Source organism: Salmo salar, chromosome 20 (genome assembly GCF_965601325.2).
Source record: "Salmo salar chromosome 20, fSalSal1, whole genome shotgun sequence".
NCBI classification, from domain to species: Eukaryota; Metazoa; Chordata; class Actinopteri; order Salmoniformes; family Salmonidae; genus Salmo; species Salmo salar.
Genome location: NC_138310.1, coordinates 29061048 through 29127500, shown reverse-complemented (window position 1 = coordinate 29127500; position 66453 = coordinate 29061048). Strand labels below are relative to the sequence as shown.

The following is a 66453-nucleotide window of genomic DNA, read 5'->3' as shown; positions in this document are numbered from 1 at the left end:
TTTAAACATGACGAGAGAGAGAAGAGGATAAAGGCTCTTTTAAACATGACGAGAGAGAGAAGAGGATAAAGGCTCTTTTAAACATGACGAGAGAGAGAAGAGGATAAAGGCTCTTTTAAACATGACGAGAGAGAGAAGAGGATAAAGGCTCTTTTAAACATGACGAGAGAGAGAAGAGGATAAAGGCTCTTTAAACATGACGAGAGAGAGAAGAGGATAAAGGCTCTTTTAAACATGACGAGAGAGAGAAGAGGATAAAGGCTCTTTTAAACATGACGAGAGAGAGAAGAGGATAAAGGCTCTTTTAAACGTGACGAGAGAGAGAAGAGGATAAAGGCTCTTTTAAACGTGACGAGAGAGAGAAGAGGATAAAGGCTCTTTTAAACATGACGAGAGAGAGAAGAGGATAAAGGCTCTTTTAAACGTGACGAGAGAGAGAAGAGGATAAAGGCTCTTTTAAACATGACGAGAGAGAGAAGAGGATAAAGGCTCTTTTAAACATGACGAGAGAGAGAAGAGGATAAAGGCTCTTTTAAACATGGCGAGAGAGAAGAGGATAAAGGCGCTTGTCAGGCGGCTCAAGGAAGCAGGAGGGCTGAAGTCAGGCGCAGGAGACACAAGTCCGTGAACACACGTTTAATAAGTATCCACACTTGTCCAAAACAGGTAGGGCAGGGCGACAACACAAAATGCCCCAATAAACAGCCCGAACCCAGTGTAGGGACGCAGCCCAAAACACTCTGCATAAAACACACAGGCAGAAGAAAACACTTGTTCCCCAGACTAACGTCCTGACGCAAAATAATCACACACAAAAAACAAACCTACACAGAAAGACTAAATAACCCCCCACTAATGAACTAATACAAAACAGGTGTGTACCTAACCTAGACCTAACCAACAGAAAATGAAACAGAGGATCGGTGGCAGCTAGTAGGCCAGCGACGACGACCACCGAGCACCGCCCGGGCGAGGAGGGGCGCCACTGTCCGTCGATGTCGTGACAGCTCTTTTAAACGTGACGAGAGAGAAGAGGATAAAGGCTCTTTTAAACATGACGAGAGAGAAGAGGATAAAGGCTCTTTTAAACATGACGAGAGAGAGAAGAGGATAAAGGCTCTTTTAAACGTGACGAGAGAGAGAAGAGGATAAAGGCTCTTTTAAACATGACGAGAGAGAAGAGGATAAAGGCTCTTTTAAACGTGACGAGAGAGAGAAGAGGATAAAGGCTCTTTTAAACATGACGAGAGAGAGAAGAGGATAAAGGCTCTTTTAAACGTGACGAGAGAGAGAAGAGGATAAAGGCTCTTTAAACGTGACGAGAGAGAAGAGGATAAAGGCTCTTTAAACATGACGAGAGAGAGAAGAGGATAAAGGCTCTAAACGTGACGAGAGAGAGAAGAGGATAAAGGCTCTTTAAACATGACGAGAGAGAGAAGTGGATAAAGGCTCTTTAAACGTGACGAGAGAGAGAAGAGGATAAAGGCTCTTTAAACGTGACGAGAGAGAAGAGGATAAAGGCTCTTTTAAACGTGACGAGAGAGAGAAGAGGATAAAGGCTCTTTTAAACGTGACGAGAGAGAGAAGAGGATAAAGGCTCTTTTAAACGTGACGAGAGAGAGAAGAGGATAAAGGCTCTTTTAAACGTGACGAGAGAGAGAAGAGGATAAAGGCTCTTTTAAACATGACGAGAGAGAAGAGGATAAAGGCTCTTTTAAACATGACGAGAGAGAGAAGAGGATAAAGGCTCTTTTAAACGTGACGAGAGAGAGAAGAGGATAAAGGCTCTTTTAAACGTGACGAGAGAGAGAAGAGGATAAAGGCTCTTTAAACGTGACGAGAGAGAAGAGGATAAAGGCTCTTTTAAACGTGACGAGAGAGAGAAGAGGATAAAGGCTCTTTTAAACATGACGAGAGAGAGAAGAGGATAAAGGCTCTTTTAAACGTGACGAGAGAGAGAAGAGGATAAAGGCTCTTTTAAACATGACGAGAGAGAAGAGGATAAAGGCTCTTTAAACATGACGAGAGAGAGAAGAGGATAAAGGCTCTTTAAACATGACGAGAGAGAGAAGAGGATAAAGGCTCTTTTAAACATGACGAGAGAGAAGAGGATAAAGGCTCTTTTAAACGTGATGAGAGAGAGAAGAGGATAAAGGCTCTTTTAAACATGACGAGAGAGAGAAGAGGATAAAGGCTCTTTTAAACATGACGAGAGAGAGAAGAGGATAAAGGCTCTTTAAACGTGACGAGAGAGAAGAGGATAAAGGCTCTTTAAACATGACGAGAGAGAGAAGAGGATAAAGGCTCTTTAAACGTGACGAGAGAGAGAAGAGGATAAAGGCTCTTTTAAACGTGACGAGAGAGAGAAGAGGATAAAGGCTCTTTTAAACGTGACGAGAGAGAGAAGAGGATAAAGGCTCTTTTAAACATGACGAGAGAGAAGAGGATAAAGGCTCTTTTAAACATGACGAGAGAGAGAAGAGGATAAAGGCTCTTTTAAACGTGACGAGAGAAGAGCAAGAGAGAAAGAATGAGGTGCATTCCGAGAGCAACTTCACTTGTTTTATCTCTCTCTATCTCTCACGCCATCTTGGTTTCTTTCTTTTGTTTTCATTCACTTTCAGGAGGAAGACAGGAGCTGCACCAGAAAGCCGGAGAGCGGGATGTAGAGTGAGAGATAGACGGAGGAGAGGGGGGGACAGAGGAGAAGAGGACAGGATGTGGGGAGAGGAAGATAGGAGTAGAGATGAAAGGGAGAGGTGTGATAGAGGAGGGGAGGAGAGGGGAGCGGGGAGGCAGACTTGGAAAATGAAATGAAAATGTCAGGGTCGCAGGTACTACACCTCACAATGGAAAGAACAGCAGAAAACATATGGGCAGAAAGAAAGCAAGATGCTTCTTCTATGTTCCTGTTCCTATATTCTGTCATTTACCTAACCGTGTGACAAAGCCAGCTACGTTATTAACACTACACTCATAGTCTACACCCACACACACACTCCACACTTCATACACAAACACTATTTTATTTGATTCATTTATAACAACATCAAAGCCAACGCCTACAGTTCATTTCTATTGAGAGCGACAGTACAGGACCACTTCACCACTACAGCATGTTAACACACAGGCACTGAGACACTGGCAGCTGGAGCTCAGAGAGAGTGTGTGTCAGGTTAACCCCATGAAACCCACAGACAGGTGCCGGTTACTTCAGACACACATATACACACATACTTTATCACACGTGTCTGGAGCAGTGTGAGGTGACGCATCTACACATGGACTCTCTTCTCTACGTACCTCTCCTTACAACACCTCTCTCTCTTCTCTAAGTACCTCTCCTTACACCTCTCTCTCTTCTCTAAGTACCTCTCCTTACAACACCTCTCTCTTCTCTAAGTACCTCTCCTTACACCTCTCTCTCTTCTCTAAGTACCTCTCCTTACAACACCTCTCTCTTCTCTAAGTACCTCTCCTTACAACACCTCTCTCTTCTCTAAGTACCTCTCCTTACAACACCTCTCTCTTCTCTAAGTACGTCTCCTTACAACATCTCTCTCTTCTCTAAGTACCTCTCCTTACAACACCTCTCTCTTCTCTAAGTACGTCTCCTTACAACACCTCTCTCTCTTCTCTAAAGTATTCAATGTTTTACCTCTATAAGGGGTAGTGAACGAGTACACACTTCAGGAAGAAGAGAATTGGAAAATTGGAATCCAGCCAGCCAGTGATGATGCATTAGTCAGCTCTGCCAGGGAGGTCTGGACAGGCCCTTACTGCTCCTCTCTGCCCTCTGATTGGCTTGCCTCTGGGTGACAGAGCTCAGAGATGCTGGATGTCACATCAGAAAGACCTGCGCTCTCATTGGACAGAGCCCTGTGAGGAGTGTTCTGATTGAACAGGGCTCTATGAGGAAGGCTGTGATTGGATAGGGTTGACAGAGGGGATTTTGAGACTGCATCACTTCTTACATACTGGGCAAGGGCTAGTATGTGTGTGTCAGGTGTGTGTGTGACGTCTCTCCCTCCTGAGTGTATCCAGGCTGGTCTGATGCTAACACAGCTCCGCTGCAGCTCTGTCCCTCTGATCTTCCCACTCCTTCCTTAGCATATCAGCAGCAAGCAGGAAGTTCCTCCCACACTGAGCCAACGCCTCCTCACCTACACACAAACACCGAAACAAACACACACACAAAAGGTTTGTACTATGGTTGGCAGTAAAGTGTGAGAGCTGCCAAGGATTTATAGTGAAGCAACAGATGAGCCTAACTAAACACAACACACACACACACACACACACACACACACACACACACACACACACACACACACACACACACACACACACACACACACACACACAAGGCCTCAGAACAGATAACTCACAGATCTTAGCCGAGGCCTCAGAACAGATAACTCACAGATCTTAGCCGAGGCCTCAGAACAGATAACTCACAGACCTTAGCCGAGGCCTCAGAACAGATAACTCACAGACCTTAGCCGAGGCCTCAGAACAGATAACTCACAGACCTTAGCCGAGGCCTCAGAACAGATAACTCACAGACCTTAGCCGAGGCCTCAGAACAGATAACTCACAGACCTTAGCCGAGGCCTCAGAACAGATAACTCACAGACCTTAGCCGAGGCCTCAGAACACAGGGCTGGAATGGAACACAGATAAATCAGAAACATTTCTGGGATTTAGTGGAGGAGGAGGAGGGGAAAGGGAATGTGTTAGTGTGTGTGTGTGTGTGTGTGTGTGTGTGTGTGTGTGTGTGTGTGTGTGTGTGTGTGTGTGTGTGTGTGTGTCTGGATGGGACCCACCAGACCTTCCCTCTGTGTCAGGAGAGTTTGTTGTGTGAGAGGGGTTCTATGTATGCATAAAGACTGTAGCATGGGACTAGAAGAGGGTTAGAGAGATACAGAATCACATAATGGGGTGTTACCTATACAAATATGATGAATAGAACGGGTTTGGAAACTATAACCCTAGCAATTGACTGGTAAACTCATGGGTACACTCGCAGTGGCTGCCGGGTAATGTGATGCAATAACTTCCCAGGTTAACCTGATGCTGGATTGCCATGGTAATGTAGAATGTTCATTCAAATGATGCTAACTGATGAGGCTCATGCAATGGAATGTATTTTTTGTAAATTAGAGCACAGATTGAAGGGGACACTTCCTGCTTTTACTTCCTGGCATGGGTCCACCTATTATGCCAGCATTGACTTTACTGGATACACCCTTTCTATTCAAATCAAATCAAATGTTATTGGTCACATACACATATTTAGCAGATGTTATTGGTCACATACACGTGTTTAGCAGATGTTATTGGTCACATACACATGGTTAGCAGATGTTATTGGTCACATACACATGGTTAGCAGATGTTATTGGTCACATACACGTGGTTAGCAGATGTTATTGGTCACATACACGTGGTTAGCAGATGTTATTGGTCACATACACGCGGTTAGCAGATGTTATTGGTCACATACACGCGGTTAGCAGATGTTATTGGTCACATACACGTGTTTAGCAGATGTTATTGGTCACATACACGTGTTTAGCAGATGTTATTGGTCACATACACCGTGTTTAGCAGATGTTATTGGTCACATACACGCGGTTAGCAGATGTTATTGGTCACATACACGCGGTTAGCAGATGTTATTGGTCACATACACACGTGTTTAGCAGATGTTATTGGTCACATACACGCGGTTAGCAGATGTTATTGGTCACATACACACGTGTTTAGCAGATGTTATTGGTCACATACACACGTGTTTAGCAGATGTTATTGGTCACATACACACGTGTTTAGCAGATGTTATTGGTCACATACACACGTGTTTAGCAGATGTTATTGGTCACATACACGTGTTTAGCAGATGTTATTGGTCACATACACGTGTTTAGCAGATGTTATTGGTCACATACACGTGGTTAGCAGATGTTATTGGTCACATACACGTGGTTAGCAGATGTTATTGGTCACATACACGTGGTTAGCAGATGTTATTGGTCACATACACGTGGTTAGCAGATGTTATTGGTCACATACACGTGTTTAGCAGATGTTATTGGTCACATACACGTGTTTAGCAGATGTTATTGGTCACATACACGTGTTTAGCAGATGTTATTGGTCACATACACGTGTTTAGCAGATGTTATTGGTCACATACACGTGGTTAGCAGATGTTATTGGTCACATACACGTGGTTAGCAGATGTTATTGGTCACATACACGTGGTTAGCAGATGTTATTGGTCACATACACGTGGTTAGCAGATGTTATTGGTCACATACACGTGTTTAGCAGATGTTATTGGTCACATACACGTGTTTAGCAGATGTTATTGGTCACATACACGTGTTTAGCAGATGTTATTGGTCACATACACGTGGTTAGCAGATGTTATTGGTCACATACACGTGTTTAGCAGATGTTATTGGTCACATACACGTGTTTAGCAGATGTTATTGGTCACATACACGTGTTTAGCAGATGTTATTGGTCACATACACATGGTTAGCAGATGTTATTGGTCACATACACATGGTTAGCAGATGTTATTGGTCACATACACATGGTTAGCAGATGTTATTGGTCACATACACATGGTTAGCAGATGTTATTGGTCACATACACACGGTTAGCAGATGTTATTGGTCACATACACACGTGTTTAGCAGATGTTATTGGTCACATACACACGTGTTTAGCAGATGTTATTGGTCACATACACACGTGTTTAGCAGATGTTATTGGTCACATACACGTGTTTAGCAGATGTTATTGGTCACATACACGTGTTTAGCAGATGTTATTGGTCACATACACGTGTTTAGCAGATGTTATTGGTCACATACACGTGTTTAGCAGATGTTATTGGTCACATACACACGGTTAGCAGATGTTATTGGTCACATACACATGGTTAGCAGATGTTATTGGTCACATACACACGTGGTTAGCAGATGTTATTGGTCACATACACACGTGTTTAGCAGATGTTATTGGTCACATACACGTGTTTAGCAGATGTTATTGGTCACATACACGTGTTTAGCAGATGTTATTGGTCACATACACGTGTTTAGCAGATGTTATTGGTCACATACACGTGTTTAGCAGATGTTATTGCGGGTGTAGCGAAATGCTTGTTCCTAGCTCCGACTGTACAGTCATATTAAATTCAATTCAAGGGGCTTTATTGGCATGGGAAACATATGTTAACATTGCCAAAGCAAGTGAGGTAGATAATATACAAAAGTGAAATAAACAATAAAAATGAACAGTAAACATTAAACTCAACTCACAGAAATTCCAAAAAAGTAAAGACATTACAAATGTCATATTATGTATATATACAGTGTTGTAACGATGTGCAAATGGTTAAAGTACAAAAGGGAAAATAAATAAACATAAATATGGGTTGTATTTACAATGGTGTTTGTTCTTCAGTGGTTGCCATTTTCTTGTGGCAACAGGTCACAAATCTTGCTGCTATGACGGCACACTGTGCTATTTCACCCAGTAGATATGGGAGTTGATCAATATCGGGTTTACTTTCGAATTCTTTGTAGGTCTGTGTAATCTGAGGGAAATATGTGTCTCTAATATGGTCATACATTTGGCAGGAGGTTAGGAAGTGCAACTAGTTTCCACCTCATTTTGTGGGCAGTGTGCACATAGCCTGTCTTCTCTCGAGAGCCAGGTCTGCCTACAGCGGCCTTTATCAATAGCAAGGCTATGCTCACTGAGTCTGTACATAGTCAAAGCTTTTCTTAATTTTTGGTCAGACCCGGTGGTCAGGTATTCTGCCACTGTGTGCTCTCTGTTTAGGGCCAAATAGCATTCTAGTTTGCTCTGTTTATTTGTTAATTCTTTCCAATGTGTCAAGTAATTATCTTTTTGTTTTCTCATGATTTGGTTGGGTCTAATTGTGTTGCTGTCCTGGGGCTATGTGGGGTCTGTTTGTGAACAGTCCTAGGACCAGCTTTCTTAGGGGACTCTTCTCCAGGTTAATCTCTCTGTAGGTGATGGCTTTGTTATGGAAGGTTTGTGAATCGCTACCTTACAGGTGGTTGTAGAATTTAACGGCTCTTTTCTGGATTTTGATAATTAGCGGGTATCAGCCTAATTCTGCTCTGCACACATTATTTGGTGTTTTACGTTGTACACAGAGGATATTTTTTAAATATCTAACAAGTAATATCTAACAATTTCACAAGATATGCCCAATACACACAAATCTAAGTAAAGATATGGAATTAAGAATATATAAATATATGGACTAGCAATGTCAAAGCAGCATAGACTAAGATACAGTAGAATACAATACAGTATATACATATGAGATGAGTAATGCAACATATGTAAACATTATTAAAGTGACTAGAGTTCCATTTATTAAAGTGGCCATTCTAATTTCTCATTTCTATGGTGTTACCTTCTTCCTGTGACGGTGTGAGAGCCTGCAGAGCCTCTCTCAGTGATTGGTTCCTCTCAAACGCAGAGATAACCAGAGAAGATATCTGAACACACACACACACAAACTCAGCAACACATCATATCAGGAGAGTAGCTCTGAGAGAATACACAACACACACACACTCTGATGTTACCTTGAAGTGGATCCCACACTCTGTTGGATCTCGTTCCGGAACAGGCTATAGGTGTGTCTTAGACCCTGAAGGAGCTGCTGTGATTGGTTCGCCTGCAGGGAGGACAGCCCCCTTTGGAACTGAAGCTCTGCCTCCACAGCCTTTAACTGACACACACAGAGACAAAAGTGTACCTCAGTCTGTGTGTGTGTTAGCCTACCTGGAGCCGTGCCATACACAACGCATGGTTGTGTGTGTGTGTGTGTGTGTGTGTGTGTGTATGTATGTATGTATGTATGTGTGTGTGTGTGTGTGGGAGGGCTTGTGCAGCCCGTGTAGCTCTCTGTTGGGCTCCGCGGGACATAAACGGGAGCAGGGGCAGAATATCCTTCACCTCAAACTCACGCTGCACCTGAAACACAGATATACACAAACGTGTGTGTTTGTTTGACAGTGTGTAGTAACAGAGTAAAAAGGCCTACTCGAAGAGACACCAGGTCATTAAGCAGCAGAGAGAGGATTAGACATATTTATTCTACAGAAACTAGATTCATAATGATCTCTTCATCTGGGCTTCAGTTTCACACCCTGAGAGAGTTGCAGAGGAAGGGGATCAGAGAGAGAGAGAAGGTGGGCCCAGTTGCTGTTGAGAGAGGAGAGGTTATCTGCCTATCGCTAAGCCTTCCTGTCTGTAATCCCTGGCCCATGGCTATGGACGGACAGAGGGAACAGACACACAGACACACTGCACTGGGTGGAATAGTTACAGCATTCCCTTCATAGATGTTCATCTCACAGTCACACAGTCCCGTGTGTTTCTCAGTGTTCATCATCAACAGCAAATGTCTAATGTGTGAGTCAGTGTGACTGTGAAACCGTGGCTCAGCTCATAAGCAGCAGTCTCTATGGTTCGGGCACAGATGGGTGGACACCTGCTCCACATGGCACAACATCACTCACAACATAGTAAAGCATGACAAGAACACACACACACCCAAACACACACGCACGCACACAGCCAGTGACAGATCTGGGTACAACACGAAGGACATCCTCCTACTTCCTTGGGAGAAAGGAAAGAGTGGAGGAAGAAGAGATGGGAAAACTGAGAGTCAGACCAGAGAGAGAGACCAGTGTGTGTGTGTGTGTGTGTGTGTGTGTGTGTGGGGGGGGGGGGGGGGGGACCTGGGGTGTGTATGGTCCTATAAGGCTGAGTGGCAGTAGGTCTGTGCAGCAGGACACCGAAGACACTCGTATCTATCATGTGATAGTGAGGAATCAAACACTGGTAACTAGAATGAACTAAACACTCACTGCACAGGGTTGTTGTAAAACCAGGGATGTATTCATTAGTCGCACACCGTAGCAAAACGCTTTACTCCATAGCACAATGTTTTGCAACGGATCAACAAATGGCAACATATTCAATAGACTCTGAAACTCTTCCAACTGCCACCAGTTTGACACCAAAACATTGACAACAAATACATACCGACATAGTAAAATAAATAAGTGTGTAAAAATATATATAAAGGATATTTCATGCTGAAACCCTCATATTAAACACCAATGGTATTCACTAAGTTGATGGTTTATACACTGAAAAAATATATAAACGCAAACAGTTTCTAAGATTTTGCTAAGTTACAGTTCCTATAAGGAAATCAGTGAACATAAATGAATGAATTAGGCCCTAATCTATGGATTTCACATGACTGGGAATACAGATGTGAATCTGTTGGTCACAGATACATTTCAAAAAAGTTAGGAGCGTGGTGTGACCACCATTTGCCTCATGCAGCGCGACACGTCTCCTTCACATAGTTGATCAGGCTGTTGATTGTGGCCTGTGGAATGTTGTCCCACTCCTCTTCAATGACTGTGTGAAGATGCTGGATATTGGCGGGAACTGGAACACGCTGTTGCACACGTCGATACAGAGCATCCAAAACATGCTCCATGGATGACATGTCTGGTGAGTATGCAGGCCATGGACGAACTGGGACATTTTCAGCTTCCAGGAATTGTGAACAGATTCTTGAGACATGGAGCAGTGCATTACCATGCTGAAACATGAGGTGATGGTAGTGGATGAATGGCACAACAATGGGCCTCAGGATCTTGTCACAGTATCTCTTTGTATTCAAATTGCGATTGATAAAATGTGATCGTGTTTGTTGTCTGTAGCTTATGCCTGCCCATACCATAACCTCACCGCCACCATGGGGCACTCTGTTCATCACAACGTTGACATCAGCAAACCACTCGCCCACATGACGCCACACACGCTTGTCTGCCATCTTGAAACCGGTATTCCTCCGTGAAGTGCCCACTTCTCCAGCGTGCCAGTGGGCATCGAAGGTGAGCATTTGCCCACTGAAGTCGGTGACGATGCCGAACTGCAGTCAGGTCAAGACCCTGGTGAGGACAACGAGCACGCAGATGAGCTTCCCTGAGATGGTTTCTGACAGTTTGTGGAGAAATTCTTTGATTGTGCAAACCCACAGTTTCATCAGCTGTCCGGGTGGCTGATCTCAGATGATCCCGCAGGTGAAGAAGCCAGATGTGGAGGTCCTGGGCTGGCATGACTACACGTGGTCTGCAGGTGTTAGGCCAGTTGGACGTACTGAAAAATTCTCTAAAACGACGTTGGAGGCGGCTTACGGTAGAGAAATGTAATTAAATTATCTCGCAACAGCTCTGGTGAAGATTCCTGCAGTCAGCATTCCTGCAGATTCCTGCGCGCTCCCTCAAAACTGTAGACATCTGTGTTGTATGACAAAACTGCACATTTTAGTGGCCTTTTATTGTCCCCAGCACAAGGTGCACCTATATAATGATCATGCTGTTTAATCAGCTTCTTGATATGCCACACCTGTCAGGTAGATGGATTATCTTGGCAAAGGAGAAATGATCACTAACAGAGATGTAAACAAATGTGTGCCAGAAATTGGAGAGCAATATGCTTTTTGTGCATATAGAACATTTCTGGGATCTTTTATTTCAGCACATGAAACATGGGACCAACACTTTACGTTTATGTTGCGCTTATATTTTTGTTCAGTGTATTTAGGATAATGTTTTACAGCTTTGTCATAAATGTTTTTGTTGTTGAAAATCATCTTTAATTGTTTCATATATTTTACATGTGATAAGGCCAAACAGGGGGGCAGAGATAATTACAGACACCTGTAAAAATCTGAAGTACCCAAAAGAGCCACTAGATGTCTTGTGATAGATTACATAAAATCCTTGAAAGATACCAAAATTCTGGTAGTTTACTAGTAAACTTTGAAAGTTTCCAGTAATATACCCTCCTTTTGATCCCTAGTAGTAGCAGGGGGAAGAGGTCTACTTGGAGAGAAGACAGGTCATTAAAGCAGATGAAAGAGGATCAGGGATATTCATTCAACAGAAACTAAACTCATGGGCTTAGTCCAAAGGAAAACATTAAGAAACAAAAACGAGAGTTTCTATTGAAGAAATGTAGGTAGGTCCCTCCCCCTTTCGCTCCCTTTGTTTCCATTTGTTCCTAATGAATACACCCTGCGAAGTACGTATAGAGGACAGAGACAGGAGGCGCTCGCACATCACACGGGGTGCAGTGTCAGGGCAGGGGATGTTGCTGGGGTGGTATCCAGGGTGGTTGCTAGGGCCTAGGATGTGTGTGAGTGTGTGTTTGTGTCCCGGCAGGTGTCTAAACAGCTGGCTGAGACCACACTCCTCTGCTGGACACGCAGACAAATAGAAATAAAGATAACAGGTTTTAATGAACATGTTCAAGTTAACAGGACTAACAGTTAAGTTAGCTGGACTCACAACATACTGCAGGTTGATGCTGTCAATTCGGCTGTAGACCGGGTGGGGCCAGCACCCAGAGAGACCTTCCACTATATTCACCTACACACAGACAGCGTGACATTTCAGAGAGCGAGAGCGAGCGAGAGCGAGAGCGAGAGAGAGCGAGAGCGAGAGATTAATGTTTTGAGACAGACATCAGGACAGTTGAGGCCAACAGGCATACAGAGAGAAAAGCTTATTAACAGGGTTTGAGATGAGGCTACTAACAAATACTGCATGTCAGTGAGTCTCAGCAATAGCCCCAACACACACACACACACACTAAAACATAGCCTGTAGCTGTCATTAATATTTAAAACATGGAGAATAGAGGATTACATTATGAGCTTGTTCCTCTATGTATCGCTCTCTCACTCAACACCGTTTAATAATCACTCCACAGGACCTGCTCTCTCATGTTCTACAAGTACCCAATCCTCCTGAAAAACACACACGTACAGACACACCGATACACACACACACACACACACACACACACACACACACCACACATGATAATAGTATTTGTGTGGAACACAGGCTCTCAGGGTGTAATATGTGACCTTGGTTCCTTCTGCAATGACCTCTAATCATGTTAGCTTCATGACACACATATCCACCTGTTTGTTTTACTATCCTTGTGGGGACCAAACTATTGATTTCCATTCAAAATCCTATTTTCCCTAACCCCCAACCCTAACCTTAACACCAAACCTAATTCCTAAAACCCTAACACTAACCATAAACCTAACCCATACGCCTAAAATATCCTTTTCCTAATTTCCCTTGTTTTACTATCCTTGTGAGGACATCTGCTCCCCACAAAAGATAGTAAAACCAAAACCACACACGCACACACAACCAGAAAACAGGACCTGATATGGTTCAGTGTTCAATAACAGCAAAACCAATTAGCTCTTTCATTTCAGTGTGTGTGTTTGAGTGTATTTGCATGTGTGTGTGTGCATGCTTGCGTGTACTGAGCATAGCTAACACACTAGTAACACGGTAGATGCTGCTCTCTCTGAGTCGTCTCTGGGAATATGAAGTAATCAATCAAATGATAAGTAATCAATCACATCATATAGACTTTAGATTAGAGTGTCATCGATCTACAAACAGCCTGAGCTAAAAACCTATCATGTGGACATCTCCAGGCAACACACACACACACACACACACACCCTTCCTTCCTCTCTCATTTCCCATCACAAACTCTCTCTCCTGGTACCCCTCCCCTAGCCTGGTTGCCAGTCTGTTCAGCGAACATTCCACTCCATGTCATGTGCCTTTGGCATATGACACAGAGTACAAGGAGTCGAATCTGTCAACCAGGCTACCCCTTCCCCCTCCCTGTGTACACTACACAGCACATACACTGTGTACACTACACACCACATACACACTATAGTACACATAGACACTCAATCTCAAAACCAAATTAACTTCCAAATGAATTCAAAAACATAACTCATTTATTCATTCTGTGACTGTGTATTACCCAAATCTCTCTCTGACAGACTACATACTGTGTAGAACCCAATCAATGCTCTCTCGTATGATGAAGGCCCTGCCCTGAGGCTAGAGAGGGCAGGCGTAATGTGAGGTGATATGGGGTGTGTGTGTGTGTCACACCCATCCCTATCTATTGTCATCTACACACTATAGAGAGATGAAAGACAGAGCCACACAAAGGAAGATAAACAGTCATATCTGCACTAGTAGGGTTACAATTACTAGAGGTCCACCGATTAATTGGAATGGCCGATTAATTAGGGACGATTTCAAGTTTTCATAACAATCGGTAATGGGTATTTTTGGATTTGCCGATTTTTTTATTTTACTAGGCAAGTCAGTTAAGAACACATTCTTATTTTCAATGACGGCCTAGGAACGGTGGGTTAACTGCCTTGTTCAGGGGCAGAATGACAGATTTTTACCTTGTTAACTCAGGGATTCGTTTTTGCAACCTTCCGGTTACTAGTCCAACGCTCTAACCACCTGCCTTACATTGCACTCCACGAGGAGCCTGCGTGGCAGGCTGACTACCTGTTACGCAAGGGCAGCAAGAAGCCAAGGTAAGTTGCTAGCTAGCATTAAACTTATCTTATAAAAAACAATCAATCTTAACATAATCACTAGCTAACTACACATGGTTGATGATATTACTAGTTTATCTAGCGTGTCCTGCGTTGCATATAATCGATACAGTGCCTGTTAATATCTCATTGAATCACAGCCTACTTCGACAAACGGGTGATGATTTAACAAGCGCATTTGCGAAGAAAGCACTGTCGCTGCACCAATGTACCTAACCATAAACAATGCCTTTCTTTAAAATCAATGCACAAGTATATATTTTTAAACCTGCATATTTAGTTAATATTGCCTGCTAACATGAATTTCTTATAACTAGGGAAGTTGTGTCACTTCTCTTGCGTTCCGTGCAAGCAGTCAGGGTATATGCAGCAGTTTGGGCCACCTGGCTCGTTGCGAACTGTGTGAAGTTCATTTATTCCTAACAAAGACCGTAATTAATTTGCCAGAATTGTACATAATTATGACATAACACTGAAGGTTGTACAATGTAACAGCAATATTTAGACTTATGGATGCCACCTGTTTGATAAAATACGGAACTGTTCCGTATTTCACTGAAAGAATAAACGTTTTGTTTTCGAAATGATAGTTTCCGGATTCTACCATTTTAATGACCAAAGGCTCGTGTTTCTGTGTGTTATTATGTTATAATTAAGTCTATGATTTGATAGAGCAGTCTGACTGAGCGATGGTAGGCACCAGCAGGCTTGTAAGCATTCATTCAAACAGCACTTTCGTGCGTTTTGCCAGAAGCCCTTTGCTGTGCTTCAAGCATTGTGCTGTTTATGATTTCAAGCATATCAACGCCCGAGATTAGGCTGGTGTAACCGATGTGAAATGGCTAGCTAGTTAGCGGGGTGCGCGCTAATAGCGTTTCAAACATCACTCGCTCTGAGACTTGGAGTAGTTGTTCCCCTTGCTCTGCATGGGTAACGCTGCTTCGAGGGTGGCTGTTGTCGATGTGTTCCTGGTTCGAGCCCAGGTAGGAGCGAGGAGAGGGACGGAAGCTATACTGTTACACTGGCAATACTAAAGTGCCTATAAGAACATCCAATAGTCAAAGGTATATGAAATACAAATCGTATAGAGAGAAATAGTCCTATAATTGCTATAACCTAAAACTTCTTACCTGGGAATATTGAAGACTCATGTTAAAAAGAACCACCAGCTTTCATATGTTCTCATGTTCTGAGCAAGGAACTTAAACGTTAGCTACTTTCTTCTCCAACACTTTGTTTTTGCATTATTTAAACCAAATTGAACATGTTTCATTATTTATTTGAGGCTAAATTGATTTTATTGATGTATTATATTAAGTTAAAATAAGTGTTCATTCAGTATTGTTGTAATTGTCATTATTACAAATAAATAAAATAAAATAAAAATCGGCCGATTAATCGGTATCGGCTTTTTTTTTTGTCCGCCAATAATCAGTATCGGGGTTGAAAAATCATAATCGGTCGACCTCTAACAATTACACATGCTATTGAAGGCACCCTCTTATATCACAAGCATCATATTATCTACGATGTAATCAAATGTACAATTCAAGTCAATATAAGATTGACCAGAGCCAGCCTCAGTTAAACAGACCCCCAGGCTTCCAGTCGAAAACACCATTGTTCCTCTACATCAGAGAGATGTACAGTTTATTTTCTATCTGTCTGTCTGAGCATGAAGCCTTTTATTGCTGACTTCTCCTGGAAAACCTGGATCCAGGGTTTGATTGAATCAGGTGATAGATATGTTATTGGAACATAAAGACATCTGTGAAAGCAGCAGTCATCACACCTTATTGACAGTAAATCATGACAAGGTCTTATTGTGAATAGAATCTTTACCTACCACAACCTCACCCTTCAATTACATCTGAATCTATGGTCTGTCTGGTAGTTTCTAAGGTAATGCAATGTCTGTCTGGTAGTTTCTAAGGTAATGCAATGTCTGTCTGGTAGTTTGTAAGGTAATGCAATGTCTGTCTTGTAGTTTCTAAGGTAATGCAATGCAGAGAAAGGTAATGTATGGAGCTGAAACACTACAGAGTGCCTCTTAACATTCTGTAACATCATACCCTCCTGAATAAGCCCCATATTTGTTGTTTTCTGCTGTTCTGAGAGACGGGGGGGGGGTCAGAATGTGCTGTTGTAGCTGACATGGAGCGAACAAGGGTCAGTGACCAATCACATCACAGTTTAGGGAGGGTGAGTGACCAATGGGAGAGCAGGGATGATTGGAGTTGATTTACGTTCTTGACATAACTAACCCGATTACCCAGCATCCCTAGCGTTACCATTACTGTGATGCATGGGCCTGGCTGGTTGTGTGTGTGTGTGTGTGTTCTGATCATTCAGACCAAACGGTTACATACATTTTACATCATGGCACACACATCACTTAGACAAAGTGTGACCTTTTACACTAGTACAACACTTCCATGCTACAAGATAAAAACCGTTGGCCTCATTCAGACTAACTGATTACCTCCATGTCCTTCTGACTTCACCCAATCAGTTGTTAAGTTCCGTCTTCAACGACAAATGGAGGTCAGGCATTTAATTTCACGCTCATGCCATTACTGACGTCACTCCCTGTATGTGTGTGTGTCATCGCTCAGAAACCGCTCTCCTCGCCTGTCACACTCAGTAATGGAATCACTGGGAATTATGTCCTGTCTGCCACCGCTTGGTAGATACTTAGAAATTACACACACACACACACACGAGACACACACACATGCACGCACACACACCAGAGCGTGTGAGCGGAAATCCTGCTCATCGCTCATGGCACTACGCTTGAGTACCGCTCCGGCACTCCATGTCCTTTCCAACCTCTCTGCTAAAAACCGCTCCGCTAAAAACCGCTCTGCTAAAAACCGCTCCGCTAAAACCCCTCCGCTAAAAACCGCTCCGCTAAAAACCCCTACGCTAAAAACCCCTACGCTAAAAACCCCTACGCTAAAAACCGCTCCGCTAAAAACCGCTCCGCTAAAAACCGCTCCGCTAAAAACCGCTCCGCTAAAAACCGCTCCGCTAAAAACCGCTCCGCTAAAAACCGCTCTGCTAAAAACCGCTCTGCTAAAAACCGCTCTGCTCACACAGGGAAAAAAACTGCTGCTCCAAATTCGCTCCATTCATTAAAATCACAGTTGAACCAACACCCATCTTATTTTTGTGACTACCTGGAACTACCATTTGGTTTGAAGTATTGAAACCAAACCATATGCATTTGAAGGAAATGTATTTGAATAAACATGAAAAACTGAACGTAAGAAGCAAACATAATTTCAAATAGGCTACATGTCATATTAAACAGCATATAAACACTCTAAATAGGCTACATGTCATATTAAACTGCATGTAAACACTCTAAATAGGCTACATGTCATATTAAACAGCATATAAACACTCTAAATAGGCTACATGTCATATTAAACAGCATATAAACACTCTAAATAGGCTACATGTCATATTAAACAGCATATAAACACTCTAAATAGGCTACATGTCATATTAAACAGCATATAAACACTCTAAATAGGCTACATGTCATATTAAACAGCATGTAAACACTCTAAATAGGCTACATGTCATATTAAACAGCATATAAACACTCTAAATAGGCTACATGTCATATTAAACAGCATATAAACACTCTAAATAGGCTACATGTCATATTAAACAGCATATAAACACTCTAAATAGGCTACATGTCATATTAAACAGCATATAAACACTCTAATTAGGCTACATGTCATATTAAACAGCATGTAAACACTCTAAATAGGTTACATGTCATATTAAACATCATGTAAACACTCTAAATAGGCTACATGTCATATTAAACAGCATATAAACACTCTAAATAGGTCAAGAGCCAGACAGGGAGCCTAAGATGGAACAATTCATTATTTAGGCGATATCATTTCAATTATTTCAAGGCTCTAGCCTACAAAGAAATACATTGTGAAGCATTTGCGAGTGCGACACAATAGGCTGGTAGAGATATAAAGTATTCAGCATTTAAACAACATTTTGTTGTATTAAATCATTATAGTCTATACATTGTGCATACAGGCTGTGACTTACTTAGAATGAAATACAAATGAAATGAAAAAATTACTTAATAGTGCCTTTGAATTCATTTTTATAATTCATCTTTAAAACAGGAGTTTAGCCAATCTGTGGCTTGAGGCTCATGTGATGGAGTCTGGAGAGCCGGCAAGCAGCAGAGAACATCCTCTCTACACCTGCAGAGCCACTGGGGATGAGAAACACCCTTTTGGACACTCTAACCAGGCTGGGCAGAGATACAGAGTTGTGTTTTATTTTTCTGTAGGTCGGCCTAAAGGTTTTTAGGCAAAATAACCCAATCAAAACGGAAAGCTCCTTGAACGTGGGAATATGCCAGGCCTATTGTGCCAAAATCAATTATGGCCTATTGTATAGATAATAGAACAAAAATGAACAAAACGTTTTAAGAGATCAGATTTTTTTATTTGCTACTATGACACACTTAGTTATCTACCCACCTCATTCCTTTCTTTTAGCATGTGCTCGTAGTAAGTACACCATCATGATTTCGAGATATGTGTTTTTTCAGATTCCACAATGATTATTTAGTTGTGGACACTACATCACCACACTCCCTCTCTTGCTCTTGGTCCTCATATTTGTAAGTCACCTTGATTTAGCACCTTGTGTGTTTTATCAGTTTCTTTATGTAAATATTTAGTGAATTCCATGACAGTAGCTACAGTAAGGGGCTAGAGCAGAACACAAGTATCCCTGAGCTCGTGAGGTGAGCGCTACTGGAGAGAAATTGGAGCGTGCGAGAAGGCCGACGCTCCAGCCATTGGGAATCTTGCGCTGCGCTCCAGTCAAATTGGGCCCGCTCTGCTCCAGCTCCACTCATACTCTGACACAAACACAACAATATAACAGAGAGGGTCATCTCAGCAGGCCTATTCATTAAAAAAAACATCACCGTGACATGTTATTATCTAGCCAGGGCCACGTTACATCACTCACCCCCTCTCTCTCTGTTGTTCTCATACAAATGGAAACAAGATTTATTTAACAGAGAGGCAGTAACATATTCTACCAGAGAGAGAGAGAGAGAGAGAGAGAGTAACATATTCTACCAGAGAGAGAGAGAGAGTAGACAGGCAGTCTACCAGAGTCGAGCAGAGAGAGACAGGCAGTAACATATTCTACCAGAGAGAGAGAGACAGTTACCTATTCTACCAAGAGAGAGAGAGAGACAGGCAGTAACCTATTCTACCAGAGAGAGAGAGAGAGAGACAGGCAGTAACCTATTCTACGAGAGAGAGAGAGAGAGACAGGCAGTAACCTATTCTACGAGAGAGAGAGAGAGAGAGACAGGCAGTAACCTATTCTACCAGAGAGAGAGAGAGAGAGAGAGGCAGTAACCTATTCTACCAGAGAGAGAGAGAGAGAGAGGCAGTAACCTATTCTACCAGAGAGAGAGAGAGAGAGAGGCAGTAACCTATTCTACCAGAGAGAGAGAGAGAGGCAGTAACCTATTCTACCAGAGAGAGAGAGAGAGAGCAGTAACCTATTCTACCAGAGAGAGAGAGAGAGAGCAGTAACCTATTCTACCAGAGAGAGAGAGAGAGGCAGTAACCTATTCTACCAGAGAGAGAGAGAGAGAGAGAGAGAGAGGCAGTAACCTATTCTACCAGAGAGAGAGAGGCAGTAACCTATTCTACCAGAGAGAGAGAGAGAGAGAGGCAGTAACCTATTCTACCAGAGAGAGAGAGAGAGGCAGTAACCTATTCTACCAGAGAGAGAGAGAGAGGCAGTAACCTATTCTACCAGAGAGAGAGAGAGAGGCAGTAACCTATTCTACCAGAGAGAGAGAGAGAGACAGTAACCTATTCTACCAGAGAGAGAGAGAGAGAGAGAGAGAGAGGCAGTAACCTATTCTACCAGAGAGAGAGAGAGACAGTAACCTATTCTACCAGAGAGAGAGAGAGAGAGAGAGAGAGAGAGGCAGTAACCTATTCTACCAGAGAGAGAGAGAGAGAGAGCAGTAACCTATTCTACCAGAGAGAGAGAGAGAGAGAGAGAGAGAGAGAGACAGTAACCTATTCTACCAGAGAGAGAGAGAGAGAGAGAGAGACAGTAACCTATTCTACCAGAGAGAGAAAGAGAGAGAGAGAGAGAGTAACCTATTCTACCAGAGAGAGAGAGAGAGACAGTAACCTATTCTACCAGAGAGAGAGAGAGAGAGACGAGTAACCTATTCTACCAGAGAGAGAGAGAGAGAGAGACAGTAACCTATTCTACCAGAGAGAGAGAGAGAGAGAGCAGTAACCTATTCTACCAGAGAGAGAGAGAGAGAGAGAGAGACAGTAACCTATTCTACCAGAGAGAGAGAGAGAGAGAGAGACAGTAACCTATTCTACCAGAGAGAGAGAGAGAGAGAGAGAGAGAGGCAGTAACCTATTCTACCAGAGAGAGAGAGAGAGAGAGACAGTAACCTATTCTACCAGAGAGAGAGAGAGAGAGAGAGAGAGAGACACAGTAACCTATTCTACCAGAGAGAGAGAGAGCAGTAACCTATTCTACCAGAGAGAGAGAGAGAGAGACAGTAACCTATTCTACCAGAGAGAGAGAGAGAGAGACAGTAACCTATTCTACCAGAGAGAGAGAGAGAGACAGTAACCTATTCTACCAGAGAGAGAGAGAGAGACAGTAACCTATTCTACCAGAGAGAGAGAGAGAGACAGTAACCTATTCTACCAGAGAGAGAGAGAGAGAGACAGTAACCTATTCTACCAGAGAGAGAGAGAGAGACAGTAACCTATTCTACCAGAGAGAGAGAGAGAGAGACAGTAACCTATTCTACCAGAGAGAGAGAGAGAGAGACAGTAACCTATTCTACCAGAGAGAGAGAGAGAGACAGTAACCTATTCTACCAGAGAGAGAGAGAGAGACAGTAACCTATTCTACCAGAGAGAGAGAGAGAGACAGTAACCTATTCTACCAGAGAGAGAGAGAGAGACAGTAACCTATTCTACCAGAGAGAGAGAGAGAGACAGTAACCTATTCTACCAGAGAGAGAGAGAGAGCAGTAACCTATTCTACCAGAGAGAGAGAGAGACAGTAACCTATTCTACCAGAGAGAGAGAGAGAGCAGTAACCTATTCTACCAGAGAGAGAGAGAGAGACAGTAACCTATTCTACCAGAGAGAGAGAGAGAGAGAGAGAGAGAGAGACAGTAACCTATTCTACCAGAGAGAGAGAGAGAGAGAGACAGTAACCTATTCTACCAGAGAGAGAGAGAGAGAAGACAGTAACCTATTCTACCAGAGAGAGAGAGAGCAGTAACCTATTCTACCAGAGAGAGAGAGAGAGAGAGAGTAACCTATTCTACCGAGAGAGAGAGAGAGAGAGAGAGGCAGTAACCTATTCTACCAGAGAGAGAGAGAGAGAGCAGTAACCTATTCTACCAGAGAGAGAGAGAGAGAGAGAGACAGTAACCTATTCTACCAGAGAGAGAGAGAGACAGTAACCTATTCTACCAGAGAGAGAGAGAGAGAGCAGTAACCTATTCTACCAGAGAGAGAGAGAGAGACAGTAACCTATTCTACCAGAGAGAGAGAGAGAGAGACAGTAACCTATTCTACCAGAGAGAGAGAGAGAGACAGTAACCTATTCTACCAGAGAGAGAGAGAGAGAGAGACAGTAACCTATTCTACCAGAGAGAGAGAGAGAGAGCAGTAACCTATTCTACCAGAGAGAGAGAGAGAGAGACAGTAACCTATTCTACCAGAGAGAGAGAGAGAGAGACAGTAACCTATTCTACCAGAGAGAGAGAGAGAGAGAGAGAGAGAGAGAGAGAGGCAGTAACCTATTCTACCAGAGAGAGAGAGAGAGACAGTAACCTATTCTACCAGAGAGAGAGAGAGAGAGAGAGAGAGCAGTAACCTATTCTACCAGAGAGAGAGAGAGAGACAGTAACCTATTCTACCAGAGAGAGAGAGAGAGAGAGAGAGAGAGACAGTAACCTATTCTACCAGAGAGAGAGAGAGAGAGACAGTAACCTATTCTACCAGAGAGAGAGAGAGAGAGAGACAGTAACCTATTCTACCAGAGAGAGAGAGAGAGAGAGACAGTAACCTATTCTACCAGAGAGAGAGAGAGGAGAGAGAGAGCAGTAACCTATTCTACCAGAGAGAGAGAGAGAGAGAGACAGTAACCTATTCTACCAGAGAGAGAGAGAGAGAGACAGTAACCTATTCTACCAGAGAGAGAGAGAGAGAGAGAGAGAGCAGTAACCTATTCTACCAGAGAGAGAGAGAGAGAGAGAGAGAGAGAGAGAGAGAGTAACCTATTCTACCAGAGAGAGAGAGAGGCAGTAACCTATTCTACCAGAGAGAGAGAGAGGCAGTAACCTATTCTACCAGAGAGAGAGAGAGAGAGAGCAGTAACCTATTCTACCAGAGAGAGAGAGAGAGACAGTAACCTATTCTACCAGAGAGAGAGAGAGAGACAGTAACCTATTCTACCAGAGAGAGAGAGAGAGAGAGAGAGAGAGAGAGACAGTAACCTATTCTACCAGAGAGAGAGAGAGAGAGAGAGAGAGAGAGACAGTAACCTATTCTACCAGAGAGAGAGAGAGAGACAGTAACCTATTCTACCAGAGAGAGAGAGAGAGAGAGGCAGTAACCTATTCTACCAGAGAGAGAGAGAGAGAGAGAGAGAGACAGTAACCTATTCTACCAGAGAGAGAGAGAGAGAGAGAGAGAGAGACAGTAACCTATTCTACCAGAGAGAGAGAGAGAGAGAGAGGACAGTAACCTATTCTACCAGAGAGAGAGAGAGAGAGAGAGAGACAGTAACCTATTCTACCAGAGAGAGAGAGAGAGACAGTAACCTATTCTACCAGAGAGAGAGAGAGACAGTAACCTATTCTACCAGAGAGAGAGAGAGAGACAGTAACCTATTCTACCAGAGAGAGAGAGAGAGACAGTAACCTATTCTACCAGAGAGAGAGAGAGAGACAGTAACCTATTCTACCAGAGAGAGAGAGAGAGAGACAGTAACCTATTCTACCAGAGAGAGAGAGAGAGAGAGACAGTAACCTATTCTACCAGAGAGAGAGAGAGAGAGAGAGACAGTAACCTATTCTACCAGAGAGAGAGAGAGAGACAGTAACCTATTCTACCAGAGAGAGAGAGAGAGAGAGAGAGAGAGAGAGAGAGAGACAGTAACCTATTCTACCAGAGAGAGAGAGAGACAGTAACCTATTCTACCAGAGAGAGAGAGAGACAGTAACCTATTCTACCAGAGAGAGAGAGAGAGAGAGAGAGACAGTAACCTATTCTACCAGAGAGAGAGAGAGAGACAGTAACCTATTCTACCAGAGAGAGAGAGAGAGAGAGAGAGAGAGACAGTAACCTATTCTACCAGAGAGAGAGAGAGAGAGACAGTAACCTATTCTACCAGAGAGAGAGAGAGAGAGAGACAGTAACCTATTCTACCAGAGAGAGAGAGAGAGAGAGACAGTAACCTATTCTACCAGAGAGAGAGAGAGAGAGAGAGAGAGAGACAGTAACCTATTCTACCAGAGAGAGAGAGAGAGAGAGACAGTAACCTATTCTACCAGAGAGAGAGAGAGAGAGACAGTAACCTATTCTACCAGAGAGAGAGAGAGAGAGAGAGAGAGACAGTAACCTATTCTACCAGAGAGAGAGAGAGAGAGAGAGAGAGAGAGAGAGAGAGAGAGAGAGAGAGTAACCTATTCTACCAGAGAGAGAGAGAGGCAGTAACCTATTCTACCAGAGAGAGAGAGAGGCAGTAACCTATTCTACCAGAGAGAGAGAGAGAGAGAGAGAGAGACAGTAACCTATTCTACCAGAGAGAGAGAGAGAGAGAGAGAGAGACAGTAACCTATTCTACCAGAGAGAGAGAGAGAGAGAGAGAGAGAGGCAGTAACCTATTCTACCAGAGAGAGAGAGAGAGAGAGAGAGAGAGACAGTAACCTATTCTACCAGAGAGAGAGAGAGAGACAGTAACCTATTCTACCAGAGAGAGAGAGAGAGAGAGAGAGAGACAGTAACCTATTCTACCAGAGAGAGAGAGAGAGAGAGAGAGACAGTAACCTATTCTACCAGAGAGAGAGAGAGAGAGAGAGAGAGAGACAGTAACCTATTCTACCAGAGAGAGAGAGAGAGAGAGAGAGACAGTAACCTATTCTACCAGAGAGAGAGAGAGAGAGAGAGAGAGACAGTAACCTATTCTACCAGAGAGAGAGAGAGAGACAGTAACCTATTCTACCAGAGAGAGAGAGAGACAGTAACCTATTCTACCAGAGAGAGAGAGAGACAGTAACCTATTCTACCAGAGAGAGAGAGAGAGACAGTAACCTATTCTACCAGAGAGAGAGAGAGAGAGAGAGACAGTAACCTATTCTACCAGAGAGAGAGAGAGAGAGAGAGACAGTAACCTATTCTACCAGAGAGAGAGAGAGAGAGACAGTAACCTATTCTACCAGAGAGAGAGAGAGAGAGAGACAGTAACCTATTCTACCAGAGAGAGAGAGAGAGAGAGACAGTAACCTATTCTACCAGAGAGAGAGAGAGAGAGACAGTAACCTATTCTACCAGAGAGAGAGACAGTAACCTATTCTACCAGAGAGAGAGAGAGAGAGAGGCAGTAACCTGTTCTACCAGAGAGAGAGAGAGAGACAGTAACCTATTCTACCAGAGAGAGAGAGAGAGAGACAGTAACCTATTCTACCAGAGAGAGAGAGAGAGAGAGACAGTAACCTATTCTACCAGAGAGAGAGAGAGAGACAGTAACCTATTCTACCAGAGAGAGAGAGAGAGAGAGACAGTAACCTATTCTACCAGAGAGAGAGAGAGAGAGACAGTAACCTATTCTACCAGAGAGAGAGAGAGAGAGAGGCAGTAACCTGTTCTACCAGAGAGAGAGAGAGAGGTAGTAACATACATGCCACGAGATTGGGGCAAATAGTGAAGAACAAACACAATGGTAAATACAACCTAGATTTACGTTTATTTATGTTCCCTTTTGTACTTTAGTTATTTGCACATCATTGCAACACTGTATATATACATAATATGTCTTTATTCTTTTGGAACTTTTGTAAGTGTAATGTTTATTGTTATTTATTATATTGTTTATTTCACTTTTGTTTATTATCTATTTCACTTGCTTTGGCAATGTTAACATACGTTTCCCATGCCAATAAAGCTCTTAGGGATGGTGCCAGGAAAGCAGAAGGAAACCTGGCACCAACCCTACGGTGAAGCATGGTGGTGGCAGCATCATGCTGTGGAGATGTTTTTCAGCGTCAGGGACTGTGAGACTAGTCAGCAGAGGGAAAGATGAATAGAGCAAAGTACAGAGAGATCCTTGATGAAAACCTGCTCCAGAGCGCTCAGGACCTTAGACCGGGATGAAGGTTCACCTTCCAACAGGACAACAACCCTAAGCACACAGCCAAGACAACGCAGGAGTGGCTTCGGGACAAGTCTCTGAATGTCCTTGAGTGGCCCAGCCAGAGCCTGGACATCAACCCGATCTAACATCTCTGGAGAGACCTGAAAAAGCTGTGCAGCGACGCTCCCCAGCCAACCTGACAGAGCTTGAGAGGATCTGCAGAGAAGAATGGGAGAAACTCCCCAAATACAGGTGCGCCAACCTTGTAACGTCATACCCAAGAAGACTCGAGGCTGTAATCGCTGCCAAAAGGTGCTTCAACAAAGTACTGAGTAAAGGGTGTGAATACTTATGTAAATGTGATATTTCCGTGGTTTTCTGCAAACATTTCTAAAAACCAGTTTTTGCTTCGTCATTATGTTTTAATGTGGGTAGACTGATTAGGATTTTTTTTATCCATTTTTGAATGAGGCTGTAACATAACAAAATGTGGAAAAAGTCAAGGGGTCTGAATACTTTCTGAATGCACTGTACAATACAGAAAGGCAGAATTTATAGTCCAATATATACACGTGTTTTGGGGAAGGGGTGATGGGGGGGGCAAGTGTTTAAAGTGTGCAGTACTTAGCAAACATAATGAGAGGGAGAGACGGAGGAGAGAGATTGGGGAGAAGTGAGAGCGAGAAAGAGAGCAAGAGAGAGAGGAAAAGACGGGGGAGCGAGCTGTTCAGAGCGTGGCGAATTCCCTCTCACACATCTGGCCTGGAGAAACAGTGCTTGCTATGTGTGTGTGTGTGTGTGTGTGTGTGTGTGTGTGTGTGTGTGTGTGTGTGGAGTGACTGACTGTGGGAAAGAACGTTCCACAGCGTTCTGGATAATTCAACACACAGGCGGACTCTCTCTGTCCGCTCCCAGCTCTGCCTGTCTGTGACTGGATAGATTCAGGGCCGCTCTGGGCTTTATCCCTGTCTGTCATTGGGTGTTTAACATCAAACTCCTCACTTCCTGCTGTTGGCTTCACAGTAGACTCACAGACTTCCAAGTGGTCAATACGTGTGCAGTAGACTGGACAGACCAGATAGGGGTTTGGGAAGTCAATGGGAGAGGTGAAAAATGATTCCTTAGTTGTTCATTTTCTCAAAATCGAAAAAAGCACAACCCAGATGAGTCAATGTATTAAGTTGCTGAACATGTCATAACTACAACCTTGTGAAAGTGACAAACTGACACCTTTAATATTTTTGTCCAAAACAACTTAATATCGGGTCAGTTCAGCATGACACGACCATTAGGCCAATGACGTGTTGCTGAGCATAAGCTTAGCTAGACAACGTCGACATGACATCACCTACAAGCGTGATTGTATATTAGTATCGGAGAAGCGGTTTCTGGACTTTTCGTATACTCTCTTTGGTTGACTCGCCTGAGAGACAGAACAGAAACTTAGGCAACCCTAGGCAACCTGACTGTACATTTTAGTCATTTAGCAGAAACTCTTATCCAGAGCGACATACAATTAGTCCCTTCATCTTAAGATAGATCACAGTCATTGTAAGTACACTTTTTCCCCAATAATGTAGCTACCAGCAAAGTTTAGTAAAGGGGGGTGTTATTTAAGATCGTCTTTGAAGAGGTAGGGTTTCAGATGTTTTCAGGAAGATGGGCCGGGACTCTGTTGTCCTAGATTCAGAGGGAAGCTGGTTCCACCATTGGGGTGCCAGGACAGAGAATAGCAGCAGCTGGCACAGCACAGAGCAGCACGTCTTGCTTTTCATTGTAATCAGAGGGCTAATATTAATACTATGCGTGCCAGTCTCTCTTGGCTAAGAGTTGAGGAAAGACTGACTGCATCACTTCTTGTTTTTATAAGAAACAATGTGTTGGAAATTCCAAATTGTTTGCATAGTCAACTTACACACAGCACTGACACACACACTTACCCCACCAGACATGCCACCAGGGGTCTTTTAACAGTCCCCAGGTCCAGAACTAACTCAAGGAAACATACAGTGTTATACAGAGTCATGAGTGTATGGAACTCCCTTCCATCTTATATAGCACAAGTGAACAGCAAACCTGCTTTCAAAAAACTATTAAAGCAACACCTCATGGCACAACGCCTCTCCCCATGTGACCTACTTGCTGTGTGTATGTACTGACATGTGACCTACTTGCTGTGTGTATTTACTGACATGTGACCTACTTGCTGTGTGTATTTACTGACATGTCTGTGGAACTGATGCACACACACTACATGTTCATGTTTTTGAATGTATGTCAATTGTAAAGTATTTTGTCTGTAATGTATTTTTCGTTATATGTCAGACCCCAGTAAGACTAGCTGTCGTCATTGGCATCGACTAATGGGGATGCTAATAAATCAAATCAAAAAAGCTTGGACTGGGATGCGTGGGAGCTGCCCTCCTGTAGGGGTGGGAGGGCCAAAAGACCAGAGGTGACAGGACGGAGTGCTCGCGTTGGGGTGCAGGGTTTGAGCATAGCTTGAAGGTATTTTGTTATTTTATTAGGATCCCCTTTAGCTGTTGCAAAAGCAGCAGCTACTCTTCCTTGGGTCCACACAAAACATGACATCATACAGCACTTTAACAGACAATAACAGCTCAAAGACAGAACTAAATGGGGGGGGGGTTCTTCTTGCTGCTCCATAGGCAAGTACCTTGGTCTTGTAGAGGATGTGAGCTTGTGGCAGGTGTGGAGGAGTGGGGTGACATGGGAGAATGTGGGACAGTTGAAAACCAGGCGGGCTGCAGCCAGCGTTCTGCATAAGTTGCAGGGGTTTGATGGCACACGTGGGGAGTCCAGCCAACAGCGAGTTGCAGGAGTCCAGACAGGAGAGGACAAGTTCCTGGATCAGGACCTGTGCAGCTTCCTGTGTGAGGTAGGGTCGTACTCTACGGATGTTGTAGAGCATGAACCTGCAGAAGCAAGTCACTGCTTTGATGTTGGCAGAGAACGATAAGGTGTTGTCCAGGGTCACGCGGCTCACACCAAGGTTCTTTACACTTTGGGATGGGGACTCTGTGGAGTTGTCAGCCGTGATGGTGAGGTCTTTGAGCGGGCAGGCCCTCCCCAGGAGGAAGAACAGCGCCGTCTTGTCGAGGTTGAGGTGGTGGGCCGACATCCAAGCTGAGATATGACAGGCACGCAGAGATGTGTGTCGCCACCTGGGTGTCAGAAGGGAAGAAGGAGGAAAGTAGTTGAGTTTCATCCACATAGCAATGATAGGAGACCCCATGTGAGGATATGACAAAGCCGAGTGACTTGGTGTATAGAGAGAAGAGGAGAGGGCCTAGAACCGAGCCCTGGGGAACACCAGTAGTGAGAGTACGTGGTGCAGACACAGATCCTCTCCACGTCACCTGGTAGGAGTGGCCTGCCAGGTAGGATGCAATTCAAGTGCAGAGCCTGAGACGCCCAGCCCTGAGAGGGTGGAGAGGAGGATCTGATGGTTCATAGTGTCGAAGGCAGCGGATAGAGCTAGGAGGATGAGAACAGAGGAGAGAGAGTCAGCTTTGGCAGTACGATGAGCCTTCGTGACACAAAGAAGAGTAGTCTCAGTTGAGTGACCCATCTGGAAGCTTGACTGGTTAGGGTCAAGAAGATTGTTCTGAGAGAGATAGCGAGAGAGTTGGTCAGACACAGCACATCAGACTCTGAACTAGTAGGCCTTCATAATACACAGTGTACAAAACACTAAGTACACCTGCTCTTTCCATAACATACACTGACCAGGTGAATCCAGGTGAAAGCTATGATCCCTTATTGATGTCACTTGTTAAATCCACCTCAATCAGTGTAGATGAAGGAGAGGAGACGGGTTAAATAAGGATTAACACAAGTTACCTGCCCCCCAACACACAAACAAGCACACACACACACACACGACTGCATTCCACAGCCAGAGAGAACTGCTAGAAGACAACCATTGACACACACCATTCTGAAGACTTCTGCAGTGAATGACACAAGTACTCTCTTCACAAGGTAAAGCACCTCGAGCACTTGGAAAAGTACTCTCTAGGCAATCCATGACTTTTACCAGCCATTTCTGTCTACAAATCAATATTTGTTTGGAGGATAGAAGCAATATGGCCACTGATTCAATATTAGGAAAGTGTTCCTAATGTTTGTTATAGTCAGTATATAGGCTAATACTAATAACAGGACCAGCGATCTGTCATTCAGTCAGCTTTATCAGACCACAAGAGCCTGAGGAACAAAACACACACAAACCTGATTATCTACTCACACCACACCAACCAACCACACACGCATAATCAACCACATAAAATATAGATTTGGGGAGATTTGTAGTGAACATCAAGATGGTGGAGATTCCTCCTGAACATGTTGAATTAAATTACAGTATGACAGGATTATCCAATCAAAATATTAGATCTAGAAGTTCAACTCTCAGAGTGCTGTCATGTGCCTGCCTTGGCCCGGGTCCAGAGGGAGGGAAGGAGGGAGGGACTTCCTAATAATTCCTTGTTTAGACAAATAGCCTCGGACATTGCTCCTAAATGAGAATCTACCCAGGGGTGTTTCATATGGGTGAAGCGTTCAGAATGTTACAGATAGATATGTAGTTTATAGTGCTGAAGGGACCTTGTTTTTTATCAACTATATATTTCTATGAGTAGCCTATTCTATAATGTTGGCCTCCTGTTGCTCCAGGATGACTCTGTGTTAGATGAATTAGAGCTATCCCTCTAATCAAGCAGCCCTTCATGTCTATGGCTCCCCTCTCTGAACACCAGATTGATGAAAACCAGCCCACATTGTCTAAATGCTAAATAGCATCTGAGAGATGACAATGAGCCAAAACAAAGACTCAAGTCCCCCCCTGGAAGTGTTGTACAGTGTGTTGCGGCACCATCTAGGATACAAATAAGGTACTGCAGCTGGAGGAGAATATCAGTCCATTACGTTTTTTAAGCTCTATAAGCTACCTGTGGAAGATATCCATCACACACACGCGCACACAGACACACACACACACACACACACACACACGCGCACACAGACGCACACACACACACACACACACACACAGCTTACCATCACATACTTCACAAAGCCAGCACACGTCAGCGACACTCTAAGGCAGAGACACGCGCTGAGCACTCATAAACACAGACAAGCATGTATGATGCAAAGTAGTGCACACTCTCACAGACACACACCTAGTCAACCCCACATCAGGTAGATCTTACATAAACAATACTGCAGATCATTCTGACTTCAGCCAACAGCTAGAGGAAGGAAAACTAAATACTGTAGGCTACCTAAAGCCATGGCCTGGCTCAAACTGGAATTAAAAGTTCTCACGGCTGGGATGTTAACACACAAACTCACACTCACACACACACACAGAGAGAGAGAAAGACAAGCAAAAACAGACAGACAGACAGTGCATGCCTGGCTTATTTTGGACAACCACTTGCTGAACCACAGAATGTTAAATAAACCAGCAGAGGAATTCCACTAAGTCAACACAGCCTGGGGATGAGTGCTCAGTGTGTGTGTGTGTGTGTGTGTGTGTGTGTGTGTGTGTGTGTGTGTGTGTGTGTGTGTGTGTGTGTGTGTGTGTGTGTGTGTGTGTGTATAGAACTGAGAACAGAAATGTGCCTGTAGGGCAGTGAGGTAAACACACACACAAGCTCTGTTTAGATTCTACCTCTCTCACACTTTCTTTCTCTCACACTCACTCACAAACACACACACAAACACGACTGCCTCTGTTTAGATCCTACCTGCCCATGGAATGCTCAGAATCCTGCGGCCATGGCAACAGAACACCACCTGTAAATCTCTGTTTAACACCCTCACACACACACACACACACACCACACACACCCCCGACACAAGTGATTTTAGAATGGAATGTGTGTCAATGCCCAGTGAAAACTCTTTCACAGCCCAGTGTTCTGAATTCAACATTGAGTGTTTCACTGTACTATTCACCATTGAGAGATCATAATAAATAGAAAAACAACCTTTTAAGTCTAAAGTTAGGGCGATCAAAAGTATACCGAGCACCACAGCCCTAACTTCAACGATATAGCCTATGCTAGCTAGACTGCTGTGAGAGTCAAAGCCTGCAGTGCACACCCTGGGTTTCCAGGACCACGATATATTGATATTTATGCAGAGACTGAAAAAGCCAACAGTGGTGCTTTGTGCCACAGACAGACTTGATTTGTGCCCGTGATGATTAGCGACACGTACTAACTTTGAGCACTAGATGGCGGTAGATAGCAACGAACGCTGTGGCAAAAATAGTTTTTACCTGTTCAAAGTTCTAGGAAGTTCGGGTTGTAGACAAACTTTGAGAATGAATGCCAACAGGCCTGGTTAACTAGCGACCGTTATAGTAAATACATGTATTACTCTGTAAAATCCTGTGGTTATAGAGATTATTCATTTAATTGTGTGATACTGACAGTACTGAGATTGAGAACCACATGGCTATCCTCTATGGGCTAGGTGGGACCTACGTAACAGCCACTTGCAGCGTGTGGCGCGATTTTCAAAACCTTAAAAATCCTATTACTTCAATTTCTCAAACATATGACTATTTTACAGCTATTTAAAGACAAGACTCTCGTTAATCTAACCACACTGTCCGATTTCAAAAAGGCTTTACAACGAAAGCAAAACATTAGATTATGTCAGCAGAGTACCAAGCCAGAAATAATCAGACACCCATTTTTCAAGCCAGCATATAATGTCACCAAAACCCAGAAGACAGCTAAATGCAGCACTCACCTTTGATGATCTTCATCAGATGACAACCCTAGGACATTATGTTATACAATACATGCATGTTTTGTTCAATCAAGTTCATATTTATATCAAAAACCAGCTTTTTACATTAGCATGTGACGTTCAGAACTAGCATACCCCCGCAAACTTCCGGGGAATTCGCTAACATTTTACTAAATTACTCACGATAAACGTTCACAAAAAGCATAACAATTATTTTAAGAATTATAGATACAGACCTCCTCTATGCACTCGATATGTCCGATTTTAAAATAGCTTTTTGGTGAAAGCACATTTTGCAATATTCTAAGTACATAGCCCAGGCATCACGGGCTCGCTATTTAGACACCCGGCATGTTTAGCACTCACCATAATCATATTTACTATTATAAAAGTTTGATTACCTTTTGTTGTCTTCGTCAGAATGCACACCCAGGACTGCTACTTCAATAACAAATGTTGGTTTGGTCCAAAATAATCCATCGTTATATCCGAATAGCGGCGTTTTGTTCGTGCGTTCCAGACACTATCTGAAATGGTAAAGAAGTGTCGCGCGCATGGCGCAATTCGTGACAATAAAATTCTAAATATTCCATTACCGTACTTCGAAGCATGTCAACCGCTGTTTAAAATCAATTTTTACGCCATTTTTCTCGTAGAAAAGCGATAATATTCCGACAGGGGATCTCCTTTTCGGCAAACAGAGGAAAAAAATCACAAAGGCGGGGGCGGTCGGGGTCACGCGTATAAGCCCAGAGTCCCTTGATCGGCCACTTGAGAAAGGCGATAATGTGTTTCAGCCTGGGGCTGGGATGACGACATTCTGTTTTTTCCCGGGCTCTGAGCGCCTATGGACGACGTGGGAAGTGTCACGTTAGAGCAGAGATCCTTAGTAAATGATAGAGATGGAAAAGAAGTTCAAGAAATGGTCAGACAGGCCACTTCCTGTAAAGGAATCTCTCAGGTTTTGACCTGCCATTTGAGTTCTGTTATACTCACAGACACCATTCAAACAGTTTTAGAAACTTTAGGGTGTTTTCTATCAATATGTAATAAGTATATGCATATTCTAGTTACTGGGTAGGAGTGGTAACCAGATTAAATCGGGTATGTTTTTTATCCAGCCGTGTCAATACTGCCCCCTAGCCCTAACAGGCTATTCTACTAATCCTGCTTACCTTTGTTGAATGCCTGATGTACACTAGAGTACCCTATGAAGTCTATTAATAAATACCGATGGTAACTGTATTGTAAATCAACCTGGGCAGGTTGCTAGCAAGCTTCTCTCTTGACGGCTGTCTCTATGAACAATCAACAACCGTGTTGCAAACGTGCGTGTCTCCTAATGTACTATAGAAATCAATGAATAGATATGCAAATAAAATATATGAACATAAGCGACAATAGATTTTAGACCGTTCTAGAATGACGTCTACAGCGCCAACAGATTGTCCTGTCTGAGATATAGAGACAATACAACACCTTCTCACAACTTATTTACAGGTGAGTAACTGCATTTATTCGAACATGAATGGCAATCTATGAATATGAAATTATATTGAAAGCTGTTCTTTGTTTTTGCCTTGTTTTTATGTCGTTTGTGTACAATATATAAAATAAAAACTTTAACCACTAGTAGGACGTGACGTAGTATTAGACGAACGTAACGTCTTCTATATTTTACTTCCGGGTTGCACATGCGTTTACAACAGAATGCGTAGTATCTCAGCAAATTAACACAATATTCAAGGGCTTAGAACACATTACAGTGGTAATATGGGCAAATTAAATGTTGTAGTTTTGAGGTATCTGTCCAGAGATGACTTCCGTGTCCTCACAGCGGTAAGTAGATGTCCTGTTAGTGTTTTTATATTTTAATGACGCCCTCGGGCCGTGGTGGACAGTAATAGTGCGTACTGTACACGGTACATCGTGCCCCACTCGAGCAGTTCTCTGGCCATCAATCGTTACTTAAAGTGTTATTGGTCATATTGGTTTGTAACGGACTGTTGCTACCTGCAGGTTGAGATGGGGATGAAAAACCATGAGGTAGTTCCAGTCAGCCTCATATCCTCCATCGCCAGCCTGCGTCACGGAGGCTGCAACAAGATCCTTAGAGAGCTCGTCAAACACAAAATAGTGGCCTACGAGCGTACTAAGAGTAAGAACACTTATAATGCTTCGTTTAAACAGGTAGGGGTAATTCACCCTGAAATCAGTTTGCCACATATTTCCATTCCTCAAAACCTCAGTCTGTCACTACAGTATATGCATTATGGAGGAATCTATTAAGTGTGTGTGTGTGTGTGTGTGTGTGTGTGTGTGTGTGTGTGTGTGTGTGTGTGTGTGTTTCCAGTGGTACATGGCTACCGTCTGAACTATGGGGGCTATGACTACCTGGCTTTGAAGACGTTCTGCTCTAGAGAAATACTCCTTTCTGTCGGGAACCAGATGGGAGTTGGGAAAGAGTCAGGTAAGAACTGACCAAAAACATACACACTCGGGTTAGTACTAACCATCCACTCTGTCTCTCTAACACACACACACAGGTAACATACCTCACACACAACGAAGGTTACATATGTAACCACGGTTATGTGAGCTATATGGATCTGTGGTTACATACGTAACCTTCGTTATGTTTCACTATATTGGATCACTCACAAAATATTGGTATACCCATACCAGATTTAGTCGGTGCTAGAGGGACCTGGCCAGCCAGCGAAGTCCCAGCTCTGGACCGAGACACAAGGGCCGTCAATGTGGAAGGGGGGTCCCGGCACAGTCTCCAGAAGGGGAGGCGACGCCCAGGACCACTGAACCAACCGCAGAGAGAGGTGCCACATTTACCCGATAGTACCTAGTAAAGGTGCAAGAGGAAGCCCAGCTGGCGCAGCACAGATCTCAGCGAGGCTCACTCCTCTCAGTAGAGACCAGGACGCAGCCACACCTCGTGTTGAATGTGCCACCACAGATCCCAGCACTGGCCTGCCAGCCAGGCGGTATACTGTCGTAATCATGTCCACGATCCAGTGAGAGAGCCTCTGCTTTGATAACCCAGCCCCCAGGACACTCACCATAGCAGACAAAGAGCTGGTCTGTTGTTCTCACAGACCGTGTCCGCTCCACAAAGGCAGGAAGTGCCCACACAGGGCACAGCATGCTGGAGGGAGGCCCAGACTTCCCTGCTAGTGCCGGGGGGGGTCGTAAGCAGACAGGACAAAGGGATGTTCACATGATTGTCTGACAGAACCTTCAGGAGGAATGAAGGGTTGGGGCAGAGAGATATACTCCTCCCACCGGGGTCCATCCGGTAGCACTCAGAACTTACCGAAAGAGCATGGAGCCCACCCACCCTCTTCATGGAAGTAATCGCTACCAAGAAAGCCACCTTCATAGAGAGGTGTTTCAGGGAGGCAGACTCCAACGGTTCGAAAGGCGGCTTTGCCAAAGCTGCCAAGACCACATCCAGATCCCAGCTCACCATTGAGCGGGTCCTAGCTGGACGCAGGTGACGAACCCCCTTCATAAACCTGGAGACCAAGGGATGGCGCCCCACTGGCCTGTCCATCCACCCCACATGGCAGGCAGATATAGTGGCCAAAGACCCTCTCAGTGTAGAGGCTGTCAAGCCCTCATCCAAGCCAGACTGCAGGTGGAGGACATAGTGCACCCCACATGACTCGGGCACCACCTCAATACCAGTACACCAAGAGCAGAACAACCGCCAGCGCAACTGGTATGCTGAGGTTGTAGCTGGTCACCTTGCTTCTGCATGGTGTTCCTTACACCCTCCTGTAGTCCTAACATGGACTATTGGTGCCGTTCAGTGGCCAAGCCCACAGACTGAGGTGGTGCGGCCTCGGATGCCACAGTGCCCTGGTCTCGGGCAGTTGCCACAGAGTTGTAGTGTAATGCTAACGAAACATGAGTACGACACCCCCCATGTGGAAGATCCAGATCAACCGCTCGCAGCGAGTGGAGCGCTCAAGAGGAGGGGCTGGCCATGTGGCCAGCTGCTCCAGGCTGCAAACAGCCAGTGAGTATACTTCCACGCAAGATATTACACTTACCAGTGACTTACCAAGTGAACTTCAGAAAGTTTGTACCATACGGACGTCCACCGAGAACGTGTCGCGGCCATGGGGTCTATATGTAGGGGCGGACCCCAGCCGTGACACGGGTCTACACGGGAGTAAATCTAAATCCTCACCTCAGATGTATCCCTCCGCCGCGGAGTGATACCAATATATTGGAGTGATCCAATATAGTGAAACATAACTCAGGCTTAAAGGTAATGTTGTTGGATTTGAGTCTGAGTTGAATCGGGTGTCTTCTCTAGAGGTAAGTGGTTTGTATATTGTGTGGTGTTCATCCTGTAGATATCTACATCGTGGCCAGTCCAGAGGGGGAGCAGTACGCGCTTAAGCTCCACAGGCTGGGGAGGACCTCCTTCAGGAACCTGAAGAACAAGAGGGACTACCACAAACACAGGAAGAACATGTCCTGGCTTTACCTCTCACGCCTCTCGGCCATGAAGGAGTACGCCTACATGAAGGTACTTGGCACCGACACTGTTCAGCGGCTTGCTTCTTCTGAAAAGAAGACTCAACCCTACTGTGAAGGGTGTATGGTGAAGTCCTGGTGACCATAGATGATAAGTTATTCAACTGCTTTATATCTATGCTGGTGACATAGTGTGTCTGACAGCTTTATGTCTCTCCTCTCAGGCCCTGTACGAACGAGGGTTTCCTGTCCCTAAGCCCATTGACTATAACAGACACGCTGTGGTTATGGAGCTCATCAATGGATATCCACTGTAAGTAAAATACACACACTCTTTCTGTTTCTCTGCCCATCTTTCTCTTCCATTTGTTTCTCTTTACATACCTACTTCTCTCTTTTTCTCTTGACAAACCTTTGTCTTTCTCTCGATCTTTCTGTCTCGCTTTCATCTCACGTGTGCGATTCTAGTCCTCTGATTGGCTGTTCTGTTTGTGGTCTGAATGATTGACAGCTGTCAGGTGCGTGAGCTGGAAGACCCGTCCTCCATGTACAATGATGTCATGGAGCTGATAGTGAAGCTGGCCAATCATGGCCTTATCCACGGTGACTTCAATGAGTTTAACCTGATGCTGGACGACCACGATCACGTGACCATGATCGACTTCCCCCAGATGGTGTCTACCACACACTTCAATGCAGAGTGGTGAGTCACGCACACACACACTCATACCCTGACACTGATGAGCACTGCACATGTAGAAAAGCACACCACACACACTCAAATACATAGAGAAACTTTCCTGTCTTGTCTACAGGTATTTTGACCGGGATGTCAAATGTATACGAGATTTCTTTGCCAAAAGATACAATTATGAGAGTGAGCTGTACCCAACCTTCAAAGACATCAGGTAATTCAGCATGTTTACTATTAGCTCGACCAGTGGGGCATTTGTCATAAGGGGAGGGAGGGGTGGTGGGGAGGGAGGGAGGGAGGTAGTGTGGTGGTGGTGGTGGTGGGGAGGGAGGTAGTGTGGTGGTGGTGGTGGTGGGTGGGAGGGAGGGAGGGAGTGTGGTGGTGGGGAGGGAGTGTGGTGGTGGGGAGGGAGTGTGGTGGTGGTGGGGAGGAAGGTAGTGTGGTGGTGGTGGGGAGGGAGGTAGTGTGGTGGTGGTGGGGAGGGAGGTAGTGTGGTGGTGGTGGGGAGTGAGGTAGTGTGGTGGTGGTGGGGAGGGAGGGAGGGAGGTAGTGTGGTGGTGGGGAGGGAGGTAGTGTGGTGGTGGTGGGGAGGGAGGGAGGGAGGTAGTGTGGTGGTGGTGGGGAGGGAGGTAGTGTGGTGGGGAGGGAGGGAGGTAGTGTGGTGGGGAGGGAGGGAGGTAGTGTGGTGGGGAGGGAGGGAGGTAGTGTGGTGGTGGTGGGGAGGGAGGGAGGGAGGTAGTGTGGTGGTGGTGGGGAGGGAGGGAGGTAGTGTGGTGGTGGTGGGGAGGGAGGGAGGTAGTGTGGTGGTGGTGGGGAGGGAGGGAGGTTGTGTGTGGTGGTGGTGGGGAGGGAGGGAGGTAGTGTGGTGGTGGTGGGGAGGGGTAGTGGTGGTGGGGAGGGGTGGTGGGGCGGGAGGGAGTGTGGTGGTGGTGGTGGGGAGGTAGTGTGGTGGTGCTGGGGAGGGAGGGAGTGTGGTAGTGGTGGGGAGGGAGGGAGTGTGGTGGTGGTGGGGAGGGAGGGAGTGTGGTGGTGGTGGGGAGGGAGTGTGGTGGTGGTGGGGAGGGAGTGTGGTGGTGGTGGGGAGGGAGTGTGGTGGTGGTGGGGAGGTAGTGTGGTGGTGGGAGGGAGGGAGTGTGGTGGTGGGGAGGGAGTGTGGTGGTGGGGAGGGAGGGAGTGTGGTGGTGGTGGGGAGGGAGTGTGGTGGTGGTGGGGAGGTAGTGTGGTGGTGGGAGGGAGGGAGTGTGGTGGTGGTGGGGAGGGAGGGAGGTAGTGTGGTGGTGGGAGGGAGGGTGTGAATGTGACTCACCCTGTGTTTGTCCTCTAGACGTTCCGTTTCTCTGGACGTTGAGATCTCAGCCAGCGGCTTCACCAAAGACTTTGAGAGAGACGCAGCATTGCTTGATCCTAAAGGACCAGATGGAGAGGAGGAGGAGGACGACGAAGAGGGAGAGGAGGATGACGAAGGAGAGGAAGAGGAGGATATGGAGAAGAGAATGGACATGGAGGAGTATAGGCATGCTATATTGGAACTGGAGGGGCTCAAAGTCAGTGACACAGAGACACACACTGAGACAGGAGACGAGGATGGACAGAGAGACCCAGGGAGAGGAGAACAGAGAGACCCAGGGAGAGGAGAACAGAGAGACCCAGGGAGAGGAGAACAGAGAGAGACTGATCCAGAGGCTGTTGTGATGGGTGGTCTTGATGAAGAGAGAGAAAAGGAGGAAGAGGATGTGTGTCCTGAGCTGGTCGACCTCTCCTCCTGCAACCGAGAGTTCAAACCTTTCAGGTACAGATCACACACGTCTCTTCACACACACACCTCCATGTCTCTTCACACACACACACACACACCTCCACGTCGCTTCACACACACACCTCCACGTCGCTTCACACACACACCTCCACGTCTCTTCACACACGCACACCTCCACATTTCTTCACACACACGCACACCTCCACGTCTCTTCACACACACACACACCTCCACGTCTCTTCACACACACACACACCTCCACGTCTCTTCACACACACACACACCTCCACGTCTCTTCACACACACACCTCCATGTCTCTTTAAGTCTCCTGGAGAGTGTTAATGTACAGTTGAAGTCAGAAGTTTACATACACTTAGGTTGGAGTCATTAAAACTTGTTTTTCAACCACTCCACAAATGTCTTGTTAACAAACTATAGTTTTGGCAAGTCGATTAGGACATCTACTTTGTGCATGACACAAGTAATGTTTCCGAAAAATTGTTCACCGTATCACAATTCCAGTGGGTCAGAAGTTTACATACACTAAGTTGACTGTGCCTTTAAACAGCTTGGAAAATTCCATAAAATTATGTCATGGCTTTAGAAGCTTCTGATAGGCTAATTGACATCATTTGAGTCAATTGGAGGTGTACCTGCGGATGTATTTCAAGGCCTACCTTCAAACTCAGTGCCTCTTTGCTTGACATCATGGGAAAATCAAAAGAAATCAGCCAAGACCTCAGAAAAAAATTGTAGAGCTCCACAAGTCTGTTTCATCCTTGGGAGCAATTTCCAAATGCCTGAAGGTACCACGTTCATCTGTACAAACCATAGTACGCAAGTATAAACACCATGGGACCACGCAGCCGTCATACCACTCAGGAAGGAGACGCGTTCTGTCTGCTAGAGATGAATGTACTTTGGTGCGAAAAGCGCACATCAATCCCAGAACAACAGCAAAGGACCTTGTGAAGATGCTGGAGGAAACAGGTACAAAAGTATCTATATCCACAATAAGACGAGTCCCTATATCGACATAACCTGTAACCGCCATAAAAAAGCCAGACTGCGGTTTGCAACTGCACATGGGGACAAAGATTGTACTTTTCCTCTGGTCTGATGAAACAAAAATAGAACTGTTTGGTCATAATGACCATCGTTATGTTTAAAGGGAAAAAGGGGGAGGCTTGCAAGCAGAACACCACCATCCTAACCGTGAATCACGGGGGTGGCAGCATCATGTTGTGGGGGTGCTTTGCTGCAGGAGGGACTGGTGCACTTCACAAAATAGATGGCATCATGAGGAAGGGAAATTATGTGGATATATTGAAGCAACATCTCAAGACATCAGTCAGGAAGTTAAAGCTTGGTCGCAAATGGGTCTTCCAAATGGACAATGACCCCAAGCATACTTCCAAAGCTGTGGCAAAATGGCTTAAGGACAACAAAGTCAAGCTATTGGATTGGCCATCAAAGCCCTGACCTCAACCTATAGAAAATATGTGGGCAGAACTGAAAAAGCGTGCACGAGCAAGGAGGCCTACAAACCTGACTCAGTTACACCAGCTCTGTCAGGAGGAATGAGCCAAAATTCACCCAACTTATTGTGGGAAGCTTGTGGAAGGATACCAGAAACGTTTGACTCAAGTTAAACAATTTAAAGGCAATGCTACCAAATACTAATTCAGTGTATGTGAATTTCTGACCCACTGGGAATGTGATGAAAGAAATAAAAGCTGAAATAATCATTCTCTCTACTACTATTGACATTTCACATTCATAAAATTAAGTGGTGATCCTAACTGATCTAAGACAGGGAAGTTTTACTAGGATTAAATGTCAGGAATTGTGAAAACTGAGTTGAAATGTATTTGGTTAAGGTGTATGTAAACTTCCGACTTCAACTGTAAATGTCAATGTGTCATTCTCCACCACTAGAGCTACATCTGACATATGTTTCCTTTGCTTGGTGATCATGTTAAAGTCCAGTGATCTCTCCTCCACAGAGACTCAGACAGCCTGCTTCATGTGGTTGAACACAGCAGGAGGAGGACGGACAGTGAGGCTACCGCCGGCAGTGTAGGGAGCTGCTCTACTATACCACCGGTCAGTACACACACACACACACACTCTCACATGATTAAACATGCACACACTGACACGGTCACTCACACGCAATCCTTCCACTAATGTATGTATTGTTGTTGTAGGAGGTGGTTCGTGCAAAGGTGCGGAGACAGCTTAGTAAGCAGCAGAAAGCAGCTCAGAGGAGACGGCTGATAAAGGGAGAATCTAACCTGGTCACTGCAGAGAGGAGAGAGAATCAGAGTAACATCAAATCTAGTCTAGAGACTGATGGCTTCTGGGGCTGAGAGGGACGTACGTGATGGAGTGCGTGTCAAGTGTGTGTGAGAACCTTGTCACGAGGACAACAGAACATGGCCTCTCTCCCAGTGACGAGCCCCCAGCGACGAGCCCCCAGCGACGAGCCCCCAGCGACAAGCCCCCAGCGACAAGCCCCCAGCGACAAGCCCCCAGCGTTGGGTCATGTTTTGTATCTACTGCAGTTTGAATACTTTCAATAAAGACAACTTTAATATGATGACAATGAGTCCAGGTGTGTGTTCACTATATACAGTGTACAAAACATTAGGAACACCCAACTAATAATGAGTTGCACCCCTTTTTGCCCTCAGAACAGCCTCAATTTGTTGGGGCAAGAAAGCATTCCACAGGGATGCTGGCCCATGTTGACTCCAATGCTTCCCACAGTTGTCAAGTTGGCTGGATGTCCTTTGGGTGGTGGACCGTTCTTGATACACACTGGAAACTGTTGAGCATGAAAAACCCAGCAGCGTTGCAGTTCTTGACACACTCAAACCGGCACCTACTACCATACCCCATTCAAAGGCACTTAAATATTTTCACCCTTTGAATGGCACACACACAGTCCATGTCTCAATTGTCTCAAAGCTTAAAAATACTTTAATCTGTCGCCTCCCCTTGATCTGCACTGATTTGAAGTGGATTTAACAATAAGGGATCATAGCCTTCCCCTGGTCAGTCTGTGTTGAATGGGTGGCCATATTGCTTAAATCCTCCAAACAAATATTGATTTGTAGACAGAAATGGCTGGTAAAAGTCATGGATTGCCTAGAGAGTACTTTTCCAAGTGCTCGAGGTGCTTTACCTTGTGAAGAGAGTACTTGTGTCATTCACTGCAGAAGTCTTCAGAATGGTGTGTCAATGGTTGTCTTCTAGCAGTTCTCTCTGGCTGTGGAATGCAGTCGTGTGTGTGTGTGTGTGTGAGGGGGGCTGATTACTTGTGCTAAACTCTCCGCTAGTCCCAGGGTCTCTGACAATGAAACGGGCTTCTCAATGATGACATGCTCACACATTCACCCCATATAGACCGTAGGGACAGACACACACTCATGTGAACAGAACATACACACTTGAAGACACATACATCCACCCTCTCAAGATCCAATGAGCTCTACAAGGCCAGGCAACACAAATATACACACACACAACCTGAAAATGGTCTTGGGGACTGAGAATCCACTCTGATAGTGACTTCATGAATCTGTAAGAGAGACTGATGTGGTGGCTGAACAATCTGTCTGAATGGAGCTCAGGTCCTGGATGTACAAGAGTCTGAAGCATGGCTTCATCCTGCCTGCCGACACACACACACACACACGACTCCTCTGAGGATGCGGGTCAGTTGGTGTTTGGCTGTGGGCTGGGGGGTTATGGATTTGGATGGGGGTTATTAATATTGGTTGGTCTAATGGCACATTTGATGGACAGAAAGACCCAGTCAGAGATGTGGGACTGTTCTGTCCATTAGGATCCCTGCTGCCAACGGCCCTGGTACGTTCAGGGTGTGACCCAGACCATGTGTGGCTGTGAGAAGTAGAGAGGGGCTATACAGTGACTCCCTATAGAGCCCTATATTCTCTGTCTGACCACTGGGATTAGGCAGCTGCCGAGGGGAGGAGAGGAGAGGGGAGGGGGGCTGCATACCAACATCAGGCCTCAGTGTGTGCGTGCGTGTGAGGGGGGCTAATTAGCAGGGCTTGTGACAAAGGTGAAGCACTTCAGAGGAGAACCTCTGGGAAGGGCTTCACATGAGAGGGAGAGAGGGGGGGAGGAGAGAGAACAGCGGTGTTAAGGGGAAGTGCAGTCTTTATCCTCTTTAATTTCAAAATTCTTGAGTGGAGTTGTGTTCGGAGGAGTTTCCCACTGCTTGCTGCTCTGTCCATGGAGCATGGTTCGAACTAGCTTTAGCATGTGTGAGTGTGTGTTTTAACTGGACTAAGTATGTGTATGTGTGTGTGTGTGTGTGTGTAGGTGTGTGTGTGTGTGTGCGAGAGTCAGTACTGTGTTTGCAATGGGCTGAGTGTGCCGGAAGACTGAGGTTGAATAGGATGAACCAAGTTTGGGATTCTCCATACGATATCATGATATCACACCTTCTGTCCCCAAGTGACTTCGGTACCAGCCTCAAGGACTGTGAGTAACTATCCATACACACAGAGACACACACACACACACACACACACACACACACCATTTTCAGACGTCTGGGCTTGAGCATGTAACTGATTTCACCTGTAGTTGAGTCAGTGTGATGGTCAGACTCAGACCCTGCTTTCGGTGTTGCATAAGGCTGTTAAATACAGGAATTTATATACATTTTATATAGGCAATCATTGCATTTAGTCACTCAAGCAGACATAGGGCCAGGGAAATCTCAGTTGAATTGCTTTTTATCACAGGAATAATGTGAGTCTGGGAAAGCATAGTTGAAAAGGCTGATTTAGTAGATGCTTGTTAACCCAGACAGAACGGTCAGGTTCCTCTATTTACAGTATCACACAGTAAAGAACATGACATTGATTTTGATACAAATACTTTTGATTTGATTGGATGTAAGCAGTGTTGTGTGGAGATTTTCCACTGTATTGACCTACAAGCACAATTCAATGAAAACCTATTAGATTTGAGTAAAATGTCTGCACTCAAAGGTAAGCTTGTTCTTGTTCATCGGGCTGCATGGCTCGCCCTTCATGACCTGAAGCCCCCTCTGCAGCCTTGGTAGGGAGGGTTAGAGATGAGTGGTTGGGTGGTACCCTCTGTTTCTAATTCAGCACAAACTCAGTCTGGGAATGTTCAGTTATAGAGACACACATACATTGAGTGTGAAGGAATAGGTGTATAACTTGTGTGGCCATGGCTATAGATGGATGGTAGATGTCATCAGAAGTTAAACAAGGTTCGGATAGGCTGTCTCTGCATTGATTAAGCGAGATAGATCTACAGTCCATTCCAACAGTATCCACCTCATACCCTTATTAAGTCAGATAGAGGTTCTGTAGAGTAGCATTGTGGTGCTGAGTCTAGCTGACTTCCTATTGTATTGTCCTGGGCACTCGATTTCTGTCGTTATTGAAACTCTAAATCACCCTGACCTCTTATCCCCTGAACCCAGTGGTGTAAAGTACTTAAGTAAAAATACTTAAAGTACTACCTAAGTAGTTTTTGGGGTATCTGTACTTTACTATTTATATTTTTGTCAACATCTTTGGGCATCCCTACTGCCTCTGATCTGGCGGACTTATTAAACACAAATGCTTCATTTTTAAATGATGTCTGCGTGATGTAGTGTGCCCCAGACTATCCGTAAAAGAAATTGTGCTGTCTGGTTTGCATAATACACTGCATAATACACTGTAAGCACTTTGAAATGATTTATACTTTTACTTTTGATACTTAAGTATATTTTTGGAATTACATTTACTTTTGATACTTAAGTATATTTAAAACCAAATATTTTAGACTTTTACTCAAGTAGTATTTTACTGGGTGACTTTCACTTTTACTTGAGTCATTTTCTATTAAGGTATCAAATTGCATACTTTTTCCACCACTGCCTGAACCCCAGACTGACTCCTTATCCCTCTTCACACCTCCTTGTGTTTTTACCACAGCCACAGGTCATCTCTGAAACGCCCTGTCATCCTGACAGGTGGCTTGTTCTAAAGCCCGAACAATCTTTTACATTTCTTTTGATGTGACAATCATCAGGTCTATATGCGGACTTTGATTATTTCCACATACTTACTCATGCTCTAAATGGTCATTACCCATAAGTGTATACAAAATGAGCACAAATACCAGCAAAAAATGGTGTTTGTGCGTGTCCTCAGCGAACGTTGTAGCCATGTTGCATCACTTCTGGGAGCAGAAACAGCTGAAAGGGTCCGACAGCCAATCAGAGGACTCGGTGAAGGGCTCTGTCAGCCAATCAGAGGACTCGGTGAAGGGCTCTGTCAGCCAATGAGAGGACTCGGTGAAGGGCTCTGTTAGCCAATGAGAGGACTCGGTGAAGGGCTCTGTCAGCCAATCAGAGGACTCAGTGAAGGGCTTTGTCAGCCAATCAAAGGGCTTGTTGCTGTATGAGTCTGCCCCCTCCCCAGGACCCCCTTACATCTGCTACGTCACTCTGCCTGCAGGAAGCTGCTTTGGAAACTATTTAGTAACTGCCATAATAACCATCATGATCACAGCTACCTAACCCACCTCAACCATTACTACTCATCTAACAGTATCTAGTTCCACTGTGGTGGAAAGCTGGGGTTGTTGGGGGATGGGATGGGGTGAGGTGAGGGGGGGTAGTGTTGGTGGTGGGGGGTGGTAGGGTTTGGGCAGGGGTAGGAGTGGAACAAATTGCAAAAATCACTGAAGCTGGAGTCTTATATACCCTGCTCCAACAATATCACACATTCACACAGTGTGCCAGGACAGGAGCCATGCCTTAATGACGTACTAACATGTATTGCGGAGCCGGGTCACCAGGAGAGGTTTGAGAAGTGGCTGTTTGAGGTGAACAGTTCTGATGGAATCTCTCCTCACGGCACTAGCTCACATGGCCATGCCTACCCACCACTCTGATCCCACCTTCATCACTACTATAGCTCTCCTCATCTACCAGGTAACACACCCTCTGTAGTGGCTTCCTTTCCTCTTTACCATAGCCACTGCCCAAGCCTGAAGCGGGGTTGTTTGGTACGCATACAGTCCACACTCAAGGTTTCCAAACGGCCAAACATTCAATGAGATCCTGGGATATGGTGCAACAAAAATGTTTATTCTTCATATATCTAACAAAAAAAAATGATTATCCAATCAACTTAAAGCATAGATTACTTGATATGGGAAATACATAATATGACATGTCTGTACATTTGTATGTCTGTATGTTTGTATGTCTGTATGTCTGTATGGTCAAAAAACTATACCGCTCCCACGTCTAGCAAGGACTCCTCTCCCCGAAGGCCCAACTTCCTGCCCTTATCCTAACACACTTACCACAGTACAATGAATGGGCAAGAGGGGGGGCCAAAAACTAAGTTACACTAACAACAAATGAATACATCTCAATCAGGTAAATATAAATCATAAAGGTACATACCTAATATTTCATCATATACATTCATATTTCATATATTTACACAAATGTACATGGAGCTCTGTATGTTCTGTCTTTAATACAAATATGTCCAAATCGGCTCTAACACCCTCACATTTATTTCTACATTTTCACACGGAATGAATACAGTGCACAGCAAAGCCACTGGCTTCCAGTTTATACTGTGGGTCACCCTATATTTATTTCTCGCTCGCTCTCTTTCTCTCCCCTCTCTCTTCTCCCCATCTGTCTCTCTTTCTCTCCCTCCTTCTGTCTTTTTTCTCTCTCTCTCTCACTCCCCCCCTAGGTGTCCTATGTCAGTGTGTCTACAAGGGAAACCTACTCTAAGGTGGGCCGGGAGCTGCTGGCCGCCATAGCAACCGCTCATCCTTACATCATCTCAGTCCTGCTGGACAGTCCTGCTGGACAGACTCAGAGAGACCATAGAGACAGTGGGCACGGTACGTGTGTGCGTGACCTCTGTCAGCGGCTGAGGATGCTGTGGAAAGTAGGCAGATGAAGACTTCAAGTGTAACATAGGTAGTTCAGTTAAGTAAACCTGCATGATGATTAACCTGGTCTGAGACCTTTGTATGAAGGTGGAGCTATACCTCTGTAAGGAGCTGCCTCTGTGCCTTTGTAGCTCAGTTGGTAGAGCATGGTGTGTGCAACGCCAGGGTTGTGGGTTCGATTCCCACGGGGGGCCAGCACAAAAAAAAAAGAAATGTATGCATTCACTACTGTAAGTCGCTCTGGATAAGAGCGTCTGCTAAATGACTAAAATGTTAAAAAAAAATGTAAAAATGCATCCTAGCCCCGAAGAAGTGTGTGATCTGGAGCTGGCTACTCCAACACCCCCTCTCTGCTGTGGAGATCCGTCTGGCCTGTGTTATACTGGAGGGACTGGACTGGGGCTATGCACAGGTACCACACACACCTAACCCTACATTGAATTTGAGTGTGTATTTTAGTGTGTTGACTGTGTACAGTGCGTAATGTTGAGTGTATGTGTCTTATAGGATGGGAGTCTGGCCCTGCCCTCCTCTCTCCACAATGAAGTTGCTCTGCTTTTGGCTGAAGCCTTTCAGAAATACCTCAGACAAACCATACAATGGACTCATCTCAGAGGGAATCAAACAGGTAAAGCACACACACTAGTCCGGTGGTATTCAAAGTCGAGGGGGAACTGCAGTGGGGTCGCCAAAAAATGTAATAATTTATTTGACATTTTTTAGGAACAACAAATTAAGAGTACAGGTTATTGTATGGGACAATATACAAACATTTTTGAGAAATGTCATTTGAAAAATGCAATTGTATTTAGTAAATGTATTTATTGGTTTATTTTAATTTTGATAGATGAAAATGCAATGAATTGAAGGTTATTTGTAAATTTAATGATTTTAAGGTTGTCATTAGATTTGGGATGGGGTCGTGAGAAAATCTAGTGAAAAAAATGGGGTCCCCAGAAATTGTAGAGGAAAATCAGTCCCCACTGAAAAAGTTTTGAATGCCACTGCACTAGTCTCATCTCAGAGAGTAACACACACTCACATCTTCCTCTGTCTCTCAGGTGTCCTACCTGGCTAGTATTCCCCCGTCTGGGTCTGTCTCCTGAGGCTTCCTTCAGCCAGTGGGCCTGGCAACTGTTGCTAAGGCTGAAGCTGCATGGCAACACACAGTACCCTCAAGCAGCCTGGTCCACCCCCGGATCCGCCCCTAAACCCTCCACTGAGCTCACTCACGCCCCCAATATGCACCCTGTTCTCGGGGCCGTGAAGGCGGACATTCCCATTGGCTGTTACCTGTCCATCGCCATGACAACTGTAGGTCACAGGTATGACCATCTGCTCACACGCACCAGACACCATACATCAGGGATCATCAACTAGATTCAGCCGTGGGCCGTTTCTTTTTCCGTGAGCGGCTGGTCGGGGGCCAGAACATCATTTCAAATCATTTGTAGACTGCAATTGGACCGCAAGAATCCCAAACAGATATAATATTTGACAAAAACAAGATCATTTTAAACCTTTCTTACATTTGTACACAATCACGTGTCTCTCTATTATGCGTGGGAATACTTAGGGACAGATTTCCAAAAGGTAAATAACTGGTCCTTTTACAGTTTTTAATGTCCAGCAATGAAGATTTTTAAAGCTACTTTTTTTGTTGCTCAGAAGACTTGGAGGGCCAAATAAAACCACCCGCGGGCCGCTAGTTGGAGAACCCTGCCATACATACACACTACTGTGTGTGTAAAGTCTACTGTGTGTGTGTGTGTGTGTGTGTGTGTGTGTGTGTGTGTGTGTGTGTGTGTGTGTGTGTGTGTGTGTGTGTGTGTGTGTGTAATCCCTCTCTCATCTCAGTCTGAAGGTGTTCTGCACAGAGGGAGTGGATCTGCTGAAGAGTCTCATTCAGTCTCCTCATCTGAGAACTGCTGTCCATCTACTGGACAACATCCTCCCTTCTACCTACCCTGTCAGCTTCTACCTGCTGAAGAACACACGGTAAGATATCATGCACACTATTTCCTCCATCTACTGGACAACATCCTCCCTCCTTCATGTCCTCAGCTTCTATAGTTAACTTTCACTACCTTTTTAAATCCTTCCTATCATAAACTGTAAAATCCAACTAAAATCTCACAAAACTGGAGGCCTGTGGCATTGCTCTGTTTGAACTTCAACATGTTTTACTCTCTCCCTCCCCGGTTCTAGAGTTCTGGGTGGGGGTTCTAACCCAGCAGAACCTGTGGATATATTAAAGCAACATATCAAGACATCAGTCAGGAAGTTAAAGCTTGATCTCAAATGGGTCTTCCAAATGGACAATGGCCCCAAGCATACTTCCAAAGTTGTGGCAAAATGGCTTAAGGACAACAAAGTCAAGGTATTGGAGTGGGCATCACAAAGCTCTGACCTCAGTCCTATAGATATTTATGGGCAGAACTGAAAAAGTGTGTGCAAGCAAGGAGGCCTACAAACCTGACTCAGTTACACCAGCTCTGTCAGGAAGAATGGGCCAAAATTCACCCAACTTATTGTGGGAAGCTTATGGAAGGCTACCTGAAACATTTGACCCAAGTTAAACAATTTAAAGGCAATGCTACCAAATACTAATTGAGTGTATGTGAACTTCTGACCCACTGGGAATGTGATGCAGGAAACAAAAGCTGAAATAAATCATTCTCTCTACTATTATTCTGACATTTCCCATTCGTAAAATAAAGTGGTGACCCTAACTGACCTAAGACAGGGCATTTTTACTTGGATTAAATGTCAGGAATTGTGAAAACTGAGTTGAAATGTATTTGGCTGAGGTGTATGTAAACTTCCGACTTCAACTGTACACTCCAACCCCAACCTCTCACCTGACTAGCAGAACATCCTCATGCTGCTCTGTAGATCTTAAAATAAAACTTTGAGAGATAAGCCTTCATCTGAAACACATGGTGCTTCCCACAAAGTTTGTGTGACGGCAGCATGGTGTTTGACTCTTTGTGTTTGTTGTGTGTGCATTTGTCTCCCTGCGTGTGTCCGTGTGTGTGAGACAGCAGGCTCAGCAGCGGTTGAAGCTCCCACTGGCTCCGCCTCTGCAGCGGCTGCAGGTGTACCGGTGGGTGTGTCAGGCTTTGGCCCACACCCCCTGATCAGCCGCTCCTCCCCCTCATCTGGCAGAGGTTCCTGCAGCTCTACCTGAGACAGCCAGGTCCTGAGTATGGGTCTGGTACATCACACATACCATAACCTCTAGGCTGCATCTGGGTATAGATACAGTAATGTTCTCCCTCTCTCCCTGTTCTGGTGTCTGCAGTCTGGATGCAGGAGTCTGTATTGGTCGTTGGTTCTTCCAGGCCTCGTCTCAGGCTGTGTTACTGAGAGATCTGAGACAGAGACTACAGGAGGTGTCTGACTTCCACCATGCTGCCAGCCAGGCCCTGAGAGTGCCCCCAACATACATCCCCCAGCCAGGGAGAGGACAGTCCTGAACCCCCCCGCCTCCCTTTCTCACCTCCCCAATGCTACACACAGAGCCAGTCAGGTAGTAACAGCTGGAAGCCCCTCCCCTCAGCTCTGTTGTGGCTGGCTGTTTCCCAAGCTGATCTGATTGGTTGTTTTCCCAGGCTGTTTGGTGTGTTTACCATGTGGTTGGACGATAAGACCCTTCAGAAGAAGGAAGTGTACCTGCCCTCTCTCCCTCCCCAGTATGACCCCCACAGACTGGCCAAGGTCATGCACAAACAACAGACTGGCCAAGGTCATGCACAAACACAGACTGGCCAAGGTCATGCACAAACACAGACTGGCCAAGGTCATGCACAAACAACAGACTGGCCAAGGTCATGCACAAACAACAGACTGGCCAAGGTCATGCACAAACAACAGACTGGCCAAGGTCATGTACAAACAACAGACTGGCCAAGGTCATGTACAAACAACAGACTGGCCAAGGTCATGTACAAACAACAGACTGGCCAAGGTCATGCACAAACAACAGACTGGCCAAGGTCATGCACAAACAACAGACTGGCCAAGGTCATGCACAAACAACAGACTGGCCAAGGTCATGCACAAACAACAGACTGGCCAAGGTCATGCATAAACAACAGGTGTGTCCTGTGTCATGTACCTACAGTAGATAGTTTGTTCTTGCTACTGTTGCCTCTCATTTCCCTTTGATGTATGTAATGATGTATGTATTGATGTACTGTATTTGTTGAGTGTAGGAGCGGTGGGTGGAGTATTTTGACCAGGAGCGTGTTCAGTATGATGAGAGGGAGGTCCTGGCTCTCTGGGACAAAGTGAAGAGTGAACCCACCTTCATACAGAGCAACAACCCTGCCTTCACTGACTACACCAACCCCAGCGCTGGTACACACACATGAACGCACACACAGCCTCGGCACATAGCAGGTACACAACAAAGTTATTGTCTTGTTATTGTCATTGTTGTAACCTTTCGTGTGTGTAGCAAGGGAGCGTATCCAGTCTAACCTGCAGAAGCACCCTGTCCCTCGGTCGCTCCCTGAGCTGCAGTCGCAGAGAGCTCCAGTACCAGAGGTCCCCCTGCCTGCCTCATTGACCCTGCTGCTGCCTCCACTTTCCTACAGCAGGACCTCCTCTGTCTGCAGGAGCAGGCCAGGTACACACACCACCGTTTCATTGATGTATACCTACCTTTATGTGATGTTTAGGGCCTTCAGCTCCCTCCACAGATTTTATATGGGATTAAGGTCTGGAGACTGGCTAGGCCACTCCAGGACCTTAATGTGCTTCTTCTTGAGCCACTCCTTTGTTGCCTTGGCCGTGTGTTCTGGGTCATTGTCATGCTGGAATACCCATCCACGACCCATTTTCAATGCCCTGGCTGAGGGAAGGAGGTTCTCACCCAAGATTTGACGGTACATGGCCCCGTCCATCGTCCCTTTGATGCGGTGAAGTTGTCCTGTCTCCTTAGCAGAAAAACACCCCCAAAGCATAATGTTTCCACCTCCATGTTTGACGGTGGAGATGGTGTTCTTGGGGTCATAGGCAGCATTCCTCCTCCAAACACGGTGAGTTGAGTTGATGCCAAAGAGCTCCATTTTGGTCTCATCTGACCACAACACTTTCACCAGTTGTCCTCTGAATCATTCAGATGTTCATTGGCAAACTTCAGACGGGCATGTATATGTATTCTTGAGCAGGGGGACATGGCGGGCGCTGCAGGATTTCAGTCCTTCACGGCGTAGTGTGTTACCAATTGTTTTCTTGGTGACTATGGTCCCAGCTGCCTTGAGATCATTGACAAGATCCTCCCGTGTAGTTCTGGGCTGATTCCTCACTGTTCTCATGATCATTGCAACCCCATGAGGTGAGATCTTGCATGGAGCCCCAGGCCGAGGGAGATTGACAGTTCTTTTGTGTTTCTTCCATTTGCGGATAATCGCACCAAATGTTGTCTTCTCACCAAGCTGCTTGGCAATGGTCTTGTAGCCCATTCCAGCCTTGTGTAGGTCTACAATCTTGTCCCTGACATCCTTGGAGAGCTCTTTGGTCTTGGCGATGGTGGAGAGTTTGGAATCTGATTGATTGATTGCTTCTGTGGACAGGTGTCTTCTTTACAGGTTACAAGCTGTGGTTAGGAGCACTCCCTTTAAGAGTGTGCTCCTAATCTCAGCTCGTTACCTGTATAAAAGACACCTGGGAGCCAGAAATCTTTCTGATTGAGAGGAGGTCAAATACTTATTTACCTCATTAAAATGCAAATCAATTTATATCATTTTTTACATGTGTTTTTCTGGATATTTTTGTTGTTATTCTGTCTCTCACTGTTCACATAAACCTACCATTAAAATTATAGACTGATCCTTTCTTTATCAGTGGGCAAACGTACAAAATCAGCAGGGGATCAAATACTTTCCCCCCCACTGTAGGTAATTGGGTGCCATTTGAGACGCAGCCAGGTATTCAGAGGACTCTGGTGTGACGTAGCAGCAGTTTTATGATTAAAACTTTATGTAACCTGTCTTACTGCCTGTGCTTCATTATGTGGTGACTGTGTTAAGTGCCATACGTGTTTTTCTGTGTGACTCACTCAATATGGGCTGCCAGGGGCTTGCTCAGGGGGGAGCAATGTTACAGCGCCATCAAATAGAATGGAAAGCACGAGGAATAAATACATGGATAAAAATAACAAGTAAAAATAACATGGCTATACACAGGGAGTACCAGTACTGAGTTGATGTGCAGGGGTATGAGGTAGCTATGTACATATAGGTATGGTTAAAGTGACTAGGCAACAGGATAGATGCAGTAACAGCAGCAGCAGCATGCGTGTGCATATCAGCAGGGGTTGAAACCAAAGTTATTTTCAAATTGTTTAGTTCTGAACAAAACCACTGTTTTTTTTTGTTTCGTTCCAGTGTTCCGACCAGCAAAATAAAGTTCTGAACCGGTTCGAACCCCCCAAAGTACTGGTTAATATCGTGCCTTTCTGTACATTTTCTTACCTGTGAAATCTAGTTTTTTGTAGCTCATTAAATTAAATACACCAATCAGTGCGGATAGAGCAGGCAATCTAGTTGTTTACATGTGTGATGGACAGACAAGTGTAGTCTATGGTGCAAGATGCAACTGAAATTTTGCTGGTAGGGAGAGAGTGAGGAGGCTTGAAGCGCTGGGCATCTTATGACATGTATTATATGAATTATGTCCAAAGAATTATACCTTAGAGAAGTGGATCAATGGAGGAACTTTTAATGTCCTTTGAGCTAGCTAGCTAACAAGCTTGTGTGTGGAGAGCAGCACCAGAATTAAAAACACGTCTTGCTTTTTGTAGTTAATAAATACAACGTGAAAGGTGATATCTAGGCCTATGTTACCCTTAACTAGCATTGAAAAAGTTAACCGATTCTTCTCTAGCTCTCCATTATCTTCTGAATCAAGCTTGTAACATCAGTACAGTAGCCTATGCTTTGGAGTGGGCTAGCCTAAACAGGCACAGGCAAATATTTTCTGATTGCAGCAGGCAGACACTATAATGCATTTCTGAGTGACAGATTGAGGGCTTTGCATAGGTATTTTGTTGTGAGACTAAAAACAAATGTCTGGAATGTAAAATAACGTTATTAACCAGGTCCCATGCTATTAAAATAACGGTTCTGTTCTGGAACAGTATGGATCACTTTCGTTCCAGGTTATGTTTCTGTTCCTTGAAAAATGTATTTTCCAGTTTTCGGTTCTGTTCCAACCCTTGTGTGTGGGTGCAAAGTCAGTGAATGAATGCAAAAAATGGTAAATGCAGGTAGTCCGGGTAGCCATTTGATTAGCAGTCTTGTTAAGCAGTCTTATGGCTTGGGGTTTGAAGCACTTCAGGGTCCTGTTGGTTCCAGACTTGGTGCACTGGTACCGCCTCAGTGCGGTAGCAGAGAGAACAGTCTATGGCTTGGGTGGCTAAAGTCTGACAGTTTTTTGGGCTTTCCTCTGACCTCTTGGTAATGGTATAGAGGTCCTGGATGGCAGGGAGCTCGGCCCTAGTGATGTACTGGGCCGTACTTACCACCCTCTGTAGCTCCTTGCGGTCGGGTGCCTTGTAGTTGTCATACCAAGCGTTGATGCAGCCAGTGAAGAATCTCTCAATATTGCTGCTGAAGAACTATTGAGGATCTGAGGGCCCTTGCCAAATCTTTTCAGCCTCCTTAGGGGGAAAAGGCTCTGTCGTGCCCTCTTCACGACTGTGTTGGTGTGTGTGGACCATGGACTGGGTCCAGGGTGCCTGGGATGATGGTGTTAAAGTGAGCCATGACCAGCCTTTTAAAGCATTTCATGATGACTATAGATTGTGAGTGCTACGGACCAATAGTCATTTAGGCAGGTTACCTTGGCGTTCTTGGGTACGGGACTGTGGTGGTCTGGTTGAAACAAGTTGGTATTACAGCCCAGGCCAGAGAGAGGTTGAAAATATCAGTGAAGACACCTGCCAGCTGGTATTCCTTCTGGCCCCGCTGCCTTGTGAATGTTAACCTGTTTAAAGGTCTTACTCACATTGGCTACAGAGAGCGAGATCACACAGTCGTCTGGAACAGCTTGTGCTCTCATGCATGGTTCAGTGTTGCTTGGCTCGAAGTGAGCATGGAACGCATTTAGCTTGTCGGGTAGGCTCGTGTCACTGGGCAGCTGTGTTGTAAGTAGGGGGTGGAATTGGAAAATAATCACTGGGGAATTTAGTTTGGGAACAGGTGTTTCCACACACTCTCCCCCAATTCCACCCTTGGTGATATGGTGTATAGAAATGGGCTACATCTGCAATCTGGAATAAATACTTTCTCTGAAATGAAACCGAGTGAGTCTTTATCAATGATGTGTTTGTGTGGCTCGTTTGACAGAGGAGTGTGCTGCACTTTAGATGCCAGTGGTCTCCATGGATACGGGATGGATAGAACTTAGAAGTGGAGAAGAGAACGGGGTGTACTGTACTAAGCCCATCAGATGGAGGAGAGACGTTACACAGACAAACACATGATGTGTCTCGCTAGACTCCAGCAGGTCTGTATATGAGTCAGTTAGGTTTACACCTTCACTATGTGACAACTTCTGTTACCCCTTCGGCTGGGAGACACGAGCACACACTCACCGCTCTCAAACCCTCACCACCCTCACACACACACATACACACAGGGCCAGACAGAAAGCACTCAGAGGGCACCTGTCTAGCAGCTCCTCCTGTTGTCATGGAAACAAACATTGAGTCAGCGCTACTTGTCTAGAGCAGTGGTGGGCAACTCCAGTCCTCCAGGGCCTGATTGGTGACACACTTTTTCTCCATCCCTAGCAAACACAGCTGATTAAACAAATTGCATTCTAAATTGAAAATCATAATTCAGTGATTATTGGACTCAGGTGTGTTAGCTGGGGCAAAACTGTGACACCAATCAGGCCCTCGAGGACTGGAATTGCCCACCCCTGGTCTAGAGCCTTCCTGTATACACACACAGAAATATTACCCAATGTCCTCTTGTTTGATATAAAAGTTTATTCAATGAAATCAATTTAAATGACCCTATTGCCCTCACACTCACTTACAGTGGCAAAAAAAAGTATGTGAACCCTTTGGAAATACCTGGATTTCTGCATAAATTGGTCATCAAATTTGATCTGATCTTCATCTAAGTCACAACAATAGACAAACCATGTGCTTAAACAAATAACATACAAATTATTGTATTTTTCTTGTCTATATTGAATACATCCTTTAAACATTCACAGTGTAGGTTGGAAAAAGTATGTGAACCCCTAGGCCAGGGCTGCCCGACCCTCTTCCTGGAGATCTACTGTCCTGTAGGTTTTCAGTCCAACCCTAATTTAGCGTATCTGATTCAGCTAGTTAAGGTCTTGTTTGGCAGCAAATAAGTAGAATCAGGGTTTTAAATTAGGTTTGGACTGAAAACCCACAGTACGGTAGATCTCCAGGAAGAGGGTTGGACTGAAAACCCACAGGACGGTAGATCTCCAGGAAGAGGGTTGGACTGAAAACCCACAGGACGGTAGATCTCCAGGAAGAGGGTTGGACTGAAAACCCACAGGACGGTAGATCTCCAGGAGGAGGGTTGGGCAGCCCTGCCCTAGGCTAATGACTTCTCCAAAAGCTAATTGGAGTCAGCTAACCTGGAGTTCAATCAATGAGATGAGATTGGAGATGTTAGTTAGAGCTGCCTTGCCCAAAATCACAAAATTTGAGTTTACTATTCACAGGAAGCATTGCCTGATGTGACCCATGCCTCGAACAAAAGAGATCTCAGAAGACCTAAGAATTGTTGACTTGCATAAAGCTGGAAACAGTTACAAAAGTATCTCTAAAAGCCTTGATGTTCATCAGTCTATGGTAAGATAAATTGTCTAAATGGACTGTTGCTACTCCCTAGGAGTGGCTGTCCTGCAAAGATGACTGCAAGAGCACAGTGCAGAATGCTCAATGAGGTTAAGAAGAATCCTAGAGTGTCAGCTAAAGACTTACAGAAATCTCTGGAACATGTTAACATCTCTGTTGACGGGTCAACGATACGTAAAACACTAAACAAGAACGGTGTTCATGGGAGGACACCGGAAGAAGCCACTGCTGTCAAAAAAACATTGCTGCACGTCTGAAGTTTGCAAAAGTGCACCTGGATGGAAATATTCTGTGGACAGATGAAACTAAAGTTGAGTTGTTTGGAAGGAACACACAACATTATGTGTGCAGAAAAAAAGGCACAGCACACCAACATCAAAACCTCATCCCAACTGTAAAGTATGGTGGAGGAAGCATCATGGTTTGGGGCTGCCTCATGGCCTGGATAGCTTGCTATCATCGACGGAAGAATGAATTCCCAAGTTTATCAAGACATTTTGCAGGAGAATGTTAGGCTATCTGTCTGACAATTGAAGCTCAACAGAAGTTGAGTGATGCAACAGGACAACAACCCATAACACAGAAGTAAATCAACAGCAGAATGACTTCAACAGAAGAAAATACGCCTTTTGGAGTGGCCCAGTCAGAGTCCTGACCTCAACCCGATTTGAGATGCTGTGGCATGACCTCAAGAGAGCAGTTCACACCAGACATCCCAAGAATATTGCTGAACTGAAACAGTTTTGTAAAGAGGAATGGTCCAAAATTCCTCCTGACCGTTGTGCAGGTCTGATCCGCAACTACAGAAAACGTTTGGTTAAGGTTATTGCTGCCAAAGGAGGGTCAACCAGTTATTAAATCCAAGGGTTCACATACTTTTCCCATGATGTATTTAGTAAAGACATGAAAATGTGTAATTAGTTTAAGCAGACTGTCTATTGTTGTGACCTAGATGAAGATCAAATCAAATTTAATGACCAATTTGTGCAGAAATCCAGGTATTTCCAAAGTGTTCAAATACTTTTTCTTGCCACTGTATGTCTACAGCAAAACACACATACACCTACCCACAGACTTGACAGATTTACAGGGTCTCTGCTGCCACAGGAAAACCCAGCTGGCCACAGGGGAATGTCTCAGGAAATGTAAACAGGAGATGTACTATGGTATGTGACCAGTCACCTGTGTACATGCTCTGCTCTTTACTACTGAGTCACTTGTTTATTTCACACCTCCTCACCACCCAAGAGAAAGGGATGACTCAAGCTATAGCTGGACTCATCCTGGGCCCACTTTCTCGTTCTTGCTCGCCTCAGCCTCTCTCTCCCCCTTCCCTCTCTGTCTACTTTGACTGACATGCCCACCTGCATTGCTGGCTCTCCATACATCCCACCTATCTCCACCTCTTCTCCCCTACCTCCTAATGGTTCTGCTCTCTCTTCTCTCGGAGGTACATTTACTGATTACATTACAGGATTCTGAGCAGTGACTTTTCTTGGAAATGCATAATGTTGAAATGAACTATAATTAACTCTTAAATGTGCTGTAAGTGCTTTGCAGGCGGGGTAATGTGCTTAATGGTCAAAATATTAAAGAAAATATTCTGACAGCAGAACTCTCTACTGATGACATCCTCTTCAAAGAGAGAAAAGATAGTTAATATAGAGCAGGAGGTTGGGAAGGAGACAGGGGCTGCATCTCAATAGTCTCCTCTCCTCCTCGTTTGTGTGGGTGAAGAAGGTTCTAGTCCCTGAGTGCCATTATCACATGTAGCAGCGCTGTTTATACCACAGGCAAAGCCTACTCACGCACAATATGCACACACTGTCCCAGCCTCCAGCACCATCCACGGGCATTGGATCAATCTGCCTGGGCGAACACACAGACATACCCACAGTCAGAGAGAGGGAGTCTTTTCTTTGACAGAAGAATCCCAGCTCTCTCAGACAGAATCAGAACTGGAATGTAGACTAGTCTTAAACTCCAGGCTGTAAACTTCATTCCTGGGAGCTCAAGTAAACCAACAACTCAATGAGTGGATCGATGATTTAATGGATTGGATAAATTGATAACTGAAATCAATCAACTCCTCAGTGCAACACATTTTTGGGGGTACGACCGATTGATGGGCGAGTCCACCGTGGCTGACAGTGCGCATTGAACAGTCCACTGGTAAAATACTCAGCTGTCGCGCAGAGGAGCGGAGAAGAACAGTCAGTGAAGTCCAGAGACAGTCACTCGGACAAGGTAAGACGGCACTGGACCCACCTACGGACTAACTTACTGAAAGTAGGCATAGTTATAGACTCTCTGACTATTTACGTTTATAGACAGGGATTTGATTTCTTCACTGCAGGACTGGCCGCTGTAGTCTAGGTACGCAGGATTTCTGTGAAGTTTTACATTGGAAGTGGAAATAAAGTGACGAGGGTCTATTTAATTGAACGTCACACACCGCATAACTACGGTATGTGATTTGGAGTCATTGATTGATTGGCAGTAAAACGTTTTATTCGTTGACGTCAGAGCGTTCTTCTGTTTGGTCACCGGCTATTTCAGGTTAAAATGAGCTTTTTGGTCTTAATTTAAGGTTAGGCATAAGGTTAGCAGTGTGGTTAAGGTTAGGACCATTTTAGAAATAGGCGGGGTTTAGCCATAATTAAGACTTTTTGTGGCTTTTTTAGGCTAACTAGTGACGACCGGTATTTCAGACCCGTCAGCGGTTGAACTCTGACGGCACATGATAAAGACCGGAGAGGGATACCAGGGCAGGAGAGGGACATGTTCGTCTGATCTGCCGATGTTCTGCTGAAAATTATCACTGGTAGGAAACGTTTAATTTCATCCCTCATCCAGTGTTGTTTTTTATCCGCAGCGCCGGCTACTGTCAGTTTCCACTGCTGTCATAGGCTAATTAAAGCCTATTAAAGGCTGTGTTGCGCCTCTGCATTTGCCAATCGATAGGTTCGATTCACACACGGAGAGAGTTGTTATTGTCTCTGGTGGAACTGCAACTGCTCGTGAAATTCGGCTCTGCAAAGCTGGTGACCTGTGCGGTTTCTTTGTCTCGTTCTACGGTAGAGATTCACAGCGGTGTGGGCAGGTTATTTTGGATACATGAACAACAGAAACAGTAAAGCACCTAAATAACAACCATACATGGGCCTATAGTCTACCATATGTTGTAGTTTATTCAAAGAAGCTCGCAAGGAATGTAGGTAAGAGACTGTCTACTACACTGACAGACGCATGGTCAGTGTCATATTCAACAGCTCTGCAGTTTCATGAGGCTATAGCATGTAACCCCTCTAACTCACTCTGCGTGTGTGAGTGTGTATACCTGTTGTGCTTGTGTGTGTAGTACCAGAGTGAGTAGTGCCAGATGGAAGGAAATTCTTCACATGCACTAACTTTGAGCTTTTACTACACTGCCATGGCAACACAACCATACCGCATTACTATAGCAACATGGCAAGTTCCACAAATATATCTAATCTGCAATGGGGAAAATGCTTCTATTCATTAGAATAATCACCTATTTACTCACATAGGTGTGCGTGTCTCGCCAGAGAGTCAGGCTGGTGTGGATCAGTTCTTCAGCCATAGATGGTATAAAACCCTGGGCATCCCTAACCCAGTAACGTTTCTCACACTCTTCCTCTACCTCCAGAGAGCCAGGTGTGAGAGGTCATTGCCATGGGGAAGGACTACTATAAGATGCTGGGTATTCCTAAGGGTTCTAGCGAGGAGGAGATCAAGAAGGCATATCGCCGCATGGCGCTGAGGTTCCACCCAGACAAGAACACAGACGCTAATGCAGAGGATAAGTTTAAAGAGATCGCTGAGGCCTACGAAGTTCTGAGTGACCCCAAGAAGAGGGTAATCTACGACCAGCTAGGAGAGGAGGGTAAGAGAGAGGCTCACTATTCTGAGTGTGGTCGGTGTGATTATAAGTGTCATGAAGTCGTCTATCTTTCAGTGTGTGTCATTGTGTGATAGAGCGAGAACACTGAGCAGACTCCTTTCCTTATTTAGCTATCCCCCCTACCTCACCCTTCTGCCTCTACTGTCTAACTGTTCTCTCCTGTCTGACCGGCTCTTTCCACAGTGTGTTTCCACCTCTCAGATAGGCCTGAATCCATGAGGTGGCAGAGATAAGAATAGCAATGTGTGTGTGTGTGTGTGTGTGGTGTGTGGTGTGTGTGTGTTTTAAGCTGCGGGTAGTCTTATCAGTTTCAGCAAATCTTTTGCTAGACCACTGCCCCCCCCCCCACCCGATCCCATGGGAACTCTCGCCCACGTGGGTTCTCTCTGACTGCTGCTCATGGCTCCAGGGCCTCTGCTCCTCAAACTCCCTCCTAACTGTTGTAAAAAAACACTTTAAAATTCTACAGAGGAGGAATTGGGCTACCTCTCCATCTGGGTGTGTGTGTGTACTCACATCCCTGTGTCTCTCTCTCTCTCCGTCAGGTCTGAAGGCGGGGGGCAGTAGTGGTCAGTCTGGGGTTCCTGGCGGGTCATACCACTACACCTTCCATGGGGACCCCCACGCCACCTTCGCATCCTTCTTTGGCGGCTCCAACCCCTTCGACATGTTCTTTGGACCACACCGCAACCACCATAACCGCTCCAACGGCTTCCACTCCAAGGTCCCCAACCACCACAATGATCATGACATGGAAACCGACTTGGATGAGGATGACCCCTTCACCTCATTCACACACTTCGGCTTCCCCGGGGGGGTCAACGGCTTCCCTGGCCATGTCGGGGGCAGGAGGAGGGGAGTGCAGTCGGAACGTCTGGCGGGGTCCAGGAGGCAGCAGGACCCCCCGGTGGTCCATGAGCTGAAGGTATCTCTGGAGGAGATCTTCCATGGTTGCACCAAGCGGATGAAGATCACCAGGAGGAGGCTGAACCCTGATGGCAGGAGCAGCCAGACAGAGGATAAGATCCTGAACATCGTGATAAAGAGGGGATGGAAGGAGGGCACCAAGATCACCTTCCCTAAGGAGGGGGACGAGACACCAGAGAACATTCCAGCAGACATCGCCTTTGTGCTCAAAGACAAAGGACATGCCCACTTTAGGAGGGATAGCTCCAATATCATCTACACCTGCAATATCAGTCTGAAGGAGGTAGGATCTGTCTGTCTGTCTCTGTCTGTCTCTGTCTGTCTCTGTCTGTCTCTGTCTGTCTGTCTGTCTGTCTGTCTGTCTGTCACTGTCTTTCTTTCTTGATTTCTTTTTCTTTCTCACACAGCCCATCTCCACAAATACCTTCACAGAAAACTGGCTGCCTTTGGCATTGCTTTGTTCAGACTACAAAACACTTTTTTTTTATTTTCTCTCTACCGCTTTCCCTCTATCCACAAATACCCGACAGAACACTCACACAGAACTGGAGGCCTGTGGTATTACCCTGTTCAGACAATAAGATTTAAATAAAAAATAATAATAATAAATTAAACACAAGACAACACTCACTCTCTTTCTGTCTATTTACCTCTAGGTTTTCACAAGGGAACTGTGCTTCTGTGTTAATATTATTTTAGTAAGTGAGGATGTTCTAATAAAGTGCATCAGAAGTCACGTCTCTCTCTTTCCTACTCACTCTCTCTGACTCAGAGCCTCAGGCACCTCTAACAGCAGTACACTGGTGTTTATGTTTCTAGCACTACTTCTTGGGCAGTGCCGGGAGATGTCTGTGTGTGTGCAGTTACACATCGGTACTGCACCTAAAAGGAACTGTTCCTCTGACGAATACACTACCTAGCTCATCACATCCCTCCAGTCTCTCTGTGAATTGAGTTGAGCCCTGGCTGGGCAGACTGAGTGCTGTGCAGAATGTATCTCTGGCACTGCAGTGTGAGTGAGCATGGAGGAATGTGTTAGCCCTGTGTGACAGGGCCACTCACACTCTACCCTGTCCTGCCTCATATGTCTTCCTTTATGATAGCTTTTTTTAATGAGCACAACAGTCGTTATAGTGCTAACTAAGTCATCTGCTGCTTAAACGGACAATAAAGCATTTATACATTTAGACAGCTCTTTCTCTTTCATACATGCACACACACCTACACAGAGAAAGAGAGCAGGATTGTGTAGTTAAACTGTCTGTCAGAGTACCACCTTATTTAATTAAAGCTCTATTCATGTGTGCTCACTAAGCTCAGCTGTGACCAGCCTGTGAAATGAAACACTCTTTTATAGTTCCAATATAGCTGCCATTCATCTGCTGCCTATTTTAATGAGCTGGCTAATAACAGAACCTCGAATGGCGCTTGTTGTGTACATATTAGTTTACACAAGGAGCTCAGTGCTCAGATGGGCATGTTAACCAGTAGTCCTTACTTTCTGTCAAACAGTTATCTTAGTGTCACAAACTGCCATAAATGTTTTAGTTATGAGATAGTTAATGCATCCAGTAAAGAGGCAGTTCAGTTGGTGGAATGTGCAGTGTTAAATTACATAGTTGCTTTTCTCCGGAAATGCACAGATTTAGTATGTTAACTTCAATCCAGGGAAGGAAATGGACCGGAGTGAGAGGTGGGGAGGGAGGAAGGGGAGTTGTTGGAGGGAGAGAGTATTAGGGAACTGGGTCATCTGAATTAGTATCCAAAGCAAATACAGCTTACGTTTCTACTGCCAGGGAGCTTTGCTTCCATCCAGCAGCTATGGGAGTTATGATTACAGAGTTCTGGCACTGGGCCTCTGTTAATTGGCTCCCTGGGTTTATACACTCTGTTAGCTGTGCTGGTTGATTTTAAACTCTGTTAGCTGCCTGGGTTTTGGCCTTATGATAGCTTGGTTAGACCCTATGCTAGCTATGCTGGCTGGTTTCAGTCCCGATGTTCTACATAGGCTTTTGGTCTAAAAATAACAGGCCCAAAGTTATAACATCTATAGAAGACACAGGAATGTCCATGGGGGAGGTGTTGCTGTATACAGTGCATTCAGAGACTATTCAGACCTCTTGACTTTTTCTACATTTTGTTACGTTACAGCCTTATTAATAAAATTATTCAACTTTTTTCTTTTTTCCCCCTCACCAATCTACACACAATACCCCATAATTACAATCCAAAAACAGGTTTTTAGAAACTTTCGCAAATGTATAAAAGAAACTGATATTACATTTAACTAAGTACTCTGATGCTTTACTCAGTACTTTGTTGAAGCACCTTTGTCAGCGATAACAGCCTTGAGACTTATTGGGTATGACACTACAAGCTTGGCACACCTGTATTTGGAGAGTTTCTCCTATTCATCTATGCAGATCCTCTCAAGCTCTGTCAGGTTGGATGGGGAGCGTCTCTGCACAGCTATTTTCAGGTCTCTCTAGAGATGTTCGATTGGGTTCAAGTCCGGACTCTGGCTGGGCCACTCAGACGTTCAGAGACTTGTCCCAAAGTCACTCTGCGTTGTCTTGGTTGTGTGCTTAGGGTCGTTGTCCTGTTGGAAGATGAACCTTCACCCCAGTCTGAGGTCCTGAGTGCTCTGGTGCAGGTTTTCATCAAGGATCTCTCTGTACTTTTCTCCGTTCATTTTTCCCTCAATCCTGACTAGTCTCCCATTCCCTGCTGCTGAAAAACATTCCCACAGCATGATGCTGCCACCATCATGCTTCACTGTAGGGATGGTGCTAGGTTTCTTCCCGATGTGACGCTTGACATTCAGGCTAAAGAGTTCAATTTTGGTTTCATCAGACCAGAGAATCTTGTTTGTCATGGTCTGAGAGTCTTTAGGTGGCTTTTGGCAAACTCTAAGTGGGCTGTCAAATCAAATATTATTTGTCACATACCCGTGTTTAGCAGATGTTATTGCGGGTGTAGTGAAATGCTTGTGCTTCTAGCTCCAACAGCACAGTAATATCTAACAATACACACAATCTGAAGTAAGGAATGGAATTAAGAATATATAAATATTTGGACGAGCAATGTCAGAGTGGCATAGACTAAGATACAGTATATACATATGAGATGAGTAATGCAAAATATGTAAACATTATTAAAGTAACCAGTGTTCCAATTATTAAAGTGGCCAGTGATTTCAAGTCTGTATATAGGGCAACAGCCTCTAATGTGCTAGTGATGGCTATTTAACAGTCTGATGGCCTTGAGATAGTCTCTCGGTCCAAGCTTTGATGCACCTGTACTAACCTTGCCTTCTGAATGATAGTGGGGTGAACAGGCAGTGGCTCGGGTGGTTGTTGTCCATGATTATCTTTTTGCGCCTTCCTGTGACATCGGGTGCTGTAGGTGTCTTGGAGGGCAGGCAGTTTGCCCCCGGTGATGTGTTGGGCAGACAGCACCACCCTCTGGAGAGCCCTGCGGTTGCGGGCGGTGCGGTTGCCGTACCAGGCCGTGATACAGCCCGACAGGATACTCTCAATTGTGCATCTGTAAAATGGGGGGGGGGTTTAGGTGCCAAGCCAAATTTCTAAAGCCTCCTGAGGTTGAAGAGGCGCTGTTGCACCTTCTTCACGCTGTCTGTGTGGGTGGACCATTTCAGTTTGTCAGTGACGTGTACGCCAAGGAACTTGAAGCTTTCCACCTTCTCCAGTGCGGTCACATCAATGTGGATAAAGGGGTGCTCCCTCTGCTGTTTCATGAAGTCCATGATCAGCTGTTTTGTTGACATTGGGTGAGAGATTATTTTCCTGGCACCACACTCCCAGGGCCCTCTCCTCCTCCCTGTAGGCCGTCTCGTCATTGTTGGGAATAAGGCCTACTACTGTTGTCGTCTACAAACTTGATGATTGAGTTAGAGGCGTGGGTAGCCACGCAGTCATGGGTGAACAGGGAGTACAGGAGGGGGCTGAGCACGCATCCTTGTGGGGCCCCAGTGTTGAATATCAGCGA

The 66453-nt window shown here is 45.0% G+C and overlaps 1 protein-coding gene across 1 annotated transcript; it reads left to right on the top strand.

Annotated features, from left to right (window-relative positions):
* The first annotated feature begins 34486 nt into the window (after window positions 1-34486).
* On the top strand, window positions 34487-42347 carry riok2 (RIO kinase 2 (yeast)). Its single transcript, NM_001173574.1, is given in 10 exon segments — window positions 34487-34630; window positions 34811-34949; window positions 35145-35261; window positions 37171-37346; window positions 37519-37607; window positions 37806-37997; window positions 38110-38202; window positions 39313-39777; window positions 41752-41851; window positions 41956-42347. Coding segments are annotated over 10 exon segments (1599 nt in total). The 5' UTR covers window positions 34487-34564; the 3' UTR covers window positions 42118-42347.
* The last annotated feature ends 24106 nt before the right edge of the window (window positions 42348-66453 follow it).